General features: G+C 34.6%; 2 protein-coding genes, 1 long non-coding RNA gene and 1 pseudogene across 4 annotated transcripts; all 4 read left to right on the top strand.

Annotated features, from left to right (window-relative positions):
* Positions 1 to 16,171: 16,171 nt before the first annotated feature.
* On the top strand, positions 16,172 to 19,399 carry LOC147544779 (endoglucanase 1-like). The gene is made up of 7 exons (XM_086637474.1): positions 16,172 to 16,595; positions 16,695 to 16,904; positions 17,159 to 17,359; positions 17,740 to 17,832; positions 17,927 to 18,088; positions 18,589 to 18,700; positions 18,798 to 19,399. Exons 1-7 carry the CDS (start codon positions 16,380 to 16,382, stop codon positions 19,280 to 19,282), a joined length of 1,479 nt encoding a protein of 492 aa, XP_086493600.1. The 5' UTR covers positions 16,172 to 16,379; the 3' UTR covers positions 19,283 to 19,399.
* A 25,094-nt stretch (positions 19,400 to 44,493) lies between these two features.
* LOC147544778 (uncharacterized) lies at positions 44,494 to 48,914 on the top strand. The gene is made up of 5 exons (XR_015224144.1): positions 44,494 to 44,576; positions 44,709 to 44,761; positions 45,269 to 45,330; positions 47,372 to 47,527; positions 48,517 to 48,914. It is a non-coding gene; the product is annotated as an uncharacterized LOC147544778 (long non-coding RNA).
* A 2,989-nt stretch (positions 48,915 to 51,903) lies between these two features.
* Positions 51,904 to 54,663, top strand: LOC147544777 (protein CANDIDATE G PROTEIN-COUPLED RECEPTOR 7 pseudogene; annotated as a pseudogene). Its single transcript, XR_015223900.1, has 2 exons — positions 51,904 to 53,570; positions 54,304 to 54,663. The product of XR_015223900.1 is annotated as a protein CANDIDATE G PROTEIN-COUPLED RECEPTOR 7 pseudogene (transcript).
* Positions 54,664 to 70,139: 15,476 nt separating this feature from the next.
* On the top strand, positions 70,140 to 71,587 carry BLT (branchless trichome). Its single transcript, XM_086637785.1, has one exon. The coding sequence runs from the start codon at positions 70,427 to 70,429 to the stop codon at positions 71,453 to 71,455; it is 1,029 nt and encodes a 342-aa protein (XP_086493911.1). The 5' UTR covers positions 70,140 to 70,426; the 3' UTR covers positions 71,456 to 71,587.
* Positions 71,588 to 72,089: the final 502 nt, after the last annotated feature.

Genomic DNA, 72,089 nt, shown 5'->3' with positions numbered 1-72,089 from the left:
CTTGTCCAAAGTTTCGCTAATTAATAAATCAGACGGGTAACCACATGCTCCAACAGTTAGATGAAAACCCTATTATGAACCTTTCAGATCTATTGATGCATGGTGAATCTAATTCAAATAAGTGGTGGTTATATACAAACCTGCTATGGGAATGGTGGAATCTCGGAATAATCTAAGCTTTCGTGAGCAACCAATTGATCTTGGACGAATCTGGTTGAGGATCACTAGAAATCACAGGTATGTCCTAGAACACAGCCCTTCTTTACTCACAGTTGCAAATGTGCATGTGGAAAGGTGGTTACCGCCTCCTCCATGGAAAGTTAAAAATTAAAGTGGATGGATCTTATCGACAACATGCAGCATCGGCAACAACTATAGCCAGAGATTCGAATGGGGCACTGATCGGAGCTAAAACCCTAAATTTTTATCCTCAGTCGTCGCTACACAGCGAAGTCATGGGGTTTCATTTAAGGTTTTTGTTGGCAGACAAACTGAACTTATATAGCTTCATTTTGGAAGGAGACTCTAGGGTTTCTATTTCTCTCTTATCCGGCGGTTTTTGTGAAATCCCTTGGCGATTAACGGATGATCTTATCAATGTGTGGCATCATGAAGACGGTTGATGTGAACCTTGTCCGCGGGTTTGTAACCAGGAGGCCCACAATTTGGCTTTCTCGGCCCAACTATTTTCTAGTTGTGTGTTTCTTCAGATACACTCACTTTCAGTTAACTTCTAAAGTTTTTTCCTTCTTTTAGGTTTCACGTCTGATTGTCAGGATATTGGTTTCGTTTCTATGAAAGTAATGTTATCCCTCGAAAAAAAAAACGGTTGAATCAAGCAAATAGTTTTGTGGAGCAATTATGCAGCTTCGTTTAGCATTTTTCTTTATTATTGCTATATTCTGGATACCCTAATTTTTTTGGTATTCTACTTATTGTTTTCCCTTAAATTAGTTATTTTATTGAGAGAGAGATTTCCATTTTTTTTAACCCTTGTAATTTCTTTTGTTTAATTTTTTCTTAAATTAAATATTTTATTTCTAAGAAGGTCACAATTATTTTTTTTCTTTAAATTATTTTTAAGTACTATATTTTAAATTTTGGGAAGAACTTCTAGACAATATCCTTTATTAAAAAAAGATGTTTGTCCCAGTCAACATTTTCCCTTTTGTTTTATTATATAGATATAGATATACATATATATATATATGGCCGGCGCTTTGGGGAAAGCTAAAAAGTTTCCGGGGTGTGAAGACTTGGTCAAAAATTGGTCAATTTTGTTTGACAATTTTATTTAGGGGGAAAGCAAAATACTTCTCCACCTCACCTCACTCTCTCTCCACCTCACCTCTATCTTCTCCGATTAGGTCGCCGGCCGGAAAATTTTCCGGCCGGCGACCATTAAAAAAAAAAAAAAATTTCTTTTTCACTCTCTCTCTCTCTAGAAACTCCAGCGAAGGGGTTTCCCTTCGCCGGAGTTCCGGTCTGTTGAAGAACAGACTGGAACTGGTCTGTTCTTCAACAGACCAAATCTGGCCTCTTCAACAGACCAGATCTGGCCTGTTGAAGAACAGACCAGATCCGGTCTGTTCTTCAACAGGCCAGATCGGTCTGTTGAAGAACAGACCAGTTCCGGTCTGTTCTTCAACAGGCCAGATCGGTCTGTTGAAGAACAGACCAGTTCCGGTCTGTTCTTCAACAGACCGGGACTCCGGCGAAGTGAAACCCCTTCGCCGGAGTTTCTAGAGAGAGAGAGTGAAATTTTTTTTTTTTTAATGGTCGCCGGTCGGAAAATTTTCCGGCCGGCGACCAAATCGGAGAAGACAAAGAGATGAGGTGGAGAGAGAGTGAGGTGAGGTGGAGATAGATTGAGGTGAGGTGGAGTGTTTTTTTTTATTTCCCCTTAAAATTTATTTCTTCGGAAAATCTCTGAAATTTTACATATTCCCTTTAAAATTTCACACCCCGGAAACTATTTAGCTTTCCCCAAAGCGTATATATATATATATATATATATTATATTAGAATGATACCTAGTATAATATATATTGGAAGAATATCTTAAAATGATATGTGTATCAAGGATAAATCACAACGGAGAATTTGAGTTAAACTATTTTTGCCGTGCGGGGGCATAAAGAAAAATCTTAAAGGTATAAAGACTTATAACATCTCCAACTCAACACTCAACAAAAACTCAACTAATCAAATGTGTTAATTATGAATTGAGATTTTTTCTCCGAGATGGTACCATTGAGATCCTCAATTCAAATTACTTCTCCCATGCAACAGTTAAAAAAATTAACATTTACTTTAAATTTACTCTTGTTTTTCATTTTTAATATATAAAATGATTATGTGGGTCAGTTGGAATACAACAGTAAATGTTGAGATACTCAAATGAAAACTCAACAATTAGTTTGAGTATCTCAACATTTATTTTTGTCACACCATATTGAGATCAAATTGAGTGTTGCATTTGAGAATGTTTTTTCTTTCGACCACCGCCACCAATCCAACAGTCAACCACCAGCGTCAGGGGCGAGCCCACATAGGGGCACGTGGGGGCATGTGCCCCCACAATCCTATGTGGCTCATTTATTTTATACAACACTAGTCATCTTATTATATATGTACTGTTCCAAATTTTTTTATAAAAACTCTCCCTAGTTCGGGTGGTGAAAGGCATGCGTTATGTAATGAGTGACATGGGATCGAGCCCCATGGACCTCACATTTTTTTTTTCTAGAATTTTTACTACTTACCGAAACTCTTGTTGGGTTTAGAATAATGCTTATAAAAGTCCTTGTGAAGGCCATGTTACGCTTTTAATTGGCCTAACTCAATTTTGAATTCTTCAAAATGATCAACTTATTAAAATAACCCCCAACATTTGAATTTTGTCAAATCTTTTCTTGACTTGTAATTTGGAATTCAAAATTGATTTTTCTATTCTTTTCTCAGATTTGTCATAGTATAAACATGATATTAGAAAAAAAAATTCATCTTTTTTTACCATTACGATCACTTCCTCTTCAACGTCTCCACCATCATTTCATCTTCATTTTAACCATCACCCTTCATCTTCTCTCTTTGTTTTCTATTTTAATATTTTTTTGGTAATCTAGTTGGGGGAAAGATCCTTTGGTGAGTAAATTTAAGAGATAGCTTGTTATACGTTAAAATTATCACGGAATATCTTAACTATAACTAAAACTCTGTTGAGAAATTACTTTTTGATTCATACTTAATCGTATACTATGACATTCTTTCATTAACTATAACTAAAAAGTGCCCCCACATCTGAAAATTTCTGGCCTCGCCACTGACCAGCGCGACCTCTTCTTTCTCATCTCTTCTTATTTCTCCTTCACTTTATCTCTCCCACCCATTATATCTTTCTCCGTCTATTATTTCTTACTGTATTTTCTCTCTCTAGATCTCCCTCACTCACTGTTGCTTTCTCTCTCATTGTTACCCTCTCTATTTCAGTCTCTCCATCTCTCTCTCACCGTTAATTTTTTTCTCGGTTTCTCATAGTTCCGATGAAGGGAAGTTTTCCCTTCGCCGGAACCCCAATCGTCTGAGACGAAAGAGACCTCGAGGAGGAGAATCCCTCCCCGAGGATTTCGTAGTTGGTCTGCCACAAAATCGTCGGGGATTTTTTTGGCTAAAACCCTTCTTGAGGTTTTGTTCCGACGAAGGGAACACTTCCCTTCCTCGGTGTGAGAGATAGATAGAGATAGAGATAAAGAGAGAGAGAGAGAGAGAGAGAGAGAGAGAGGGACTGTGAAAGGAGGTGAGATAGAGAGGGGAGGGGAGGGGGGGGGGGGGGAGGAAGAGAGAAAAACATGAGAAGATGAAGATTAGGAGGCATAATATGAAGTATCCAATTTTTTAATTCAAAAATAAATATGATTGACGAAGTCATTATGCCCAGGGGCGGAGCTAGGGTTTTGATCTAGGCAGGGCTGACTCAAATAAAATATTCGTACTAATTCTTATGTAGAAGGTATCAATGCTTGTAAAAGACAAGTAAATTTTTTTATTCGATTACAATCGCTTCCATGATCACTTTTTGTTTCTACTAATAGATATGTCTATTTTTTCAAAAACAAAAAAAAATTAGTTATATTTGAGATAAAACCATTAAAAAAAAAATTAGTTATATTTGAGATAAAACCATTAAAAAAAAGCGACATAAATTCTTTTGTCTACCCAAATTAATAAATGAACAAATGTATGGTAAACATTCTAAGTTAGCTGTCTACAAAGAGGAATGTTCCAACGAATGAGACCTTCCCTTTCGCCACAACGATTGAGAGAAAAGAGAGAATTGAAAAAAGACTAAGAGGGGGAGAGAAACATGAAAGACGAAGAGGAGAAAGATGAAGTATACGAGGGAGAAAGACGAAGAGGAAAAGAGAAAGATGAAGTATACGATGGAGATTGGTGGAGTGAAAGACAAGAATAAAAAATGTAGGGACAACAAAACAATTAAAATATAACAAAATATGCCCAGCGTAAATGGGTCAAAAAAGAGGTCTGGACGAAATTGAGATTAAAATCGTAACTTTCTTATAAATTGGGGGCCAAAAAGAAATTATTCTTTGAAAAGGCCAGTTCAAAAAACAGAAAAACATAGTTTCCGATTCGAACCCTCGACCTAAGGTGCAGGACAAACAGCCTTCACCAACTGGGCTATCTTTCTTAAGTGATGTACATATGGTGTGAGTTATATAACTATAACTAAGGCTATAGCCTGGGTTAGTCTTCCTGTAGATCCTCCCCTGATTATGCCGCATAAATTTTTCTTTATGCCTGAAAGTCGACGCCGTTTTATAGACTTACATTGGAAACACACAAAAATTAAGAGATCTCTGCCTCCTAACAAAGAAATATATAATTGCGACTTCACACACTGGAGAATTAGAATTATTTTTGAATTTAACAAGTTGGAATTTGGAGCGGAGCCTCTTTGTAATCAGGAACACCCAAGGGAATACAATTTAATGTAGCAGATGAGTTGGACATTACCCACCTTCTGTTCTAACCTCCAACGTATTGTTAATTGTGTAAACTCAAATTAGCGGTAAGATATAAGCGGTCATAATCCCAAATGGTTCGGGAGAACCGGGTATCTAGTTATAAGTGCGTACTTTAGCTCAATAAGTGTCGAGGCATTTTGAGTCGGTTCATGGTGCTCTCGCCACTACTAAAACTCCGTATCCTTTAGGTTTGAGCTTGAGTATCAATATATCTTGGCAAGGCGTTACATCAACCTCTTGGAGTATTTTTTCCACCAGTATTCAGTATCGATGTGGCTAAACCACGTATACCTTCTCCAACCAAGACTAAGAATAATATAATTTGGTTAGTGAAAGGCCATAATCACAATGTTTAGTAAGATTCATATAAATTACTTCTAATGAATCTAGTAATTCTAATTTACTATCTTTTTCATCCCGGGAGATACTAGAGTTACAAAGGATTTGACAAAAGAAAGTTCCCAGTGTAAGGTAATGTAAACCCTTGCTTATTTCATTGATCACAATGTGTATATATAGTTACAATGGAATGGGTTAAATACGGAAATAGCTAAATATACATCGAGATAATTACGGAAGGAAATATAGAGAATATACAATAATAGACCGATAATATTGTGGAATATAATTATCGGCTAACACGCCCCCGCAGTTTGAGCCGTAGAAGACCGAAGGCATAAACTGGATCGAAAACGGTGAAACAAATGCTTCGGCAGGCCTTTGGTGAAGATGTCGGCATATTGATAATCAGCAGGGACGTGGAGGACCTTGACGGATCCAAGACGGACCTTTTCTCGGACAAAATGGATATCCAATTCGATATGTTTTGTGCGCTGGTGTTGAACTGGATTGTCGGAGAGGTAAACAGCCGAGATGTTGTCACAGTAGATGATGGAGGCGTGGCGAACAGGGATATGTAATTCCAGTAGAAGATTACGAACCCAGCTAAGTTCTGCAACGGTGTTTGCCACGGCGCGATATTCGGCTTCGGCGCTGGATCTTGAAATAGTGGATTGTCGCTTAGAAGACCAGGAGATCAAGTTGGATCCAAGATAAACACAGTAACCGGAGGTGGAACGACGAGAGTCCGGGCACCCACCCCAGTCAGCATCAGAGAAGGCAGTCAATTCTGTGGAATACGACGGGGAAAGTAGTAAACCTTGATCTAAGGTGCCTTTAATGTAGCGAAGGATCCGTTTCAGAAACTGAAAATGTGGTTCTCGAGGAGCGTGCATGAATAGACAAACCTGTTGCACGGCGTAGGCAATGTCGGGTCTGGTAATCGTGAGATACTGTAAAGCCCCGACCAAACTCCTGTATAAAGAACCATCTGTAAAAGTGGGGCCGCTGTCGGCGCTAAGTTTAGATCCGACTTCGACAGGGGTGCTAGCGGGTTTGCAGTTAGACATGTTTGCTCGAGATAAAATATCAGCTGCATAAGTTGATTGAGATAGGAATAACCCGTTAGCTTGTTTGGTTACAGCAATACCCAAAAAATGATGTAGAGTCTCCAGATCAGTCATTTTGAATTCAGCAGTAAGTGACTTAATGATGTTCTGGAGCAGTTGATCGCTGGAGGCAGTCAAAATAATGTCGTCAACATACAGTAACAGATAAGCCATCTGGTCCCCATGGTGATAGATGAAAAGGGATGTGTCGCAGACACTGCTCCTGAAGCCACACTTAAGTAGATAACCTGCAAAACGCTGATACCAAGCTCGTGGAGCTTGCTTTAGACCATATAAAGATTTCTTAAGTTTGCATACAAATTTGGGATTGGTTGTGGAGGTGAACCCAGGGGGTTGAAACATGTATACGGTTTCCTTCAGGTGCCCATGTAGGAACGCGTTTTTAACATCAAGTTGGTGAGTCGACCAACCACGCGAAATAGCAAGACTGAGCACCGTGCGAATGGTGGTGGGTTTGACAACCGGGTTGAATGTGTCATCACAGTCGACACCCACTGTTTGGCTTTTCCCATTTACTACCAAGCGGGCCTTATGACGTTCTAGAGATCCATCCGCGTGAAACTTGTGTTTGAAAAGCCACATGCATCGTATAACCGGGACATCAGGTGGTCGAGGGACAAGTTCCCACGTATTGTTGGCCAATAGAGCTTCATATTCGTCGGTCATGGCAAGTTTCCAGTTAGGATCGGATAGGGCGGTTAGATGGGATTTCGGTAGAGGTGACATGGTGGGTGAGGTACGGGTATGGAGGGAGTAGGGAAGTTTGGGTTTGAAGATGCCCGAACGTGAGCGAGTTTGCATTTGGTGGGACGGTCCGGGTTGCGGTGGAGTTGCGGATGGGTTGGGGGAGGGGTCAGGTGGGACAGTGTGGTCGATGGGTGGGGTGGATGAGGAGGTGGAGGGAGTGGGTTGGGCTGGTTGTGGAGCGGAGTTGGGTGGGGTAGGGTTTCGGTCCGGGTTTGGTTGGTCGGATGAGGATCGGGCAGTGGATTGGATAGAGGTAAAATAGGTTGGGTCAAAGAGAAGGGGATTGGGGTCGAGAAAATCGTGGGAGGGTGGAGGTGTTTGAGGGTTGTTCATCGGGAAACTGGTCTCATCGAAGGTGACATGACGAGAGAAGATGGTTTTGCCCGAGGAGAGTTCAAGACAACGATAACCGCGGAAGTTGGCCGGATAGCCGAGGAAGAGACACGGGGTGGCTCGGTGGGTGAGTTTATTGGGCCGAGTGGCCGAGGTGTTGGGGTAACATAAGCTTCCGAAGACGCGAAGGTGGTCGTAGGAAGGTTCCCGAAGGTACAAGAGGGACAAGGGAGTGCGGTTTTGGTGCAGTTTGGTGGGAAGAATGTTATGAAGGTAGCTGGCTGTATGGAGGGCCTCAACCCAAAAGTTGGAGGGAAGAGATGCATGGGTGAGAAGGGTGAACATGATTTCGTTAAGACGACGAATCATGCGCTCCGCTTTGCCGTTTTGTTGAGATGTGTGCGGGCAAGAAAAGCGAAGCTGGATGCCATGTTGAGAAGAGAAGTTGTGAAGGTTGGTGTTGTCAAATTCTCCTCCCATGTCACACTGTATAGCTTGGATGGGTAGGCGAAATTGGGTGGTGACGAATTGGTGAAAATGAGTAATTTTGGTGTATGTTTCCGACTTAAAACGGAGGGGATAAACCCATGTGTATTGAGTAAAGTCATCAATAATTACTAAATAATATTTATAGCCCGCATGACTTAACAAAGGTGAAGTCCATAAATCGCAATGTAATAACGAGAGAGGACATAAAGTATGAGTACTCGAATCAGAAAAAGGTAGTCGTTTATGTTTCGACAACTGACAAGCCTGACAGAGAGATGAGCTCTTCTGTTTATTACAAGAAATAAATTTATTCAAACGAAGAAAATCCATAACTGGTTGACCCGGGTGACCGAGTCGATTGTGCCAGCAAGGAGAGTCTTGGGTAGAGGCAAAACAAGCAGTGGCGGAAGCATTTTGGGCGAGCGGGTACAGGTCACTCGTACTGTTGTGACGACTCAGGATCGTGCCATCCTTGAAATCCTTCACAGAAAAACCATAGGGGTCAAATTCAATAGAGGTGTAATTATCAATATTGAATTGACGAACAGAAATAAGGTTTTTGACAATGTTGGGATTAAAAATGATATTTTTAAGATAAAGGGGTTTAGAGGCAAAGTGAAGGGTGGATTGTCCCAAACCCATAACTGGAAGTTTATTGCCATCACCAACAATTATTGACGCTATTGGTGCAATCGTAGAAAAAGTGTCAATATTATTCTTATTGAAAGAGATATGAGAAGAAGCACCTGTATCAAAATTCCACGGGTCATTACTTTCATCTGAATCCACGGAGAGGGCATGAACAGCTTCAGCAAGTTGAGTTGGTTCAAGGGGATCTACTTCTAACAGATTTGCTTGAGCCGACCGACGAATGCCACGATTATTAGGGGACTGAGGGGGAGCCTGCAGGTGCCAAGGTTGAGACCAATTTTGGGTAGGGTAAGGACATGGGGGGTGGAGTCCAGTATGGAGGAGCCCAATACGGTGGGTAATAGGGTTGTTGATGTTGGTGGTTTGGGTATGTAGGTTGATGGGTAACAGGCCGGTTGTAGGTGTGTTGGGGTGGGTTAGGTGGGTTGCGGGTATTGTGGTAGGAAGGGCTACGGTTGGTTTGGTTATTGGGTCGGTAGTTTGGACGGTTATTAGGCCTGTTGTTAGGGTTGCGGTTGTGGTTAGGGTTGGGGTTGGAAGTTGGTATGGCAGCCGCAATGGCGGGGTTTTTGGTAACGGCATCCCGTGTTTTGAGACGACCGGCCTCGGAGTTGAGTTGGTCAATGGCGTCTTCCCAAGTAGGTAAAGAATTATTCAAGATGGAGGCTATAGTGTCGAATTCCTTGGGAAGGCCCTTAACGAGATGGAGTACTCTTTGTTGATCGTTCATGGGAAAATCTAGGGCATATAGTTGGTCGGTTAAGTCACGTATCTTTTGACGATACGCATCAAGTGAAGGCATGGAAGCTAAGGTAAGGTTGGCTAGTTCATGTTGTAGGGCTTGGGATCGGGGTCCTTTGTTATTTCTAAAGAGGTGTTTTACCCGTAACCAAGCTTCTAATGCTGTGGATTCATCGGCCATGACGCGGACAAGTAGATCATCCGAGAGAGTACCATAGATCCATTGTAAAACAATGGAGTCAATGGTCTCCCATGAAGCAAACTCGACAGATTCCTTATCGGGTGACGGCGAACCGTCGATGTGACAAAGAACATTGTAACCTTTTGCATGGAGAGTAAACAGTTTAACCCATAAGGAATATGAAACTTTTGTACCATCAAGGATACGTACCTTATGTTGAATGTTTGATACCGTATAAACTGGGTGAAGTGATTTGTGAGTGGTTGCTTCATTGGATGAAGAAGGAGCTTTGTCGGCCATGGGAAGAATGGAGGGTTGAAAGAGCCGATCGAGATCTGGCAAGAAGGGATGGGACGGCAATGGTTTGATTGAAAACAAACCCTAGAAAGCTCTGATACCATGTAAGGTAATGTAAACCCTTGCTTATTTCATTGATCACAATGTGTATATATAGTTACAATGGAATGGGTTAAATACGGAAATAGCTAAATATACATCGAGATAATTACGGAAGGAAATATAGAGAATATACAATAATGGACCGATAATATTGTGGAATATAATTATCGGCTAACACCCAGTTGATGTGGCGGTTGTGATATTCATCTCTCTTGGCCTAGATTTGGTTAAAGTTTCAAACCACAACCGCCACGTCAGCTGGGAACTTTCTTTAGTCAGAATCTTTTGTAAATCTTTTGTAAGTTTAGCATTTCCATTCCATTAACACATTAATCAACCTATGCAAACAGCTGCTGTTTGTAAGAAATAGATTGCCCTTATTTATTGGTCATTCAATGTATAAAGTTCTTCTTCTCTCTCTCTTACTTTCTCTATCTAAAATTGGGAATTTACTTGAAGATGAAAAGTTGGAGTCCACATGTGGAAGATGTTCTAACTTCTAACTTAACCCAATCCATCCATTTCAACTACTCAAATATACTGTTCACGAAATCATGCCTTACACCAAAAGAGTTAGGTTTACGGTTCAAAAGTATGACCCACCACCGCTTTCTTCCACCACAAGGTATCACATCTCTTTTTATTTCCATCTTTAACTGTTTAAACTGTTTAAACTGTTAGTTCACGTTGAACAGCTTCCACCACATTTCTAACTTATCTTTTTTTTCTCTACAATGTCGTTTTGTGTTCACCAATGAGATTACTCATTCAGAATGCACTAGTCACAACAGACAAAACCTAAAACCAACAAACTTGCTGCATACCATTTGACAAAACAACCATAAATTATGGCAGTGAAACAGCAAAATAATTAGGAAAAAAAGTCCAAGAGCAAGACTTAATACCAATGTCAAGAAAAGGTTATTGGTATCTAGACTTAATACCAATAATACCAATATTAAAACTCTTGTAATACTCTTGTAATGACTCTTAAAGTTATATATATATATATCTGATAATTTCAACAACAAAAAGAAAACTTAATACCAATGTTAAAAAAAGGTTATTAGTATCTAGAGATCCAATGTTGTATTTGGAGAGCACAAGAACTCCATATGTACTTTTCTCCTATAAGAGAGGTATTACACATACACTGGTAGTTCGGTTGGTTGGGTACTCTTCTACAAGACCAAGTGATCATGGGGTTGATCATGGAGGCAGTAGTTCACCTTTCTTGAATCAACCCGTTTAATTTGTTGTGTAAATAAAGAAAAAATAGTTTGTGATGTAGCAGTTAGACCTCCATAGGCCTAGTGTAAATGTAAAGCGGTTCTTGTTCTCACAGAAGAATCTGTGTAAGTGCCAGGAGGGGTCATTTTCCAGATGACCCCTTAATTTATAACCAGATTTCATTCTGACCATTTAGTGTACTGAAAATTCACATATGGTCTTTTTTTTCTTTTCCATCCACAACTTATTAACTTTTATATTTCTCCTTTAGCCTTTATGGGTAGTCAGTAACACTGCTAATCTCTTTCCCATTATTACCATCATTTTCATTCTTTCTCTCTTTAGAAATTTATTAAATTCAATTTCTTCTGTTATTATTTCTTTCCAGATTCTTTCGAGACACACTTTTAGTGTAAATATAAATTCTTTTGTTTTGAAGTCCATATATAAAAAGTCTCACCACCAAATACAAACGGTGAATGAAATTTCAATGACATCAATGTCTCTCTCTCTCTCTCTCTCTCTCTCTCTAAAGCAATTGGTCCAGTTGCAACAGGAGCTCTGTAAGTATCGCTGAAATTTTTCGTAGCGAATTAAAATAATGATGTAAATTTGAATATAATTTATAATAAAGGTTTTTATTATCATCACTTATGTATTCTTTTTTCTTTTGGAAAAATGTAGTTATTTTTGGTCTTTTGAGATGACATGAATGATCCCATTATGATGAACTTGCATTTGCAGCAGAAAGTTTTAGGAAAGATCGTCTTATAGGTGAAGGTAGTTTTGATTAAATTTCTTTAGGATCACTTGATAGCCACTTGCATGTATTAACATGTTCGCATTGATCATATCCTTATCAATTTGATAGGTCTTTAGACAACAACAATACAGGGTTTGTTGTCTTGCTTATTGTAAGTCTTACACATTATTCTTCTTCATTAATTACATAAGGTTGAGTTTGAGTTTTAGCGTCTTATGAAGTGTGAGTACTCTCATATTTATATTATATCTCTATTTGTAAAGATATCCTACATTTATAAAATAGAGATACTCTATATATTCTTTTGAGGGTAAGATACAATATATTTATAAATAAATATATTTTATATTTATAAACAAAGATATTTTTTAGAATACATATATTACATTTTTAACAATCAAATGATTAAGGACAGCGCTTTGGGGAAAGCTAAATAATTTCCGGAGTGTGAAATTTTAAAAGGAATATGCAAAATTTTGAAATTTTCCGGACAAACATATTTTATGGGGAATATGTTTCAAAATAAAAATAAAAACCCTCCACCTTACTCTCTCTCCACCTCACCTCACTCTCTCTCTCTCCCCACCTCGCCTCTCTCTCTCCCCACCACTCTCTGTCTTCTCCGACCAGGTCGCCGGTCGGAAAAATTTTCGGCCGGCGACCTGGAAAGATTAAAAAAAATAAAAAAATTCACTCTCTCTCTCTCTCTCTCTCTAGAAACTCCGGCGAAGGGGTTTCCCTTCGCCGAAGTTCCGGTCTGTTCTTCAACAGTCATACACTCTCAAACATGAAATCACTCAAAAATAGATAATAATGGTTCACTCTAATGTGTGAGCAGGGAATAAAGTGAAACTCAACACATACAAAACAAATGAGGAAAACAAGTTTTAGAACGAAATGATTTCTAAAGAATGGAAATAACCACTAAAATAGAATGGGTAAGTTTTTGGAATGCTCCAAATTCCACTTGAGCATCCAAATCTGGGTCAATACCAGCAAAAACATCTCTGAACAAGGTTCTAGCACCGTGCCAAATGTGTCCGAAAAGAAGAGCAGAGTAAATGAAGCATGCTCAAAAGTGAACCAACCCCTTGGACTGCTACGAAAAACACAATCGGATTTCAAAGTAGCACGATCTAATTCAAAAATTTCACCCAATTGAGCACGTCTAGCGAATTTTTCACAGTAGCAGGGTCAGTAAAAGTGACTCCACTGAGTTCGCCGCCATGGAACTCAACAGTTACACCGACCTGTTTGACACTATACTTTGATTCCGCCCTTCTAAAAGGAACATCGGCTCTTACAATTCCGTCTCCGTCTACCAAAACTACTGGAAATGTTTCAAACAAAGTAGGCATACGACGTACAAAGAGCGCTCACTCACCCTTCTCACCCACTCTACCATTTAATAATGTTTCCTAGAGGTCAATGGATACGAGTAATGAAATGGAAGTAATGAGATCCTGAGAATGTCGACGTCTTTAATAAAAAGAACGCTCAAACAACTTCTAAACTTAGCTTTCTACTTTGAATGCTTTATTTCTATTAACACTTACATACACAAACATAAAATAATAATTATACTCAATTTTTTTTCTTTTCTTTTTTTTTTTTCCTTTTTTTTTTTCTTCTTTCTCATTTTTTTCATAATAAAACAAAAACACTAACACTAGTATTCTAAACAAACAACTTTTTCTTCTTTCGCACTTTGTTTCACATTATTTTTCCATACTTTCCATGCCTGCATTCTCGGGAGTAGTGTGTGAATGGGTGGTGGAGTATCTGTTTCCCTAAAGTTGACACTATTATTGGGTTTCATAGACTACAAGAGTAAGGTCGCTATCCTGATGTCAATCCTAGTGGGTGAGAAAGTTGAGCCCATGATATCGTCTAAGCTCTTTTAAAGTTGCGAGGTTGAGTGGCTCTTCATTCTACTCGGAGTTAGCGCAGAAGAGTTCACTCGAGAACAAATAAAGGCTCAGATATCTCACATGGATTTAAGTCTCCACTAATGACTATTCTAGGTCCCTCAGAAATGTCTCTTCTTCCTTAGGATGCTACTCACATGATCAGACAACAAACATTAAAGGACTCATGAAAGAGAGTAAGAACATGCATTACATTCACCAAAACCGAAACATAGGTATCAACACACTTAAGCATACCACTAGAGTCATACCAAATCTACCAAAAAATTTTCAAATTTGATCGAATTTATTGAACCCTCTTGTCTTTTGAAACCAATGGTCATAAGGCCAAAATGTCATTACCCCCCTTTTTGGACCTTCTCTCTCCCTTTTGATGAACCCCCCAAACCTTAAAACTCTAATGGAGAAGATAATCCCCTCAATCTGACTACCCTTCTCCTTTTGTTGGAATACCAAAATCTTTAGTCTTTTGACTTGGTCCATATTTAACTTGGGCCAAACTAGGGGTGCTCGTAAAACTTCTACTTGTCCCTTCTCTTTTGGGCTTTTGGGCTTTTGGGCTTTTGGGCTTTTGGGCTTTTGGGCTTTTGGGCTTCTCATTTAGAAATCAAGGGAGTGCCTGTAACTTTGTCTCTACATCCTCTACTTTCCATAAAAGAAAAAAATGACCATCGACTTCTTTGTTTCATAACTTTTCCGTCCGAACTCCGATTCGACTTCCGTATTCGCCGTCGGACTCACCATTGACTCCACCTGCCAGTTAAGTTCTGATTTTCATAAATTGACCAAAATACCCTTGGTTCTCTTTCCTTCCGGTCTCTTCCACATGAGATGAAAATGTGATAAATGCTTCGTTTTATTCCGAACCTAACATCAAACTCCAAATAAGCTCCCTAACAAGAAAAATACATAAATTATTAGAAATAAAACCCGAAATGAACTTACTCATCAAAGTTAAGTGATCCAAATGTGACATTTTAACGCCACATCACTAATATATTTTGTAATTTCTGGTGAGTACTGACTCTTTTGTTTAGAATCTTTAGATAGCTTTGTGTATGTTGCGTCTTTTTTTCATATCTAATTTGCACTTAAACTCCATGAACATGATACAAATAAAAGTGGTTGTTTGGTTCTCTATTGGTGTTTCAAAATCATTTCAGTTAGTTTTCAAATGACCCCCTAAATTATAACCAGATTCCTGCCTGGCCCTCTAGTTTAATGAAAATTCTCATATGGCCCCTTTTTACTTTTCCATTCACAACTCGTTAACTTTCATATTTTTCATTTTGCCCTTATGTGTAGTCAGCAACACTGCTAATCCCTATTCCATTATTTCCCTCATTTTCATTCTTTCTATCTTTAGAAATTAATTAACTTTGATTTATTTTGTTCTTATTTTTTTCTTGATTCTTTCGAGATGTACTTTTAGTTTAAATATAAATTCGTTTTTTTTTTCACGTTCATACTATGAAAACGGCATCTTCAGCGAATGGACTCCATTTCAATGACAACAATGTCTCTCTCTAGAGCAATTGGTCCCGCTGCAGCATGAGCTCTATACGTATCCACTGAAATTTTCGCAGTAAATTAAATAAATGATGAAAATTTGTATATAATTTTTTTGCATCAATGACAGTCTTTTTCCTATCTTTGTGTTAATAACGTAGTCTGAAATTTATCCATTTGTAGGTTTTCTTGGTTGGAAACACGTAAGAATCCTCTGTTTCTCTCAAGTATGAGATTCTACTTACTACTAGCTTTTAAGAAACAATTTGGTTTTATGGCAGTATAACTAAGTATGGGTCGTGCGGTTTTAGCATTCAAACACGATCGTAGCAACAATTTTCGTTCTTAAATATTGAATAAAAGTAGGATTACTAATGACCTTCAAACCGTTTCTCGCTCTCCCTCGTAAACGATGAATATAAATTTCTAGCTTAGCTAACTTAGATTTGTACAGTGACTCCCTTATTATTTGGTTGCATTCTATACTAGATCTCCCTATTCTAAACTTATAGATCTCTTAATACCCCCATAAGTATTTCCCCATACGAACATCTCTTCTTGAGATTTTGTTACTCTGACAGTCTACTGCCTGACACATAAATTCCTTACCGTTGAGATAACCTTTTTTGTCATCTTTCAACGAACATTTATTTTTCTCTCACTCAACCATCCGGTATTTCGCCGTCCATCTCGTGAACTTACTTTCTCTCTAGATTTCTCTCTTCTCTCTCTCTCTCTCTCTCTCTCTCTCTAACGACCAACTGCCCAACTTCTCTCTCTTCTTTTCCATACTTCCATAAATACCACCCCATGAACTGAACCATTTCACTTCCCAAACTTCAATTCCTATCCTTCTTAACTAGGACTACTACTACTAGTAGTAGTAAAAAGATGAATCTTCCTAAAGTTTCACTAATTCAACTAATTTGGTTACTCATTTTTATGCTAAGTTTATGTAATTCCTCTGCTTTCGATTCCCACGATTACTCGGATGCCCTTGCAAAATCTATTCTCTTCTACGAGGGGCAACGTTCGGGAAAATTACCGTCTAATCAGCGTGTTGAGTGGAGAGGGGATTCTGCATTAAACGACGGTTCCTCTTATCATGTTCGTATAATATACAATTGTCTGTCTTTGTATATACATGTATAATTGTATTTATGTAACTACACATGTTCATTAAACATTTTGTCGAGCCGAGTGCAGGTGGATCTTGTAGGTGGATATTATGACGGAGGAGATAATGTTAAGTTTGGCCTGCCCTTAGCCTTCACAACGACATTGTTATCGTGGAGTGTTATCGAGTTTGGTAGCTCAATGAAGGACCAAATTGAAAATGCCAAAGCTGCCATTCGTTGGAGCACCGATTATTTACTAAAGGCAGCCACAGCAACGCCGGGTACCTTATATGTTCAAGTGAGCACATAACCACTATAACAATTTTCATTATAACCTTTTCCTATCAAGAAAGTAGAATTTGGTTTAAAACGGTTATAACTTTAAGTAAAATAGGTTTTTCTCGATTATAAAGGCTGCTGGAACTAAAAATGACATCGTTATACAATCTTATCATCTTAGAGAAACAAAACATCTACAAATCAATCTAGAAAGCAAAATTATCTTTTCCCTTAGATTCTTGAGGTGTTTAAGAGATATGGGTTTTAATGCAGGTAGGAGAACCAAATATGGATCATAAGTGTTGGGAAAGACCCGAAGATATGGATACACCGCGTACCGTTTACAAGGTCTCAACACAAAACCCAGGTTCCGATGTTGCAGCTGAGACTGCAGCTGCATTAGCCGCTGCTTCTATTGTCTTTAAAGACACAGATCCTTCTTACTCTACAAGATTGCTTCAAACAGCCATGAAAGTAATGCAAAATATGAATCTCATATATATGGGTTAATTTCCATAAGGTCCTCGATGTTTAACCAACTCCCTCTGTTTTGCCTCAAATATTTTGAACATAGACAATTTAGCTCCTCTAACTAACACTTCCAACAGTAAACTGCTAAGGGTGGGATACGGAGAAAAAATACGAGAATAAGAAAACGAAAGAATAAACGTGCAAAGAGAAAGTGATGACTGAAAAATCAACTAACGAACTTTCAAGTGGACCATATTGTCTATTAATCAAAATATGGGATCAAATAAACAAGTTGGTCAAACGCCGAGGGCATTTTGGAATCAGCCTTCTATCTATATTTTTGTATGTATATAACTAATTAGTATTCGAGTCTGATGATTCAGGTATTTGATTTCGCTGACCGATACAGAGGATCTTATAGTGATTCTCTAAGTTCAGTTGTATGCCCATTTTACTGTTCTTATTCTGGATATCATGTAAGAATATATCTTTATTCGAAATTGAATTACATTTCTTAAATTAATTGGTTTTCTAAGAAAAATCTGTTCCTTTTTTTTTTTGTATGAGCAGGATGAACTTCTATGGGGAGCTTCATGGATGCATATGGCCTCAGGAAACAGTTCATACTTATCTTATATTCAATCCAATGGTCACACACTTGGTGCCGACGATGATGACTATTCGTTCAGTTGGGATGACAAGAGAGTTGGAACGAAAATACTTCTTTCTAAGGTCTTTGATTCCTCCACTATAATGTTGTGAAACAATCCACACTACCATGTTGAATAGTAAAACAGTGCAACTGATTTTCCTCTATAAGCACTCCAACAATGATTCAAGTACCTCTTTGGTGACTCTTTTGGTGACTCCATCCTAATAAGACGAGAGACATTTTGGTCTTTCCACTAAGGAGAAAGACCAAAATATCCCTTGTCTTATTCACTTCTTGGGCAACGAGGTCACCCACGGAATCATCAAGAAGGTACTTATATCAATTTCGTACACGCTCAACGACATTGACTCCAGTTGTATGGCACAAATTATACCTAGTATTTATAATTGAAAATTTAAAAGAGACTTCGTCAGAGTCTAAAGACAATAGGATGTTCCGCCTGTCTTTATGACGCGGACGACCCAGCCTCAGAGAATCAGAGATGCTGGTGTTATTCTTCCATCAAACTGAAATCTTTCTCAACCACTCAGAGCAATTTGGTTTGGTTTCTATTCTACAGGGTTTCCTGGATAAGAAAGTAGAAGAATTTCAGTTATATAAAGTTCATTCTGATAACTACATTTGCTCTTTGGTCCCAGGGTCCCCTAGTTTCCAAGCCCAATACACATCAGGTCATTATATAGAATCACTTCTCCTCCCACTTTCTTTCTCTATTTCTATCCCTCTTTGTATTTGAATCATAGAGGTTTAATTTTATTTTTTTTACAGGAGGTCTTCTCTACAAAGGAAGTGAGAGCAATCTACAATATGTAACTTCCACAGCCTTCCTACTATTAACATATTCCAAGTATCTAGATTCATATGGTGAAACCGTCTCATGTGGTTCGTTAACTGTCACTGCTAAAAGTCTCATCTCGTTAGCCAAAAAACAAGTAGACTATATTTTAGGCCAAAACCCGGCGAAAATGTCTTATATGGTTGGGTTCGGCGAGAAATATCCACAACATGTACATCATAGAGGCTCTTCACTTCCATCTATGCACACAAACCCTAACCGTATAGGTTGTGGTGACGGTTTTCAGTATCTTTACTCTCGTTCCCCCAATCCAAACCTACTTGTTGGAGCTATTGTTGGTGGGCCTAATGAAAGAGATACCTTTTCAGATGATCGGAACAATTACCAGCAATCTGAACCGGCTACATATATTAATGCACCATTTGTTGGTGCTTTAGCATTTTTCGCAACGGTATAACGTAACCGTGGTTAAATATCTTAAGCTATTGTTGTGATTCTTGATTGACTATAATCTACTATGTAATATCTAGCATTAGAGGAAGTTGGTATAAGAATTTCCCGGTGCTTGACTTAACAGTGTTTTTTTTGTTCTCTCCACATGTTTGAACATTAAGGCCAAACTTGGACTTGAAAGTGGGGCAACTTTGTATGGCCCCCTGATGCTTAGATGGAAGGGGTTTTAGCTATTTAAATCAAAATAATATTAAAAGTAGGTAAAAGAACAGCAAATATTTCATAACTATTATTCATGTCTTAATATTTATAAAGACTAAATTACTCCTTTTGTAAATGATTTCTAATTTTCTTTCTTTGAACTTTAAATATGAATAACCTTTTTAATAGATGTCGAATTTCGAGTAAATTAATATGTTTAGAAAAGATTTTTCACTATCTTTCTAACAAGATCCACTTTATCTTCGAAAAAAAAAAACCAAAAAGCGAAGTTTTTTTTCCATTTTATGCAAAGTGGGTTTGCAAATCCCGCAAACTCATCAAATTGCGGATGTTGGGAACTTCATTTGCAAAACGCGAACCTAGCTTGTTGATTTGGCAAACTCGGTTTTCAGATCTTGCAAACTTGGTTTTTAGATCTTGCAAACTCTATTTGTAGAATGTCAACACTGCATTATACAAACTCGGTTTGCAAATCTGGAACAAGAAAAAAGTAATTACTTCTTCTTCTTCAAATCGACAAAGTTTCTTCTTCTCCATGACCGGATATTAGTGGACAATGAAAACAAATCGAAGTGTCCATCCATAATCGGATATACCTACTCTTCATCCATAATCGAACAGAAAAATCACTAATAAAAAAAATCAAAGTAGACACCTCTAAAACTCTAACTTCCATAATCGAAATCTAATCAGATTTACAAACTTCAATGCAGTAAACTAGTTAGAGAGAGGAAAAGAAGATCGATGAAGCTTCGTTTTCCTCGATTTTTATATCTTCGTTTTTCTCTTTGTTACAAAAACATATCTGATCTGAAGTAGGTAAAACTTTGTCTTTCTCTCCTTCTCCGTCTTCTTCATTATAAAAGCATATTAGATCTACAAAATCGGTCCTAAGCTTCTTTGTGCTTTTATTTTTAAGAGAAACTTCTTCACTCGACCAAGAGAAAATCTGAATCTATGCTCAGGTAACTTTAAGAGGAGTAATTCTCACGTGTAACGTTGTTGTGCCGACAATGTAAACCTCACCACCTCTCTTCTATTCTTCATCTAATCCACTATTGTATCTCTTTCAACTGAACAACTATAAGTTTTTCTCCGAGATGGCTCAGACTCTAGTCCGAGTGGGAGTTTCTACCCCTCCTGTTTCATGTTTGTTTTAAAATCTTACCCAAGTCGTACCTATGCCCAAAAACTTCTTTCAAGTCTACCTTTATGTGGTTTAGTTAAGCTCACGCTCGTGCATATTCAGAGGTTTGCAATGTGCTGCCTAGGTGAATCAGTTGTCTTCTTTGACTGATCAAGATTGACCTATATTTGGCTTAACACAACTAATTAATTTTTTTTAAGTCCTTCTCTGATTCTTCTTTGTGTTGTGTCTAACGTTGTTGTTAATTTATTATTGTGAGCATTAGTATACATATTACGTTATTAATATTACTCAACTATCACGTGATTTTTTTATATATAAATTTTAGTGATCGTGACATATGTCTTGTAAGAGTTAGAAAACATGTGTAGAATTTGACTCAGAAAGTTTCGGGATCAACCACTATGTGAGACTTAGAATGAAAATCTCGCTAATGAATATATATATATATATATATTCGGCTTAAGATTTGTCACACTTCAAACTATGTATACATAGACATATTTATGCATAGGTTATTTATAAACAATAGTTGGGGTCAACACTTTCTTGTCTAAGTGGTTGAAAGTGTTGATATAAACTCCAAAATCCTGGAGGTTCGAGGTTCGATTCTTAGAAGAGGTGAAATCCATAGTTTATTGAACTTGGGTTATTAAAGGTGCAAATAATATAATAAATTTGTTAGGGCTTTTTAGGCTTCTTTCATGTTGTTGGACTTTAGGCCTAATGCTTTAGCTTAGATGGTTATCGTGCTTATCACATCTTCATCACGTATCAATGTCTTATAATGACAAACATAGATCGTAGGCGATTTCTTAAAAAAAAAAGAACAAACAATAGTTGCAAAACTATTATAGGGCTCCATCCTGATACATCAAACCTTTAAGTGGGATCAAACTGCCTTCTTTCTCCATGTAGAGTCTCAAGAGAAAACATTGATTAAGAGGATTGGGGGGGATTGGCTCAGTCCATCTACCGAACTGGCACTAGTAGAAAAAGATACTCTCTCCGTCCCAAATTGAATGACCTAACTTCTATTTTGGGTTGTTCCATTTTAGTGTCCTATTTCTAAAAATAAAGAAAAGAACTTTTCACTCTTTCCAATAATACCCATAACTATCAATTTAATGACAACTTTACTTAAAAGTAAATTAAACTTTTTCGTTGTCAATTACAAAAGTTCATGAGGATACAATTGAAAAAACATGTTATTTTGTAAAGTCAAACTTTAATTAATAATGTTCACTTAGCAAGTTGAGTTTTCAAAATAGGTCATTCATTTTGAGATAGAAGGGTAAGTAGTAAATAATATACCCCTAGTGGTGCTTATCGGACCTGGCTGAAATAAAACAATTCAGACCGGGGTTGCGGGGGGAGGGGGGGGGGGGGGGGGGGGTGGTGGGGAAGCAACCCCTGGAATAGTCTCGGGCGGGCCCAGGTTGGCTAACCCCATCCCCATGGCCCATCCCGGGACTTTACCCAGTCAGGGTCGGGCCAAACCCGTGTCTGGCTGGGCCAACTTGTTTTTTATTTTATTCTTTAAGAAAATTAAATATGAAATTCAATTACAAAATTACTTAATCATAAAAATAAATTAAATGGAAATATTGCCAATATAACGCTATTTTCAAATAAATTAACTTATTACCTTATACTAAAAAATTTCGTGCCCGGCACGGGCTATACCCTAGTACTAAAATAGTCTCGGGCGGGCCCAGGTTGGCTAACCCCATCCCCATGGCCCATCCCGGGACTTTACCCAGTCAGGGCCGGGCCAAACCCGTGTCTGGCTGGGCCAACTTGTTTTTTTTTTTTTTTTTAAGAAAATTAAATATGAAATTCAATTACAAAATTACTTAATCATAAAAATAAATTAAATGGAAATATTGCCAATATAAAGCTATTTTCAATTAAATTAACTCATTACCTTATACTAAAAAATTTCGTGCCCGGCACGGGCTATACCCTAGTACTAAAATATTACCAATATAAAAATTTCTTAATCTTACTTATCTAGAAGTTTTCACAGGATTAATCTAAAATTTTCTATAACATTTACCAAAAGTTCTTCCCTAACTTAGAAGGAAAATGTTTTTTTATAACCTAATCGATGAGAAAACACCGTAGTGGATTCATTATCTACGGTGGGTTCGAGCCATAAATATTGCATAATTTGGCCCAGGCCCACCAAAAATTGGTCTAGTAGCACTACTGGATTATGCACCAATTTTTTGTTGGCTCGTGCCGAAATTATGCACCAATATTCGATGGCTCGGGCCGAATTATGCAATATTGACAGTCTGGTACGACCGGAAAGCTCACTTGGGGATTTTCTTCCTCTCTTGATTTTCACCCACTTCCAGACGAAATGCTTCCAAAGAAGGTCCACAAATCTTGTTTGTGTCGCTAACCGGTAGATTCAATTATACAAACAATTTTGTAGGTTCAAAAAATCGAAAAAAATTAAACGTATGGGTTATCAGGAAGATGAAAGAGGGAGAGATGAAGATGAAAAGAGGGAGAGATGAAGATGAAAAGAGGGATCCCACAATTGTTCAAGAATTACAGGAAATGAACGAAGTTACTTTATTTATATATTTATGCGTTCAAAGAAGTGTATTAAAATCTTACTTTATCAAGTTTGGAACGTGAAGGTTATATGAAATGAATAAAATTAGACTACAGTTAAGGTCGACTATGAAGAATCTATGAACAAGTTGTGTTTATTCCTATAATATATCTTAAGTTAAATCTGTTGATTTTTGTCCTTAGTCTTCATCTTCACCTCACCTCCCCACGCAAATTCCAACCACCACAGTTTCCATAACTAAATACTAGTGCACATTAAGTAGACAATGTCGATGTCAAATCGAAGAGTAGGTCGAACCTTAGAGACGTTTAATAATTAGCATGACTCTAATAGGGTGAAACGGTTGTTTATGGAAACTGAAATGACGTAAGATAATTGTGTTGGCTTATATCAAGCAAGAGAAATCTCTTCTCATCAAACGTTACCAACGCAAGTACTATAGTGAAAATTTAAACCTATAGGCGAGGATCATCTCCCAGGATAAGCAATGGGGGTGTTAAATTTACGATAAGTTGTCTTCACTCTTGTGATCTGTTGATCTTATGGGTCAGTTGAAGGTTGTAAACACGGGTAATTTATATTTTGTACATAGCAACATCCCGTTGTAATGTTGCACCACTCGATTTACTCGTGCAAGATTCTTCATCAGATATCAAAAACTCGAAACATATCACAAGTGTGCCACTTTCGTTTACGATGAGTTCAAGGCCAGTTTTACTAAATGTTTGAACAAATATTTTAGATATTTTACGAATAAGGAAATTATCGGGTGTGAAAAATTTATTACTACAAATTCCAAAATATCTTAATGGATAGATAATTTGAATATTTTGTTCTTGATTTCAACTTGGGAATATTAATGCATAGATAATTTGAATAATTTATTACTAATTTCAGTTTATTTCTAATTTCAAATCACAAAGATTTCTTCCCTTAGGTGTACCCAAATTAATGTCATTCCTAAAAACAGAGTCAATTTGTTTGGAAAAACAACCAAAAGACATCATCCAGTTTCATTACCAAAATGGAACAAGCAACAGACTAAAACGGACACCTATTTCGATTAAAATCATTGGAAACAAAAAATGTATCGCCAAAATGTAACATAATTATAAATTTGATTACTATAAATCGAAGGTGCAAAGATTAAAATGCTGAGTTGGGTTGGTAGAGACTTGAGGTTATTTGTTGCCCTTCAATATAATGGTTCAACACGGTTACATTTATTATTCGCAACGTTAATATCTTTCTTTTTTTTTACATGCGTCAAATGTTAGGTTGTAAATTATATGTAATTTTAAAAGGGAAAGAATATAAATATTTTTCTTGACTATATCTCAAGGATTTTTTATTTGAAAAGGGAAAGAATATAAATATATTTCTTAACATTCATGGTGCTTAAGATCCTAGATGGATTTTTTTTTGTTGCAAGAGCTTCTAGATGGATCTTAGGTAGGAAGCAATCTCATTATAAATACTTTGTTAGGTTTCTTTTGTTTTCATCAATCTCATCTTCTTCGATCAAACTACTCATTCTCTTCCCTTAAACCTTGGTAAAACAACTTTATTTTTGCTATTTTATAGATTCTTAATTGTAGGATTGAATAAAGACAAGAAATGACTCCATCTTAGCCAAGGTTTCTTTTTTTTCCTTCTTCTCTCTTTTTTCTCTTTGTATTATTTTATTTCCTGTCATTCATCTATGTTTAGTGTTTTTCGTTTTTTATCATCATGACGAAAAAATTTCTTTTAGGATGTTTTCTTAGGAGTTCTATTAGTAATTAATTTATCATTATATTTTAGTTTATTAGTTTCAATGTTATAGCAAGTCTTTCATTTCACCCCAAAAAAAAAACAAGTCTTTGTTTATTTTGCTTAGAATTGGCTTTTTCACTTGCTTGATTTGATTCAACGTAATCTTCAACTTCCACTTGAAAGCCTTTTTAAGTTATTTGATGAATCAACCCAAATTAAAACCTTATCAATTTTATACCCAAAGAACCCTAACTTAACTTATGTTTTTGGTACATGCTCACGCTGTCATCTTAGTAACTTATAGCAAATCGTTTCTTAACTTCTGTTTTGTGTTCTCGTTCTTTTTTTTGGTCAATCCTCTCTAACTACACCTTTGTTCTTGTGTAGATTATCCACCAAATGATTTAATGAAGGAAATGAAACAAGAAAGTAATTGATCTAAAACCAAGGTATGCGTTGTTTTCTGACTTTTAGTTTTTTCTTTCTATAATATACTATGGTTGTGATAGCAATTTCGAAAATCAAGTTGGCTAAACAATTTTCGAACAAAACAAAATTAGGAAAAATCATTTGATAGGAAAGAAGATTCGATTGAAGTATAAAGTTGTTTTGATTCAATGGAGATTTTCGGAATAACGTCATACTAATAGGAATGTTGCATTTATAGAATATCACCTTATTTTAATACATTAAAATGGATTAGATTCTAAGAGTTAAAAGATGAATAAATGTACATCGATGTCTCAAAACTATATGTGGAAAACATAATTCTTACAGTGGCGGCCAGAAAGTTTGGTCTCCGAGGGCACTTTACCGACCAATTGATAAACATATCTCTACGATGAGTTTTCATCATACGAAAAAGTATAATTACAATGAATAATCGTTTTAAATATGTATTTTCTAAATATAACTGAATTTGTCTCCCATTTGGTTGACTAGCAATCTTTTTAGTAAGAATATACATTTTGTCAGAAAACGAGTAGGGTTAATGCTAACAGCAAGTAAATCTAAACAATGTTTAAAAAAGCATTTTTACGCCTTGATGCGGTTTTCTTTGACAATGCGAGGCGGTAAAGATGCGTAGCTTGAATCTTATATATTTTAATATAGTTACAGTATTTTCTTCTATTAATAGTATATTTTATTGAATTTATTTGTAGTACTACATAAAATTAATTTTGTAATAGTAGAGTGAAAGGATATGAATGCTTTCGGTCACTTTTACCCTTCTAACTACCTCTAGAAATTAAAGAAAAACAAAGAAAGTTACTACAACATCGAGGCGTAAGTTTTGATGCGGTACACCTATATTTTGCCTCGAGGGGTACGCCTCGATGCGCATCGTATTCGCCTTTTTAAACATTGAATCTAAAGATAAACGTTATTTTTTTTTCTCTTAATCATTTTCACAAGATGAGTCATCATTGGCAAAAATGTTGTTTAACTTCTCTTGAAAAAATAAATAATAATGAACGCCTTTGATTAATCTTTCTTTTTTTCAATATGCCCTTGTAAGAACTCTATTGTAGACTGTCGTATTTTTTCAACTGTTTATCCAATGAACAAGAAATCTTGCCGTGTTTTAGACAATCGTCTCCTCCAGAATTTTGCAAAAATAAAATTTCTCCAGATCTTGAACTAAAAACATATTGAGACTAATTTTTAAACAAATAGACATTTTTCTGTATGATAAGGGTTAAAGCGTGTTAAAGGCGCCTCCTTAAGATCAATAAAAGTATATCTTTCGAAACTTTGGGAACCATGGTTCTTCCTATCTAAAACAAATATTACCTTTCCCGCCATCAAAGACCTCCAAATTATATGATGTTTTTCCATATGAAGGAGGACAAAAAGAAGTAGAAGAAGAAACTTACAGCAGAGGAACACGAAGAGGAAGTAGAAAAATAGGAAGAAATGAAAAACAGCTTCAATAGAGAGTAAAATATAATTTTATTATTTAGAAAAATATCTAAAATTCTAAATTTCATTTATAAAGCTTTCACAGAATTAGTCTATCACTTTTTGTGCCGCATATGATTTTCATTTTTAAAACTTGGTGACTCTATTTAAAGTTAGAGAAAAAGAGATATCGTAAATACTTTAAGGGAAACTTCTTTATATGTCAAAGAATTTTATATACGAAAATAAAATTAGGATCTTATTAACTCATGTTAGAAAGTGATAAAACAGACTTCAAAGGTTATGCACTCATTGGATATAAGGTCGTATATTCTAAAAAAGAACTCCGTACAAGAGAATACCCTTTGACTCATCATTGATTTCGTGAAAGAGCCACATGCACATTTGATGAGAAATTCTCCAACGTAAAAGATTCGTTACTTTTTTGGCGAAATAAAACCATTATTTGGGAATTAGTTCCTTAAGATCACTTACAATTTGGTTAGATTGTTGGTTAAACACCATATCAGAATAATTTGTATGACAGTTTATTCATATATTTGACCTTGCAGTTTTTTTGTTGGTTATATGAATTTAATTTGTCACGAAGAGAAAATGTTTGCTATCACTATATTTGAGCTTGATGAGGCTCGTCATTATGAAGTTATCAGATATATAAGGCCAGAGATCCGATTCCAAAATATTATTCTCAAAGATCAATTCTAGAGGTAAAGAACTACGTTAAGGATTTAAGTTCTTATTTGTTTAATCCAATGTTAATAGTATTAAGCATTGTATTGGTCACGGGTTTCAGGATTTAGAGAATACTTGCTTTTTAAACTCGATTCTGCAGTGTGTTACCCATACGTTCCCATCACTGCAAAAGCTTTGTGCATCGAATCATCCATATCCATGCACAAGTAAGATCTTTCAACTTTCTTTATTTTAGGTATTCATTTTTCTTCTGATTCATTTTGTTTTGGTTATCTAGTTGTTTCTGAATCTTGAGTTTTAATTTTAGGCGGAGTTCAAGGATTATGTGCAGTTTATGCTCTGAATCAGAGGTATCCTCTATTTAATAGTTCTTCCAGTTTAGTTTTTAATATGATAAGTGATTAATCAATTTAGTTAAATCTAACTCGAGATTTGAATTGACTCGTTTGAACATATTTTCTGTCCATTTGTGCCAGGCATATAATAAATCTAGGCTAAGAGTATTGTCTTAAGTAACCTGATGTGTGCTCCTGACGAAAACAAGTTTTATTTTAGATAAGATAGACTTTCAGAAAGTCAGACTCAAACAAATTAAACGCCAACAATAAGAAAACAAAAACTACGTACAATATTTTACGAGTGAGAACAATTATATACCTCTTTAGAGGTGTTCTTTCTAGGTTGTGCCCTGACTGTGTTGACCTAAAACGAATTTGTTTTCCAAACTAACATGCTCTTAAAGAACAGTGAGTTTGAATTCATTTTGGGTTATACTTTAAAGCCCAGGTTGTAACTAATAAAATTAGACTAATGTGAATAAGGTCGACTATGAACCATTTATGAACGGGTTGTTTTTATTTCTATGATCATCTTTTAAGTTAAATGAATTGGCTAGTTTGAGTCTTGAATAATTTTGAGTGGAGTTTTTTGTAATTACGAATTTTATAATATGAAATTAAAATATACTTCAATCTTTTCGTTTTCCGTGGTTCTTTATACAGATTCAGTCAACTGCAATCAAATTCCAAGAGTTGAGTTAACCATGCTAAAACTATAATACTTGGGGATCTTGTGTGACCTGAATACTGAAATGGGTGAAAGTGTGTGCCGAGAGATGAGAAAGGAAGAAGAGATATAGAGAGAAAGAAGATACAAAGTGTTTTCTCATTGCGAGGGGGCAGAAGATTTGATCTTCACTCCCCATCAAGTTTGATCTTCTGCATTTTCTACTCCTACTACCACCACCCGGAAGCAACGAGGCCATATGGATATGTTAGCGAGTAATTTGGGTGTACAAAAATAATTTTTAATATTTCAGTTTTTTTGCATATAGCAACACCCCTTTGTATTATCATACCACTTCGTGTAGTTGTGCAAATTTTTTGTTTTTTTGTATATGCCAATACCCCTTTGTATTATCATACCACTTCGTGTACTTGTGCAAATTTTTTCCAGGAGATAGCAAAAACTTGAAACGTAGCAAAAATATATTATTTTTTCGTTATTTTAAGTTGATGAGGGGTCTTCCTAAATGTTTAAACAAAATACTTTTGGAAATTTATGACTAATAAGTTATCGGGTGTAAAAATTTTATTACTACGAAAAGGATTCCATTATATATTAATGCATACATAGTTTCAATTTTACGAAACAATTAGAAAATGTACTTTGATCTCAACTCAGATACTTACTAATTTCAGTCCATTAATTTCAAATCACCATGATCTCTTCTCCCAGAATCAATTTGTTTGGAAAATTTACCGAAATGCGTCAACCAGTTTCATTTTCAAATTGGAACAGGAATCATACTAATACAAACTCATGTTACAATCAAAATGATTGAATAGAAAAACGTATTGACAAAACGTAATATAATTATAACTTTGATGACTAAAATTCGATTGTATAAAAGTAAAAGTTTATAAGTTGAGTTGGTAGAGACTTTCGATATTTGTTGCTCCTTTAAATATCATGGTTTTGCATAGTTACATTTATTATTCGCAACTTTAACATATTTCTATTTTCATAGACATCTTTCTCGTTATAAAATTTTTCGTCTTTTAACAAGTTAAAATCAACTATCTTTGTTGACTTTATTAATTCAATATTTTTATGTTAAAAAGGGAAAGAATAGAAATACATTCTCGCCTGCCCTTAAAGACATATAATTGGAAAACCCTGTTTTCTTATAAATTTGTTGAGCACATTGTTCGACTTTCTTGACTTTTCTTTTATCCCACCATCATTACCATCTATGGTAACTTCTAGAATGGTCTTAGGTAGGAAGCAAGCTCACTATAAATACATTGCTAGTTATTTTTTTTCATAAATCTCATCATTTTTTATTAGGCCACTTATTCCCTTTGTTTTTACTTCTAACCCTACTTTAGCTTTAGTAGCTTATAGATTCTTCATTGAAGGATCCAACAAAGGGGAGAAAGGACTTCAATTCTAACCAAGGTTTTTTTTCCTTCTTTCTGTTTTTTTTTTAAATCAGGTGGGAAAATCGATATTCCCGTTTGGTTTGACTACAACATTGTAAAAATCGATTTTTCATATGAAATTTTTTTTGGAAAAAGTGAGGAATACTTTCCCCCAACAACATAGCAAAACGACCTTCCTACAGTTGAACAGAAAAAATGCTCTCTCTCCTCCTTCATCATAAAAATCTTCTAGATTCTCACCTTCCCTCTCTCTCTCGCTCTCTTTCTCTCAATCTCTGAAGAAACTCTAAAGATGCTCATCTTATTGCAACTGGTGCCCCTTTATGTATGAAAAGGGGGTCAACAGTAATATTGTGGGCGACTTTAGATGTTGTACTTATATTTTCTCATGGCATACCAGACACAAAAAATTGAATTTCTGTTGGAAAAACTTGATTTTCTTCGTAATAAAAAATCGTTTTTATAGCGAACATTTTCACATGTATCAAACAATATTTTCAACTATTCATTTATGTTTAGTTTTTCTTCGTTTCTAGTTTCTTAGCTTCATGAAAAATATTTTCTTTTATGATGTTTTTATAAGATTTATTAATAATTCCTTGATCAATAAACTGATTCAATTTATGTTCAACTTCCACTTGAAAATCCCTAAAAAGCTATTTAGGAAATTTTAGTCAAAAATAAAACCTTATTGATTTTATACCCAAAGCACCCTAACTTAGTCTTGTCTGATTAGTATTCTTTTCTCGTGTAAATTAGCCACCAAATAATTGAATGAAAGAAGTGGAACAACAAAGTAAGTAACCTAAGACCTTGTTATGCATTGTTTTTTTAATTTTTCTCTATAATACGCTACTCTTGTTTGCAGTGGCAGACTCAGAATTATTTTTTTGTGGGGCCACTTTGGGAAGTTTTATAGGCCTCCCATTTTTGTTAAAAGGTCTCTCCATGAACCCATTGACTTGGTAAATAGTCATTGACCTTGTTTGGTCAAAGAGCCCCCGTGTAATGGGTTAAAGAAAACCCACGTTAAGGGTGTATATCACTCGCATTCTCAATCTACATATCTCAACCCTAAATCTCTCTAAAACTCAAATCCCTAAACATTTCTCTTCCATTCTTCTTCCACCGGAAATGTCATCCATCACCGACGACCATTAGTAACAGGCTAAGTTCTCCGCACTTGTACAATATTCCCACATTGTTTCTGCACTCATCTCTAAAGTCACAAAGTAACATCATTGTTGCAAACCACCATGGATGAAGCAACTTCCAAAAATTTTGGAAAAATAGCAAAAGATCTCCAAAAATCAATTTCTGGACAAAATTCAGTCTCTCAAGAAGTATATGAAAATTTCCTAAACACTTTTTTACATCTTTTATGATCTATTTGTTGGTTGTATGACTTTTTTTTTATGTTCAACACGAAGCTCAATTTGGTCTCGTTCCACCGAATAATGTGAACATGGTATGGTGAGACCGGACCGAATAGAATCTCTCTTAGCCGTTTGATACGCGAGAAAATATATGAGTAAGAAAACGACTTTCTTTCCCCTTAGAAAGAAAAGTGATTTCTTAACTCAAAGTCAAATTTTAGGTGTTTGATAAGATAGTGAGAAAAAGAGTGCCTTTAGACAAATGTTTATTAATTATGTTTTATTTATGAATTGGGCCTTTAACCAATATATAAATGTTCGGAATTAAAGGGGTGCCTTTAGAATTTAAGGGGGTGCCTTTAGCCAAATGTTAATTAATTAGGGTTATTTATTAATTGAGCCTTTAACTAATATATAAATGTTTGAATTTATGGGGGTGCTTTAGAATTTATGGGGGTGCCTTTAGAATTTAAGAGGGTACCTTTAGAATTTCCACTTATTTATTAATTCGTTTTATTTATTAATTGGACAGAGATGAACAGAGAGAGTTACGGTAGGAGAGAACTAGAGAGAGAAAGTTACGTGAGGAGAGAGTTATGGGAGGAGGGAGAGAGTGAGAAATCAACTTTCTCATCTAAAAGGTAAGAAAAAAATTAGACCATTTGCACACTTTTTTTTTTTCTTAGGAAATCGATTTTCTTACCCAAAATGACCAACCAAACAGCGGAAAACTGATTTTCTTGGGAAAACGATTTTCTTACTCACATTTTCACACGTATCAAACAGACCCTAATTAGTAAAAAATCTAATCGATGGGAAAACACCGTAGTGGATTCATTATCTACGGTGGGCTCGAGCCATAAATATTGCATAATTTGGCCCGAGCCCACCAAAAATTGGTCTAGTAGCATTACTGGATTATGCACCAATTTTTTGTTGGCTCGTGCCGAAATATGCACCAATATTCGATGGCTCGGGTAGAATTATGCAATATTTACAGTCTGATGCGACTGGAAAGCTCACTTGGGGGTTTTCTTCCTCTCTTGATTTTCACCCACTTCTAGACGAAATGCTTCCAAAGAAGGTCCACAAATCTTGTTTGTGTCGCTAACCGGTAGATTCAAGTATTCAAACAATGTAGGTTCAAAAAATCGAAAAAAATTAAACGTATGGGTTATTATCAGGAAGATGAAAAAGGGAGAGATGAAGATGAAAAGAGGGAAAGAGAAAGATGAAAAGAGGGATCCCACAATTGTTCAAGAATTACTGGAAATGAACAAAGTTACTTTATTTATATATTAATGAGTTCAAAGAAGTGTATTAAAATCTTATTTTATCAAGTTTGGAACGTGAAGGATATATGGAAGTTGTTATATGAAATGAATAAAATTAGACTACAGTTAAGGTCGACTATGAAGAATTTATGAACAAGTTGTGTTTATTCCTATAATATATCTTAAGTTAAATCTGTTGATTTTTGTCCTTAGTCTTCATCTTCACCTCACCTCCGCACGCAAATTCCGACCACCACAGTTTCCATAACTAAATACTAGTGCACATTAAGTCGACAATGCCGTTGCCAAATTGAAGAGTAGGTCAAACCTTTGAGACGTTTAATAATTAGCATGACTCTAATAGGGTGTTTATGGAAACTGAAATGACGTAAGATAATTGTGTTGGCGTATATCAAGCAAGAGAAATCTCTTCCCATCAAATGTCTACCAACGCAAGTACTATAGTGAAAATTTAAACCTATAGGCGAGGATCATCTCCAAGGATAAGCAATGGGGATGTTAAATTTATGGTTATCTGATAATGAGAGAGATAAACTGAAATAGCCAACACAAATGTAAGTGAATACAACTCTAAGACCAAGTCATGTTTTATAGAGTAAATTAGAGGTTCTTAGTTTCTTAAGTTTCCTTACTAATGTAGGAAAATAGATAATATTTATCTAATAAAAATATTAGATGATTACGAAAGACAAATAAATACATGAAACTCAATTTTCTGGATCTTCGAATATCTTGAACTTTTATTCATCACTAGATCTTCGACTTCTTGATTCATCAGTCATCACGTTATATAGACAAATTATTATTGGGGGAAAATGAAATGCCATTTTCTATAAGTTTGAGTTTTCTTTTTTAAGTTTAAATTCTGGGTCTTGAGTAATTGTTTATTTTAGTGGTGAAGTGCGGCCAAGGGTTTTAGTTTGAGTTACAGTTTTTTCAAACATAAGGGTTTTGGTTTGAGTTACAGTTTTTTCAAACGATAAGTTGTCTTGACTCTTGTGATCTGTTGATCTTATGGGTCAGTTGAAGGTTGTAAACACTGGTAATTTATATTTTGTACATAGCAACATCCCGTTGTAATGTTGCAACACTCGATTTACTCGTGCAAGATTCTTCATCAGATAGCAAAAACTCGAAACATATCACAAGTGTGCCACTTTCATTTACGATGGGTTCAAGGCCAGTTTTACTAAATGTTTGAACAAATATTTTAGATATTTTACGACTACGGAAATTATCGGGTGTGAAAAATTTATTACTACAAATTCTAAAATATCTTAATGGATAGATAATTTGAATATTTTGTTCTTGATTTCAACTTGGGAATATTAATGCATAGATAATTTGAATAATTTATTACTAATTTCAGTTTAATTCTAATTTCAAATCACAAAGATTTCTTCCCTTAGGTGTACCCAAATTAATGTCATTCCTAAAAACAGAGTCAATATGTTTGGAAAAACAACCAAAAGACATCAACAAGTTTCATTACCAAAATGGAACAAGCAACAGACTAAAACAGACACCTATTTCAATTAAAATCATTGGAAACAAAAAATGTATCGCCAAAATGTAACATAATTATATATTTGATGACTATAAATCGAAGGTGCAAAGGTTAAAATGCTGAGTTGGGTTGGTAGAGACTTGAGGTTATCTGTTGCCCTTCAATATCATGGTTCAGCACGGTTACATTTATTATTCGCAACGTTAATATCTTTCTTTTTTTTTACATGCGTCAAATGTTAGGTTGTAAATTATTTGTAATTTTAAAAGGGAAAGAATATAAATATTTTTCTTGACTATATCTCTAGGATTTTTTTATTTGAAAAGGGAAAGAATATAAACATATTTCTTAACATTCATGGTGCTTAAGATCCTAGATGGATTTTTTTTTTGTTGCAAGAGCTTCTAGATGTAGGAAGCAATCTCATTATAAATACCTTGTTAGGTTTCTTTTGTTTTTATCAATCTCATCTTCTTCCATCAAACTACTCATTCTCTTCCCTTTAACCTTGGTAAAACAACTTTATTTTTGCTGCTTTATAGATTCTTAACTAAAGGATTGAATAAAGACAAGAAAGGACTCCATCTTAGCCAAGGTTTCTTTTTTCCTTCTTCTCTTTTCTTTCTCTTTGTTTTTAGTTATTTTTTTCATGTCATTCATCTGTGTTTAGGGTTCTTCGTTTTTTATCATCATGACGAAAATATTTCTTTTAGGATGTTTTCTTAGGAGTTCTATTAGTATTTAATTTATCATTATATTTTAGTTTATTAGTTTTAATGTTTTTGCAAGTCTTTCATTTCACCCAAAAACAAAAAACAAGTCTTTGTTTATTTTGCTTACAATTGGCTTTTTCATTTGGATTTGATTCAACGTAATCTTCAACTTCCACTTGAAAGCCTTTTTAAGTTATTTGATGAATCAACCCAAATTAAAACCTTATCAATTTTATACCCAATGAACCCTAACTTAACTTATGTTTGGTACATGCTCACGTTGTCATCTTAGTAACTTATAGCATAACGTTTTTTAACTTCTGTTTGTGTTCTCGTTCTCTTTTTTGGTCAATCCTCTCTAACTACACCTTTGTTCTTGTGTAGATTATCCACCAAATGATTTAATGAAGGAAATGGAACAAGAAAGTAATTGATCTAAAACCAAGGTATGCGTTGTTTTCTGACTTTTAGTTTTTTCTTTCTATAATATACTATGGTTGTTCCGGCTATTTCGAAAATCAAGTTGGCTAAACAATTTTCGAACAAAACAAAATTAGGAAAAATCATTTGATAGGAAAGAAGATTTAATTGAAGTATAAAGTTGTTTTGATTCAATGGAGATTTTCGGAATAACGTCATACTAATGGGAATGCTGCATTTATAGAATATCACCTTATTTTAATACATTAAAATGGATTAGATTCTAAGAGTTAAAAGATGAATAAATGTACATCGATCTCTCAAAACTATATGTGGAAAACATAGTTCCTTACAGTGGCGGCCAGAAAGTTTTGTCTCCAGGGGCACTTTACCGACCAATTGATAAACATATCTCTACGATGAGTTTTCATCATACGAAAAAGTACAATTACAATGAATAAATAGTTTTAAATATGTATTTTCTAAATATAACTGAATTTGTCTCCCATTTGGTTGACTAGCAATCTTTTTAGTAAGAATATACATTTTGTCAGAAAACGAATAGGGTTAATGCTAAGAGCAAGTAAATCTAAACAATGTTTAAAAAAGCGTTTTTACGCCTTGATGCGGTTTTCTTTGACAATGCGAGGCGGTGCCTCGAGCCGGTAAAGAGGCGTAGTTTCAATCTTATATATTTTAATATAGTTACAGTATTTTCTTCTATTAATAGTATATTTTATTGAATTTATTTGTAGTACTACATAAAATTAATTTTGTAATAGTAAAGTAAAAGGATATGAATGCTTTCGGTCACTTTTACCCTTCTAATTACCTCTAGAAATTAAAGAAAAACAAAGAAAGTTACTACAACATCGAGGCGTAAGTTTTGATGCGGTACGCCTATATTTTGCCTCGAGGGGTACGCCTCGATGCGCATCATATTCGCCTTTTTAAACATTGAATCTAAAGATAAACGTTATTTTTTTTTTCTCTTAATCATTTTCACAAGATGAGTCATCATTGGTAAATATGTTGTTTAACTTCTCTTGAAAAAATAAATAATAATGAACGCTATTGATTAATCTTTCTTTTTTTCAATATGCCCTTGTAAGAACTCTATTGTAGACTGTCGTATTTTTTCAACTGTTTATCCAATGAACAAGAAATCTTGCCGTGTTTTAGACAATCGTCTCCTCCAGAATTTTGCAAAAATAAAATTTCTCCAGATCTTGAACTAAAAACATGTTGAGACTAATTTTTAAACAAATAGACACTTTTCTGTATGATAAGGGTTAAAGCGTGTTAAAGGCGCCTCCTTAAGATCAATAAAAGTATATCTTTCGAAACTATGGGAACCATGGTTCTTCCTATCTAAAACAAATATTACCTTTCCCGCCATCAAAGACCTCCAAATTATATGATGTTTTTCCATATGAAGGAGGACAAAAAGAAGTAGAAGAAGAAACTTACAGCAGAGGAACACGAAGAGGAAGTAGAAAAATAGGAAGAAATGAAAAACAGCTTCAATAGAGAGTAAAATATAATTTTATTATTTAGAAAAAAATCTAAAATTCCAAATTTCATTTATAAAGCTTTCACAGAATTAGTCTATCACTTTTTGTGCTGCATAGGATTTTCATTTTTAAAACTTGGTGACTCTATTTAAAGTTAGAGAAAAAGAGATATCGTAAATACTTTAAGGGAAACTTCGGTATATGTCAAAGAATTTTATATACGAAAATAAAATTAGGATCTTATTAACTCATGTTAGAAAGTGATAAAACAGACTTCAAAGGTTATGCACTCATTGGATATAAGGTAGTATATTCTAAAAAAGAACTCCGTACAAGAGAATACCCTTTGACTCATCATTGATTTCGTGGAAGAGCCACATGCACATTTGATGAGAAATTCTCCAACGTAAAAGATTCGTTACTTTTTTGGCGAAATAAAACCATTATTTGGGAATTAGTTCCTTAAGATCACTTACAATTTGGTTAGATTGTTGGTTAAATACCATATCAGAATAATTTGTATGACAGTTTATTCATATATTTGACCTTGCAGTTTTTTTGTTGGTTATACGAATTTAATTTCTCACGAAGAGAAAATGTCTGCTATCACTATATTTGAGCTTGATGAGGCTCGTCATTATGAAGTTATCAGATATATAAGGCCAGAGATCCGATTCCAAAATATTATTCTCAAAGATCAATTCTAGAGGTAAAGAACTACGTTTGGGATTTAAGTTCTTATTTGTTTCATCCAATGTTAATAGTATTAAGCATTGTATTGGTCACGGGTTTCAGGATTTAGAGAATACTTGCTTTTTAAACTCGATTCTGCAGTGTGTTACCCATACGGTCCCATCACTGCAAAAGCTTTGTGCATCGAATCATCCATATCCATGTACAAGTAAGATCTTTCAACTTTCTTTATTTTTAGGTATTCATTTTTCTTCTGATTCGTTTTGTTTTGGTTATCTAGTTGTTTCTGGATCTTGAGATTTAATTTTAGGCGGAGTTCAAGGATTTTGTGCAGTTTATGCTCTGAATCAGAGGTATCCTCTATTTAATAGTTCTTCCAGTTTAGTTTTTAATATGATAAGTGATTAATCCATTTAGTTAAATCTAACTCTAGATTTGAATTGACTCGTTTGAACATATTTTCTGTTCATTTGTGCCAGGCATATAATAAATCTAGGCTAAGAGTATTGTCTTAAGTAACCTGATGTGTGCTCCTGACAAAAACAAGTTATATTTTAGATAAGTTAGACTTTCAGATAAGTCAGACTCAAACGAATTAAACACAAACAATAAGAAAACAAAAACTACGTACAATATTTTACGAGTGAGAACAATTATATACCTCTTTAGAGGCTAGGTTGTTCCCTGACTGTGTTGACCTAAAACGAATTTGTTTTCCAAACTAACATGCTCTTGAAGAACAGTGAGTTTGAATTCATTTTGGGTTATACTTTAAAGCCCATGTTGTAACTAATAAAATTAGACTAATGTGAATAAGGTCGACTATGAACCATTTATGAACGGGTTGTTTTTATTTCTATGATCATCTTTTAAGTTAAATGAATTGGCTAGTTTGAGTCTTGAATAATTTTGAGTGGAATTGTTTGTAATTATGAATTTTATAATATGAAATTAAAATATACTTCAATCTTTTCGTTTTCCGTGGTTCTTTATACAGTTTCAGTTAACTACAATCAAATTCCATGATTTGAGTTAACCATGCTAAAACTATAATACTTGGGGATCTTGTGTGACCTTAATACTGAAATGAGTGAAAGTGTGTGCAGAGGGATGAGAAAGGAAGAAGATAAATAGAGAGAAAGAAGATACAAAGTGTTTTCTCATTGTCAGGGGGCAGAGGATTTGAGCTTCACTCCCCATCAAGTTTGATCTTCTGCATTTTCTACTCCTACTACCACCACCCGGAAGCAGCGAGGCCATATGGATATGTTAGCGAGTAATTTGGGTGTACAAAAAGAATTTTTCATATTTCAGTTTTTTTGCATATAGCAAAACCCCTTTGTATTATCATACCACTTCGTGTACTTGTGCAATTTTTTTCCAGGAGATAGCAAAAACTTGAAACGTAGCAAAAATTTATTATTTTTTCATTATTTTAAGTTGATGAGGGGTCTTCCTAAATGTTTAAACAAAATACTTTAGGAAATTTATGACTAACAAGTTATCGGGTGTAAAAATTTTATTACTACGAAAAGGATTCCATTATATATTAATGCATACATAGTTTCAATTTTATGAAACAATTAGAAAATGTATTTTGATCTCAACTCAGATACTTACTAATTTCAGTGCATTAATTTCAAATCACCATGATCTCTTCTCCCAGAATCAATTTCATAGCTAAACATAGTCAATTTGTTTTGAAAATTTACCGAAATGCGTCAACCAGTTTCATTTTCAAATTGGAACAAGAATCATACTAATACAAACTCATGTTACAATCAAAATGATTGAAAAGAAAAACGTATTGACAAAACGTAACATAATTATAACTTTGACGACTAAAATTCGATTATATAAAAGTAAAAGTTTATAAGTTGAGTTGGTAGAGACTTTCGATATTTGTTGCTCCTTTAAATATCATGGTTTTGCATAGTTACATTTATTATTCGCAACTTTAACATATTTCTATTTTCATAGACATCTTTCTCGTTATAAAATTTTTCGTCTCTGAACAAGTTAAAATCAACTATTTTTGTTGACTTTATAAATTCAATATTTTTATGTAAAAAAGGGAAAGAATAGAAATACATTCTCGCCTGCCCTTAAGACATATAATAGGAAAACCCTGTTTTCTTATAAATTTATTGGGCACATTATTCAACTTTCTTGACTTTTCTTTTATCCCACCATCATTACCATCTAGAATGGTCTTAGGTAGGAAGCAAGCTCACTATAAATACATTGCTAGTTTTTTTTTCATAAATCTCATCATTTTTTATTAGGCCACTTATTTCCTTTGTTTTTACTTCTAACCCTACTTTAGCTTGACTAGCTTATAGATTCTTCATTAAAGGATCCAACAAAGGGGAGAAAGGACTTCATTTCTAACCAAGGTTTCTTTTCCTTCTCTCTGTTTTTTTTTTGAAAATCAGGTGGGAAAATCGATATTCCCGTTTGGTTTGACTACAACAATGTAAAAATCGATTTTTCATATGAAATTTTTTTTGGAAAAAGTGAGGAATACTTCCCCCAACAACATAGCAAAACGACCTTCCTATAGTTGAACAGAAAAAATGTTCTCTCTCCTCCTTCATCATAAAAATCTCTCTAGATTCTCACCTTCCCTCTCTCTCTCGCTCTCTTTCTCTCAATCTCTGAAGAAACTCTAAAGATTCTCATCTTATTGCAACTGGTGCCCCTTTATGTATAAAAAGGGGGCCAACAGTAATATTGTGGGCGACTTTAGATGTTCTACTTATATTTTCTCATGGCATACCAAACACAAAAAATTGAATTTCTGTTGGAAACACTTGATTTTCTTCCTAATAAAAAATCGTTTTTATAGCGAACATTTTCACATGTATCAAACAATATTTTCTACTATTCATTTATGTTTAGTTTTTCTTCGTTTCTAGTTTCTTATCTTCATGAAAAATATTTTCTTGTAGGATGTTTTTATAAGATTTATTAATAATTCCTTGATCAATAAACTGATTCAATTTATGTTCAACTTCCATTTGAAAATCCCTAAAAAGATATTTAGGAAATTTTAGTCAAAATTAAAACCTTATTGATTTTATACCCAAAGCACCCTAACTTAGTCTTGTCTGATTAGTATTCTTTTCTCGTGTAGATTAGCCACCAAATGATTGAATGAAAGAAGTGGAACAACAAAGTAAGTAACCTAAGACCTTGTTATGCATTGTTTTTTAATTTTTCTCTATAATACGCTACTCTTGTTTGCAGTGGCAGACTCAGAATTATTTTTTTGTGGGGCCACTTTGGGAAGTTTTATAGGCCTCCCATTTTTGTTAAAAGGTCTCTCCATGAACCCATTGACTTGGTAAATAGTCATTGAGCTTGTTTGGTTAAAGAGCCCCCATGTAAGGGGTTAAAGAAAACCCACGTTAAGGGTGTATATCACTCACATTCTCAATCTACATATCTCAACCCTAAATCTCTCTAAAACTCAAATCCCTAAACGTTTCTCTTTCATTCTTCTTCCACCGGAAATGTCATCCATCACCGACGACCATTAGTAACAGGCTAAGTTCTCCGCACTTGTACAATATCTCCACATTGTTTCTGCACTCATCTCTAAAGTCACAAAGTAACTTCATTGTTGCAAACCACCATGGATGAAGCAACTTCCAAAAATTTTGGAAAAATAGCAAAAGATTTCCAAAAATCAATTTATGGACAAAATTCAGTCTCTCAAGAAGTATATGAAAATTTTCTAACCACTTTTTTACATCTTTTATGATCTATTTGTTGGTTGTATGACTTTTTTTATGTTTAACACGAACCTCAATTTGGTCTCGTTCCACCGAATAATGTGAACATGGTATGGTGAGACCAGACCGAATAGAATTTCTCTTAGCCGTTTGATACGCGAGAAAATATATGAGTAAGAAAACGACTTTCTTTCCCCTTAGAAAGAAAAGGGATTTCTTACCTCAAATTAAAATTTTAGGTGTTTGATACGATAGTGAGAAAAGAAGGTGAGAAAAAGAGTGCCTTTAGACAAATGTTTATTAATTATGTTTTATTTATTAATTGGGCCTTTAACCAATATAAAAATGTTCGGAATTTAAGGGGTGCCTTTAGAATTTAAGGGGGTGCCTTTAGACAAATGTTAATTAATTAGGGTTTATTTATTAATTGAGCCTTTAACCAATATATAAATGTTTCAATTTATGGGGGTGCTTTAGAATTTAAAGGGGTGCCTTTAGAATTTAAGAGGGTACCTTTAGAATTTCAACTTATTTATTAATTCGTTTTATTTATTAATTCGTTTTATTTATTAATTGGACAGAGATGAACAGAGAGAGTTACGGTAGGAGAGAACTAGAGAGAGAAAGTTACGGGAGGAGAGAGTTATAGGAGGAGGGAGAAAGTAAGAAATCAACTTTCTCGTCTAAAAGGTAGGAAAAAAATTAGACCATTTGCACACTTTTTTTTTTCTTAGGAAATCGATTTACTTACCCAAAATGACCAACCAAACAGCGAAAAACCGATTTTCTTGGGAAAACGATTTTCTTACTCACATTTTTACACGTATCAAACGGACCCTTAGTAAAAAATCTAATCGATGGGAAAACACTGTAGTGGATTCATTATCTACGGTGGGCTCGAGCCATAAATATTGCATAATTTGGCCCGAGCCCACCAAAAATTAGTCTAGTAGCACTACTGGATTATGCACCAATTTTTTGTTGGCTCGTGCCGAAATTATGCACCGATATACGATGGCTCGGACAGAATTATGCAATATTTACAGTCTGGTGCGACCGGAAAGCTCACTTCGGGGTTTTCTTCCTCTCTTGATTTTCTCCCACTTCCAGACGAAATGCTTCCAAAGAAGGTCCACAAATCTTGTTTGTGTCGCTAACCGGTAGATTCAAGTATTCAAACAATGTAGGTTCAAAAAATCGAAAAAGATTAAACGTATGGGTTATCAGGAAGATGAAAGAGGGAGAGATGAAGATGAAAAGAGGGAAAGAGAAAGATGAAAAGAGGGATCCCACAATTGTTCAAGAATTACTGGAAATGAACGAAGTTACTTTATTTATATATTTATGAGTTCAAAGAAATGTATTAAAATCTTACTTTATCAAGTTTGGAACGTGAATGGTTATAAGAAAGTTGTTATATGAAATGAATAAAATTAGACTACAGTTAAGGTCGACTATGAAGAATTTATGAACAAGTTGTGTTTATTCCTATAATATATCTTAAGTTAAATCTGTTGATTTTTGTCCATAGTCTTCATCTTCACCTCACCTCCGCACGCAAATTCCGACCACCACAGTTTCCATAACTAAATACTAGTGCACATTAAGTCGACAATGCCGATGCCAAATTGAAGAGTAGGTCGAACCTTAGAGACGTTTAATAATTAGCATGACTCTAATAGGGTGAAACGGTTGTTTATGGAAACTGAAATGACGTAAGATAATTGTGTTGGCTTATATCAAGCAAGAGAAATCTCTTCTCATCAAACGTCTACCAACGCAAGTACTATAGTGAAAATTTAAACCTATAGGCGAGGATCATCTCCCAGGATAAGCAATGGGGGTGTTAAATTTATGATTATCTGATAATTAGAGAGATAAACTGAAATAGCCAACACAATTGTAAGTGAATACAACTCTAAGACCAAGTCATGTTTTATAGAATAAAGTAGAGGTTCTTAGTTTCTTAAGTTTCCTTACTAATGTAGGAAAATAGATAATATTTATCTAATAAAAATATTAGATAATTAAGAAAGACAACTAAATACATGAAACTCAATTTTCTGGATCTTCGAATATCTTGAACTTTTATTCATCACTAGATCTTCGACTTCTTGATTCATCAGTCATCACGTTATATAGACAAATTATTATTGAGGGAAAATGAAATGCCATTTTCTATAAGTTTGAGTTTTCTTTTTAAGTTTAAATTCTGGGTCTTGAGTAATTGTTATTTTAGTTGTGAAGTGCGGCCAAGGATTTTAGTTTGAGTTACAGTTTTTTCAAACATAAGGGTTTTGGTTTGAGTTACAGTTTTTTCAAACGATAAGTTGTCTTGACTCTTGTGATCTGTTGATCTTATGGGTCAGTTGAAGGTTGTAAACACAGGTAATTTATATTTTCTACATAGCAACATCCCGTTGTAATGTTGCACCACTCGATTTACTCGTGCAAGATTCTTCATCAGATAGCAAAAACTCGAAACATATCACAAGTGTGCCACTTTCATTTACGATGAGTTCAAGGCCAGTTTTACTAAATGTTTGAACAAATATTTTAGATATTTTACGACTACGGAAATTATCGGGTGTGAAAATTTTATTACTACAAATTCCAAAATATCTTAATGGATAGATAATTTGAAAATTTTGTTCTTGATTTCAACTTGGGAATATTAATGCATAAATAATTTGAATAATTTATTACTAATTTCAGTTTAATTCTAATTTCAAATCACAAAGATTTCTTCCCTTAGTGTACCAAAATTAATATCATTCCTAAAAACAGAGTCAATTTGTTTGGAAAAACAACCAAAAGACATCAACCAGTTTCATTACCAAAATGGAACAAGCAACAGAATAAAACAGACACCTATTTCGATTAAAATCATTGGAAACAAAAAATGTATCGCCAAAATGTAACATAATTATAAATTTGATGACTATAAATCGAAGGTGCAAAGATTAAAATGCTGAGTTGGGTTGGTAGAGACTTGAGGTTATCTGTTGCCCTTCAATATCTTGGTTCAGCACGGTTACATTTATTATTCGCAACGTTAATATCTTTCTTTGTTTTACATGCGTCAAATGTTAGGTTGTAAATTATTTGGAATTTTAAAAGGGAAAGAATATAGATATTTTTCTTGACTATATCTCTAGGATTTTTTTTATTTGAAAAGGGAAAGAATATAAACATATTTCTTAAGATTCATGGTGCATAAGATCCTAGATGGATTGTTTTTGTTGCAAGAGATTCTAGATGGATCTTAGGTAGGAAGCAATCTCATTATAAATACTTTGTTAGGTTTCTTTTGTTTTCATCAATCTCATCTTCTTCCGTCAAACTACTCATTCTCTTCCCTTTAACCTTGGTAAAACAACTTTATTATTGCTACTTTATAGATTCTTAATTGATGGATTGAATAAAGAAGAGAAAGGACTCCATATTAGCCAAGGTTTCTTTTTTTCCTTCTTCTCTCTTCTTTCTCTTTGTTTTTAGTTATTTTTTTCCTGTCATTAATCTGTGTTTAAGGTTCTTCGTTTTTTATCATCATGACGAAAATATTTCTTATAGGATGTTTTCTTAGGAGTTCTATTAGTAATTAATTTATCATTATATTTTAGTTTATTAGTTTTAATGTTTTAGCAAGTCTTTCATTTCACCCAAATAAAAAACAAGTCTTTGTATATTTTGCTTAGAATTGGCTTTTTCATTTGCTTGATTTGATTCAACGTAATCTTGAACTTCCACTTGAAAGCCTTTTTAAGTTATTTGATGAATCAACCCAAATTAAAACCTTATCAATTTTATACCCAAAGAACCCTAACTTAACTTATGTTTTTTGTACATGCTCACGCTGTCATCTTTGTAACTTATAGCAGAACGTTTCTTAACTTCTGTTTTGTGTTTTCGTTCTCTTTTTTGGTCAGTCCTCTCTAACTAAACCTTTGTTCTTGTGTAGATTATCCACCAAAAGATTTAATGAAGGAAATGGAACAAGAAAGTAATTGATCTAAAACCAGGGTATGCGTTGTTTTCTGACTTTTAGTTTTTTCTTTCTATAATATATTATAGTTGATCCGGCTATTTCGAAAATCAAGTTGGCTAAACAATTTTCGAACAAAACAAAATTAGGAAAAATCATTTGATAGGAAAGAAGATTTAATTGAAGTATAAAGTTGTTTTGATTCAATGGAGATTTTCGGAATAACGTCATACTAATGGGAATGCTGCATTTATAGAATATCACCTTATTTTAATACATTAAAATGGATTAGATTCTAAGAGTTAAAAGATGAATAAATGTACATCGATCTCTCAAAACTATATGTGGAAAACATAGTTCCTTACAGTGGCGGCCAGAAAGTTTTGTCTCCAGGGGCACTTTACCGACCAATTGATAAACATATCTCTACGATGAGTTTTCATCATACGAAAAAGTACAATTACAATGAATAAATAGTTTTAAATATGTATTTTCTAAATATAACTGAATTTGTCTCCCATTTGGTTGACTAGCAATCTTTTTAGTAAGAATATACATTTTGTCAGAAAACGAATAGGGTTAATGCTAAGAGCAAGTAAATCTAAACAATGTTTAAAAAAGCGTTTTTACGCCTTGATGCGGTTTTCTTTGACAATGCGAGGCGGTGCCTTGAGCCGGTAAAGAGGCGTAGTTTCAATCTTATATATTTTAATATAGTTACAGTATTTTCTTCTATTAATAGTATATTTTATTGAATTTATTTGTAGTACTACATAAAATTAATTTTGTAATAGTAAAGTAAAAGGATATGAATGCTTTCGGTCACTTTTACCCTTCTAATTACCTCTAGAAATTAAAGAAAAACAAAGAAAGTTACTACAACATCGAGGCGTAAGTTTTGATGCGGTACACCTATATTTTGCCTCGAGGGGTACGCCTCGATGCGCATCATATTCGCCTTTTTAAACATTGAATCTAAAGATAAACGTTATTTTCTTTTTCTCTTAATCATTTTCACAAGATGAGTCATCATTGGTAAATATGTTGTTTAACTTCTCTTGAAAAAATAAATAATAATGAACGCTATTGATTAATCTTTCTTTTTTTCAATATGCCCTTGTAAGAACTCTATTGTAGACTGTCGTATTTTTTCAACTGTTTATCCAATGAACAAGAAATCTTGCCGTGTTTTAGACAATCGTCTCCTCCAGAATTTTGCAAAAATAAAATTTCTCCAGATCTTGAACTAAAAACATGTTGAGACTAATTTTTAAACAAATAGACACTTTTCTGTATGGTAAGGGTTAAAGCGTGTTAAAGGCGCCTCCTTAAGATCAATAAAAGTATATCTTTCGAAACTATGGGAACCATGGTTCTTCCTAACTAAAACAAATATTACCTTTCCCGCCATCAAAGACCTCCAAATTATATGATGTTTTTCCATATGAAGGAGGACAAAAAGAAGTAGAAGAAGAAACTTACAGCAGAGGAACACGAAGAGGAAGTAGAAAAATAGGAAGAAATGAAAAACAGCTTCAATAGAGAGTAAAATATAATTTTATTATTTAGAAAAATATCTAAAATTCCAAATTTCATTTATAAAGCTTTCACAGAATTAGTCTATCACTTTTTGTGCTGCATAGGATTTTCATTTTTAAAACTTGGTGACTCTATTTAAAGTTAGAGAAAAAGAGATATCGTAAATACTTTAAGGGAAACTTCGGTATATGTCAAAGAATTTTATATACGAAAATAAAATTAGGATCTTATTAACTCATGTTAGAAAGTGATAAAACAGACTTCAAAGGTTATCCACTCATTGGATATAAGGTAGTATATTCTAAAAAAGAACTCCGTACAAGAGAATACCCTTTGACTCATCATTGATTTCGTGGAAGAGCCACATGCACATTTGATGAGAAATTCTCCAACGTAAAAGATTCGTTACTTTTTTGGCGAAATAAAACCATTATTTGGGAATTAGTTCCTTAAGATCACTTACAATTTGGTTAGATTGTTGGTTAAATACCATATCAGAATAATTTGTATGACAGTTTATTCATATATTTGACCTTGCAGTTTTTTTGTTGGTTATATGAATTTAATTTCTCACGAAGAGAAAATGTCTGCTATCACTATATTTGAGCTTGATGAGGCTCGTCATTATGAAGTTATCAGATATATAAGGCCAGAGATCCGATTCCAAAATATTATTCTCAAAGATCAATTCTAGAGGTAAAGAACTACGTTTGGGATTTAAGTTCTTATTTGTTTCATCCAATGTTAATAGTATTAAGCATTGTATTGGTCACGGGTTTCAGGATTTAGAGAATACTTGCTTTTTAAACTCGATTCTGCAGTGTGTTACCCATACGGTCCCATCACTGCAAAAGCTTTGTGCATCGAATCATCCATATCCATGCACAAGTAAGATCTTTCAACTTTCTTTATTTTTAGGTATTCATTTTTCTTCTGATTCGTTTTGTTTTGGTTATCTAGTTGTTTCTGAATCTTGAGTTTTAATTTTAGGCGGAGTTCAAGGATTTTGTGCAGTTTATGCTCTGAATCAGAGGTATCCTCTATTTAATAGTTCTTCCAGTTTAGTTTTTAATATGATAAGTGATTAATCAATTTAGTTAAATCTAACTCTAGATTTGAATTGACTCGTTTGAACATATTTTCTGTTCATTTGTGCCAGGCATATAATAAATCTAGGCTAAGAGTATTGTCTTAAGTAACCTGATGTGTGCTCCTGACAAGAACAAGTTATATTTTAGATAAGTTAGACTTTCAGATAAGTCAGACTCAAACAAATTAAACACAAACAATAAGAAAACAAAAACTACGTACAATATTTTACGAGTGAGAACAATTATATACCTCTTTAGAGGTGTTCTTTCTAGGTTGTGCCCTGATTGTGTTGACCTAAAACGAATTTGTTTTCCAAACTAACATGCTCTTAAAGAACAGTGAGTTTGAATTCATTTTGGGTTATACTTTAAAGCCCAGGTTGTAACTAATAAAATTAGACTAATGGGAATAAGGTCGACTATGAACCATTTATGAACGGGTTGTTTTTATTTCTATGATCATCTTTTAAGTTAAATGAATTGGCTAGTTTGAGTCTTGAATAATTTTGAGTGGAGTTTTTTGTAATTACGAATTTTATAATATGAAATTAAAATATACTTCAATCTTTTCGTTTTCCGTGGTTCTTTATACAGATTCAGTCAACTGCAATCAAATTCCAAGAGTTGAGTTAACCATGCTAAAACTATAACACTTGGGGATCTTGTGTGACCTGAATACTGAAATGGGTGAAAGTGTGTGCCGAGAGATGAGAAAGGAAGAAGAGATATAGAGAGAAAGAAGATACAAAGTGTTTTCTCATTGCGAGGGGGCAGAGGATTTGATCTTCACTCCCCATCTAGTTTGATCTTCTGCATTTTCTACTCCTACTACCACCACCCGGAAGCAGCGAGGCCATATGGATATGTTAGCGAGTAATTTGGGTGTACAAAAAGAATTTTTAATATTTCAATTTTTTTGCATATAGCAACACCCCTTTGTATTATCATACCACTTCGTGTACTTGCGCAAATTTTTTCCAGGAGATAGCAAAAACTTGAAACGTAGCAAAAATATATTATTTTTTCGTTATTTTCAGTTGATGAGGGGTCTTCCTAAATGTTTAAACAAAATATTTTAGGAAATTTATGGCTAATAAGTTATCGGGTGTAAAAATTTTATTACTACGAAAAGGATTCCATTATATATTAATGCATACATAGTTTCAATTTTACGAAACAATTAGAAAATGTATTTTGATCTCAACTCAGATACTTGCTAATTTCAGTGCATTAATTTCAAATCACCGTGATCTCTTTTCCCAGAATCAATTTCATAGCTAAACAGAGTCAATTTGTTTTGAAAATTTACCGAAATGCGTCAACCAGTTTCATTTTCAAATTGGAACAAGAATCATACTAATACAAACTCATGTTACAATCAAAATGATTGAAAAGAAAAACGTATTGACAAAATGTAACATAATTATAACTTTGATGACTAAAATTCGATTGTATAAAAGTAAAAGTTTACAAGTTGAGTTGGTAGGGACTTTCGGTATTTGTTGCTCCTTTAAATATCATGGTTTTGCATAGTTACATTTATTATTCGCAACTTTAACATATTTCTATTTTCATAGACATCTTTCTCCTTATAAAATTTTTCGTCTCTGAACAAGTTAAAATCAACTATTTTTGTTGACTTTATTAATTCAATATTTTTAGGTTAAAAAGGGAAAGAATAAAAATACATTCTCTCTTGCCCTTAAGACATATAATAGGAAAACCCTGTTTTCTTATAAATTTGTTGTGCACATTGTTCAGCTTTCTTGACTTTTCTTTTATCCCACCATCATTACCATCTATGGTAACTTCTAGAATAGTCTTAGGTAGGAAGCAAGCTCACTATAAATACATTGCTAGTTTTTTTTTTCATAAATCTCATCATTTTTTATTGGACCACTTATTCCCTTTGTGTTTACCTCTAACCCTGCTTTAGCTTTACTAGCTTATAGATTCTTCATTGAAGGATCCAACAAAGGGGAGAAAGGACTTCATTTCTAACCAAGGTTTCTTTTCCTTCTCGTTGTTTTTTTTTTTTTTTTGAAAATCAGGTGGGAAAGTCGATATTTGTACGAAGATCGATATTCCCGTTTGGTTTGACTACAACAATGTAAAAATCGATTTTTCATATGAATTTTTTTTTGGAAAAAGTGAGGAATACTTTCCCCAAACAACATAGCAAGACGACCTTTCTACAGTTGAACAGAAAAAATGCTCTCTCTCCTCCTTCATCACAAAAATCTCTCTAGATTCTCACCTTTTCTCTCTCTCTCTCTCTCTCTCTCTCTCTCTCTCTCTCTCTTTCTCTCAATCTCTGAAGAAATTCTAAAGATGCTCATCTTATTGCAACTGGTGCCCCTTTATATATAAAAAGGGGGCCAACAGTTATATTGATGGCGACTTTAGATGTTCTCCTAATATTTTCTCATGGCATACCAAACACAAAAAATTGAATTTCTGTTGGAAAAACTTGGTTTTCTTCCTAATAAAAAATGGTTTTTATAGCGAACATTTTCACGTGTATCAAACAATATTTTCTACTATTCATTTATGTTTAGTTTTTCTTCGTTTCTAGTTTCTTATCTTCATGAAAAATGTTTTCTATTAGGATGTTTTTATAAGATTTATTAATAATTCCTTGATCAATAAACTGATTCAATTTATGTTCAACTTCCATTTGAAAATCCCTAAAAAGCTATTTAGGAAATTTTAGTCAAAATTAAAACCTTATTGATTTTATACCCAAAGCACCCTAACTTAGTCTTGTCTGATTAGTATTCTTTTCTCGTGTAGATTAGCCACCAAATGATTGAATGAAAGAAGTGGAACAACAAAGTAAGTAACCTAAGACCTTGTTATGCATTGTTTTTTAATTTTTCTCTATAATACGCTACTCTTGTTTGCAGTGGCAGACTCAGAATTATTTTTTTGTGGGGCCACTTTGGGAAGTTTTATAGGCCTCCCATTTTTGTTAAAAGGTCTCTCCATGAACCCATTGACTTGGTAAATAGTCATTGAGCTTGTTTGGTTAAAGAGCCCCCATGTAAGGGGTTAAAGAAAACCCACGTTAAGGGTGTATATCACTCACATTCTCAATCTACATATCTCAACCCTAAATCTCTCTAAAACTCAAATCCCTAAACGTTTCTCTTTCATTCTTCTTCCACCGGAAATGTCATCCATCACCGACGACCATTAGTAACAGGCTAAGTTCTCCGCACTTGTACAATATCTCCACATTGTTTCTGCACTCATCTCTAAAGTCACAAAGTAACTTCATTGTTGCAAACCACCATGGATGAAGCAACTTCCAAAAATTTTGGAAAAATAGCAAAAGATCTCCAAAAATCAATTTCTGGACAAAATTCAGTCTCTCAAGAAGTATATGAAAATTTCCTAAACACTTTTTTACATGTGTTTATGATCTATTTGTTGGTTGTATGACTTTTTTTTATGTTCGACACGAAGCTCAATTTGGTCTGGTTCCACCAAATAATGTGAACATGGTACGGTGAGACCAGACCGAATAGAATTTCTCTAAACAAAAAGGTTCGAGGGAACTTACTTAAATTTTTGGAGTTATTTTCTTTTTGACCCCCTATTTTGTGACTAGCTTCCTTTTTGACCCCCATTTTTCATAAATTCAAATTTAACTCCCTATTTTCAAGTAAATGTCATAACTACTCTTTTTAATTTCAAAGTAAAAATATTAAAAAAAGAGATATTACCACCTCACATATTTTCAAGTAAATACTATAACTACTCGAAATTTTTTCTCTTTTTTTAATTTTTTTAATTTTTTTTTTTGATATTTTTATTTTGAAATTAGGAAGGATAGTTAAGACATTTACTTGAAAATAGAAGGCCAAATGTGAATTTATGAAAAGCCGAGAAAAAAAGCTGGTCACAAACTAGGAAGTCAAAAAGGAAATAACTCAAATTTTTTAGAAGGTTAACTCAAATTTTTTAGAAGGTAATTAAGTAATTTATGTACCACCATAAGTTACCGACCGATGAAACCGAACGCGAAAATCAAAATTGACGGCGACTTTGTTTCCTCTCTAAAATCCAATTCCCAGTTCGAGATATAGAAGAAGTTTAATTTTGGAGAAAGAAAGAGAAGCTAGAGAGAGAGCAAGATCTGAGAACTCTAAATCATCTAAAATCATCGAAAATCATCTAAAATCATGGCAATCTCATCATCATCTCACTTCTCCAATCTCTTCACTATCATCACCTTCATCTCACTTTCTTTCTTAATCTCCTTTGCTGAAATCCGCTTATCTGAGATCCGTTCCGATGATCGATCAGTTATCCCCTTCGCTGAATTCGGATTCACACATACAGGACATTTAGAACTAAACGTTTCTCATATCACACTCTCAAACCCTAACCCTAAACTAGATCTTTCCCAAATCGGATTCTTCCTCAGTACTAGAGATTCATGGATTCATGTTCTTCAACAGATTCAAGATCTTCAGATTACTTGTCCACTTCAATCAGAGTTGGTGAAAATCGTTTACACTTTTGATAAACTTAAAGGAGCTAAAGAATTTGGTATTATTTATTTCGAAAATGAACCAAATCAATTCACTCTTGTTTTTGCTAATTGTTTACCTCCACTTCAAGTTTCAATGGATGTAAAATCATCTATGTATAATCTTGATGGAAAGAGTAGTAGTCGTGATTATTTATCTACTGGAAAAACTGTTCTTCCTAGGGTTTACTTTCTCTTCTTCTTGATATATTCATCATTAGCTAGTATTTGGGTTTATGTTCTTTATAAGAAAAGAGCTACTGTTTATCATATACATTTCTTCATGTTAGCTGTTTTGATCTTAAAAGCTTTGAATCTTTTATGTGAAGCTGAGGATAAATCTTATATTAAAAGAACTGGTACTGCTCATGGTTGGGATGTTTTGTTTTATATCTTCAGTTTCTTGAAAGGAATTAGTTTGTTCACTTTGATTGTTTTGATTGGAACTGGTTGGTCATTCTTGAAACCCTATTTACAAGACAAAGAAAAGAAGGTTTTGATGATTGTAATTCCTCTTCAAGTTGTTGCAAACATTGCACAAGTTATTATTGATGAAAGTGGACCTTTTGCTCAAGATTGGATTACTTGGAAACAAGTTTTTCTTCTTGTCGATGTTGTTTGTTGTTGTGCCATTCTTTTTCCAATCGTTTGGTCGATTAAAAATCTCAGAGAAGCTGCAAGAACTGATGGAAAAGCTGCTGTAAATTTGATGAAATTAACACTTTTTAGACAATACTACATTGTTGTGATTTGCTTCATCTATTTCACGCGAGTTGTGGTATATGCATTGGAGACCATTACTTCGTATCGGTATCTCTGGACAAGTGTTGTAGCAGGGGAATTAGCAACATTAGCATTCTATGTGTTTACAGGGTACAAATTCCGGCCTGAAGTTCATAACCCGTATTTCGTTATTGACGATGAAGAAGAGGAAGCTGCGGCTGAAGCTCTGAAACTAGAAGACGAGTTTGAATTATGATCCTATTTTGTGCACAAAATTTGGAAGACATCAATTTGGATCACTTATGGGTTGTCATATAAATGAACGATCTTGAGTATTGCAAGACACCAATTTCGGGAAAACGATGGACTACCGAGGTATTTTGATGAGGTAATGAATATTGCATTGGATGCATGATTCAGTATTTAGATGCAGTATTACTTTCTTGTCTATTCTGTGTTATCACTAAGTTTATTTAATGTCATTACTCTGTATCATATGTTGCTCAGACAGCTTGTTTTCCATAGACTTTGTCTGTTTGTTGATATTAGAAAGTGGAACCAATTACCGACCTTTTAGCATCATCTTTCTGTGATTTCTCTAATGCCTTAATGTTCTTTATATATGTATATATAAACACAGAGAACCCTTAAGTTTGAATATTATTTATGTTCTATTTATGAGGGGAATTTGTTCGTCAGAAAACTAAACGATTATTAGTCGAAATATATGGCCCAAATGGATGGTCAAAATATTGGATTTCTAAACGGAACTAAACAAAACAGCAAAAAGTTGTGAAGATAGAAGGGAAATGCATAGGTGATGTCGTAAGGCATATTTTATATTCGTCTGATGCTTATATGTTCTTTTGATATATCGGTAGAAACAAGGAGCCCCCCGAATTAAGTGTTTGGAGGTCACCTTTTGTTGTTTAATCTGAATGATTTGTAAATTGCTGAATGGGATAGAGAAACTTCTTGTGTCAACCCTATATGTTGATAATCCCTATTCATGTCTGCATGCAAACCGTACGCTTGTTAAACATCTTCTGTATCGGCTTGGGGCAGCCCTTGTCTTCTTTGTAATCTGTTTGGTTATGTAACATGTCAATTTTCTGCAAAAGCATCTCAACAGTCGATGTCATTAGACTGGAGTAACTTGTTCGAACATTTTGAATCAATTTTGTCGTGGTGATGTACTATCGTCTCGTTGGGTACTGAACTCATCGTGATGGATGAGAATCAAAGAAGACTCTTGCAACTATCAGTTCTGCTATGTCTCAACAACAGTTGCAGTTGTGAAGGTAATTTCTATCTCGTCTCAAATTAAAGATTGTCATTTTACTACAATTCGATTGTTTTCAATATTTGGGGCACCAAATTATAAGTTATTTGACATACCTATTACTTGTTTTGGTTTGTTCTTTCCAACTCAAATGCTATGGCAAGTGTTTATGTATAAAATTCACATTTGTTTCTGTTAAGCTTCATTGTTTCTTTGGACTCTCAGCTTAGGATAGGGGAGATTTTGACATTGATCACCACTTCAATAGCAATATTAAGACTATAGCCCCGTTTTTCTGAAACAGCTCATATAACCCCTGAATTGTGTAACTCCGTCAAAGTCCTGTTAAGAGCCCCATGTGCCATTGGAAGATGCAATACTTGACCAAAATACCCCTAACCCCATTCCCAAGCAAAAACACAAACCTCCTCTGTTTCTCTGATAATCTCTAAAACCATACTAAGCTCCTTCTTGTCTTCCATTTTCTCTCTCTAAAACACAAATACTTGATTGCGTCTTTGCGCAATTATATCTCTCTTTTTCTCTATTAATTTTGGAACCTAATATATCAAGAAGTTGAAATTATTGAAGTGGTTAATTTGCGGGGAAGAATTTGAGAATGTTACGACTTAGTCAAGAGGGTCTGTCGCGTCTCTAAGATGCGGGCAGAACCTAGTTTAAAAAGAATTTCAAGTTTTCAACTAGTAATTAACCATATCAAGCCCTTTTTTCACTCTACCACTAATTCAACAATATCTATCTTTGAACGATTTCAATTTAGAGATCAGATTTACCAGTTTTAATCTTACTCAATACGCATAATTTAGATACGAGAAGATAGAAAACCACCAAGAAGCTGTTTTGTTCGAGTATTTGACATTAAAATGCAAAAAAGATAAGAAGATTACACGAGTAAATGCTTTCCATTAAGAAACCCTAATTTGCTATTACATAACACAAATGGACATAAACCCCAACTTTGAAAAGTTTCAAAACCCAGTCACCAGTGACCAAATTCTGAGTACTTATACATTTAGTAAATTAAGCAACCAATTATCATATCTGCAAATGGAGTTTGATGGAAGTTACACAATTGGGGGCCTATATCAACTGTTTCAAGAAAATGGGAATCAGTTCTCATATTGATTGGGGTCGAAGCCAATATCTCCCTTTAGGATTTAGTAATGTTATGGTCTTGTAGCAGTGTTATCATTTGATGTACATACAAAATAACATAGTCAACTGGGAACTAGAATTGATTGAGTGACCCGAATAATTCGGGGATCAGATCGGGAATTAGTATCGGTCTGAGTGACATGAAAATTAACATGGGAGATGAGGAGATAAGTTTTGAGTGCTAAAGACGTTGGGAGCTCTGTGGCATTTGTTGTTGGCACATGCACCACATAACTGGTGTTCGACTTCTTCTGTCCAAACTCCAAAGAGGGGTCCATATTAGTTATTTCGTAAGAATTAGGGGTTTACTTCAAATATTACTATTAATTTGGGGTCAATGCCAAAGCTTCCTCCATTTTTCTATTTTGCAAGTATTTCTTTCATCACTAAAGACTGCTACTCTGTTCAAACAAATGATATGGAAATGATTGACATATTTCTGATGAGATTATCAATGATAAGCATTTTCAATTTGTTGTCTACTAGTAGTGTAGCACACTTAGATGAAATTATTTATGACACATCTTGTATTATAATCGTAACCATCGTCCGTCATCCTTACATAAATGTGCTTACCAATATCGGCCGCATCTTCCTCAATTGCATGTCAGCATTTACCCTTATTTCTTGATACCGTAAAAAGATTGTTTCGGCCGTGTAGATATACATATTACCATCGAATCAAGAAGGTTTTACGATAATCTTGTGAGGACAGTTTGTTATTATAATAGTAGGGGTCAGATATTGCATTATTTATTCATCAACTCTGACTTGATGATGCCTAATCAGACAGAAAGAGAAAAACGTGGAACCAAGGCAAGTGTTTGGAGTCTTTCGTTTAGGGCCCCAAACTCCAAAGCTTTCTACAGGGCATGTGAGGGCACATGACCTATTCTTCTATCTTACAAGGGACTCTAGTGGTAGTAATTTCTAAGCGAGGAGGAAGCATGTGCATTTTCATTACAAGTATACTTGTTTGAAAAAAAAAAATCAACTTTTTTTTTTTTCAACAAAAAAAAAATCAACTTAGAAATATTGCTTTATAGACATTAAGGAATGAACTGTTTGGGGGGTTTGATTCAATAATTTTGAGAGATATTGCCAAAGAAAAACTATGGAAAACCTATGTTGTTTGTCAAATACTAGTTTTTTTTATTAACTTGTATTTAAGATTTGATCTAAAGCAAGGACATATTCCACCGGTTAACTATAACTTTGCGGATCAGCCTTCCGGACTGCTAGTGATACTGTCCGCTTTGACACACCTGGACCTCACGGTTTTAAAAGGCTTGACTAGGGAAGGGTGCTTAACCTCTTAAGAGGAGCACCACACTCCGTCTCCCACCAATGTGGGATTGGCTTACTACAAACTTCTAATTTACGCTTCTTTCTTTATTCCTTTTGTTAAAAAAAAACTTCTTTTTTATATTTTCCTTCTTAAAAGTTTATGTGAAATTAACTTGCCAACTGATAAGGATCGTCGACCGTCTGCTGGTGAGTCACCTCTTCTCCATTATTCTTCCATCTCATTCCTTCTTCCTTCCCATTTATCCCTCCGTTGCTTATGTCTCTCTTTTCCTCCCTCATAATGTAGAAGAGATAGCAGAAAACTCGGTCTATATTAATGCTTTCTTTTCCTCAAGTGCCATGTGATCGCCTGTGGCTAGGGGTGGGAATTCTACCCGAAAGCCCGATACCCGTCACGTTTACCCGCACCCGACAATGTCCATGGACGCCCGCGCCCGAAGATGGGTACTACCCGCCCAGCCCGATGATTTTTCGTGGGCGGGCTCGGGTGAAAAGCTCTGCCCGCCACCCCGCCCATACCCGAGCCCGATATGCTCACCCGACGGGTGTCTATAGATGCCAATCACTTTGAGTGTCGATTATACTTCACTATAAAGCCCAAAGTAGATTTAAGGTTTCTCCCAAGATATATAAACTACACATTGAAGCAACCCTAATAGTTTACCACATTGAATCTGAAAAATTCGGTAGCATAGAGAGAGAAAAAGAATATACGTTGTCTCTCTAGCCGTTTCTCTCTTATTTACTAGACCTTCTTGTGCCAACCTTCTTCTCTATTAAATAAGTTATTCGGATCATCTTCCATCTCTATGTAGTGGTCAAATTTTAAGATTATTTTGATGTGAAGGAAGAACAAAGAAGAACTAATGGAACATACAAAGACAAGAAAAAAAGTGGACGACAACCAAGTCTCATGTTTGCATATATAGATCTATATCAGTTGTTGATTACTTATGTTACGGAATCTGAGTATTTCTTTTATTCTTGATTTATAAGTTTTGTAAAGATTTGGTATCAATTTGTTTAGAGAAGCTTATTTGAACAATATCAAATTTCTAGAGTTTCCTGATCTAGTAGAAAAATATCTGATAAAGAAACCCGATGCCCGATTTGCCCGAAGCCCGACTTGCCCGATGCTTTAGTGGGCATGGGCGGGCTTTGATCATAAGAGATTTCAGAAAAGCCCGCCCGAATTCGCCCGAGAACCCGAGTGGGCAGAGGAAAAACTTACCCGACCCGCCCGAACCCGACTCAGAATTACCCGCGGGTGCCCATACCCGCCCGATTCCCACCCCTACCTGTGGCAGTTGTGCGCTCTCGTAATGCATGCAATGGAGCTTGTACTCATAAGCGTAAAATTTGTTTGCCATCGATAAATGCTCATTAGAGTAAAGTGCAAACTCGAATGTTTGAGCCCTAGGGGCATAGGTTACACCTAGTGAACTTCTAAAATACAAGGAATGAGTTATTTGATTTATATTTCTACTGCCGGTTACTTATAGTTTGATATTCGGTAGTAGAATTAAAGAAAAGTTGTAATTTCGTTCATCTCATCAAGTTCTGCAGGCTACAAGTATTTATAGGTTAAATCTTAACAAACTTCTAGCATATCTTTAATAACTACCTAATCACCACATAACTAACTTCTTAACGAAAACTCCACCCACTTTCATTCCCTAGATGGTTGAACTGACTAGGACGATTCTTCTTTTCAATAGCTCGACAACTCAGTTGATTATACACACATGAAAGGCTAAGGCGGCTTGATACTTGATGTTACATTCCCCTATCAAGCCAATGACAACTCTTGTGACTGAAGCTTCAATAAAGGAAGAACACAACCCACTTTAAGGTTATGACAGTTCTTGTGACATAAGCTTAGTTCTAAGAGACAAGAGCTGTGGATAGCAAAGTTTTTTTGTAAAGATATGACCTAGTGGATCTTTGAACTTGACAAAAGACGAGTGAAATAACCAATTCTCGACAAGTTCTTGGAAAAAATGATAGTCCATTCGTATACGCTTTATGCGAGCATGATGAGTTAGATTATGAACGAGGCAATGTGCACTAGTTTTACCTGAGAGTAACTTCAACTTGTCAACAGGAAACCAAATTCTTTCATCACATAAGACCAAAAATATTCTGCTACTGCAACTTCCATAGCCCTGTATTCAGCCTCGGCTGAGCTTCTTGCAACTGTTGGTTGCTTCCTAGAGTTACATAAATGGATATTTGGACTGTGACTAGGACGACTTCATCTCTTAAGTAGTTTGGTAGTTGAGCTGATTATGCACGCATGGAAAGCTGAGGTGGCTTGATATCTTACAGTGGGTTATAGCGAGCGAGCGTTCGATATTTTAATCACATTCACCATTTAGATTAATAAAATTGCAACACTTTAGGGCTGTTGCTTTTTAGGATGGTTGTCGTAACATTGGTAATAATAATAATAATACTAATAATTAGGACAGCCAAATAAAGGGGAACATTAAGACACAATCTGTGTAGGGATGCTTGGTGGGATGCTATTCCAGTTTCCAGGGTAAGCTGATCACAACTAGATCATTTAATATAATTCTGAAATGATGTATCTTTATTTAGATTAGTGGAGTAGTATATAATTAGATTTCTTTTCTGGCTTATTTTCTCCTATTTTTATTATGTTGTAAATTTAAATATCATCATTATTTTTGTGAAAAGTTTTTTTAATTTTTTGTGATAAACTAGAATTTCATTCGTAATTCCAGCACATTACATGGTTATGAAAGTTTTCGACTCCTTTTAATACAACATAGATTTACTAAAGTAAATAACAATATGAAAGTTACGAAGTAAAGATAACATGAAGAGATAAGAGTACAAGATTGCAAAGATAAAATAAAAAGACCTTAAAAGTCACAAATTAAAGATCCTAAAGATCACGAAAGAGACCTTAAAGGTCGTGAACATTATTGTACTAATGAAGAAGATTGAACCAAGTAGAGACGCATGACGGTTACATCAAGAATACCACTCAACCATTGTGATCAAGAAGTTGGTGATGAAGAAATTGTTGAGATGGATCCATCATCTTTAAGCCTAGAAGAACCCTTTAAGTGTTATGAAGATCGATGATGAAGAAACCGTTACCCAAACCACCATCCTTATCCCGGTCTCTCTGTTCTACTCAAACATGTATAATATTAGATCTAAAAGATACATAGAAACAAAGAGGAAATATCGGCGTAGGGATCTCTCCCTACACCAGAAAAACTTAAAGATCGAGAAAAGCATTATATATAGAGAGAGAAAGAAGAAAGAGAATGAGAAATTCTTACGAAAAGTTTAGTTGAAGTTAAACTTAAGACTTTATTTCATATATAAAGTTTCTATATTTCATACATATATGTACGATGTTTCTATGAGTGAGGATGGAGGTGGAAAATCAATAGTCAATGACCTAGAAATAGGTATTGTAAATGGGGAAATGCTAAAACTGTTGGAAAATTATTTATGGTATAAATAATTTTTTATTTGAGTGAAATTAAATCTAATGGTTACTTGTGAAAAGACACAAGTTATGGGTAGTCACAACCCAAATGGAGAGAGACATCTTGTGGATTTGTAGAGTCACGAGTAACTCTATAAATACTCAATTTGATTTCTCTTTTAGACATAAGTTTTTGAACTGTTTTAATCAAGTTTTTGAAAACAATAGTTGAGTAGTCTAGAGTCGTCAATGAGAGTATAGTAACTGGAAAGTTCGATGGAGCGTATAGAATTGTAGTGCTTCTTTCTATACGACGCGATCGTTGTATCTTGGGAGACAAATGTCCGTAGAACCGTTAGCACCATTGCGGGGACATGATTGTCTTAAGGAAAGAGTGACCACTCGCCTCGATCATCAAATAAGATAAGTTAATTTTTCATTTCATATTTATATAATCTTTAGTGTCATAGGATTAGTTGTCAAGAATCGAATCCGTAAACCCCGAAACCAACAATCTTAAGACAATCATTGTATGATTTTGAAATCCTTTCTTGACAAATAATCCCATGCATGATAGACACGATGCAATATGAACTTCGTAAGTACTGTAGTTAATAAAGTTTAGTGGGTAAGTCTATTTCCGTCACTAGTATGTTACTATTTGGAGTTCGATTTTATGGATTCACACCCTTTTATGACTGGCATTAATTAATTTTCCCCAACCAGTCAAGAGTCCTCCAGTTATTGATTTGTTCTGCCGAATTATGGAAGCCCTAGACAATGATCTTTCTCTCGTCAGACTATTCCTCAGAAAGAAGTGGAGAAACAAGAATAAGGAGGGTCATAAATAGTGAACTTCTTTTCCCTTACAATTAACCATCATGTGAAGGGTGAGTACTGAAACGGAAGGGGCAACATTTGGATGATGCCTTCTGGAATCTTCTTATCTTTACAAAGAGATGTGAGAGCAGTATCTTTGGGTTACTATAATGAAATAGTAGGCCTACCGCCTACTACTACAAATGCATGGGGAAATACAGAAAAAAAAAATATATATGGGAGGAAGTCTTTATCATTGTTGGAAGAAAACCGAGTGACACATCATTACGGTGCAAATGTGGAGTTTGTATATTTCACACTACAGAAATACGACAACAAAGATGTGCCACAAAATCTTTCATGGACTCAACAATAAAGGAGGATCACATAAAGCCATATTAGTATACATACTCTAAATGCCCGGGGTAATTGTTTTTATATGATATTTTGTTTGAGATTGATTTCTCATATTGAGATTGCATTGTCGAAGTTGGAATAATTTGATGTTAACGTAATCAATTCTCATGTCATTGATGTTCTCTAGAGTCTCTACAAGAGATACGAAAAAAGGAGACATCAAGTGATCACCACTTCCATTACCAGAATTGCCATCAAACCACTGAAGATTGGTTGTTTGTAAATGGATTGTAAATGGAGGTAACTAGGGTCACTACTTAAATAGTGAACTATGGTGTAAATGATCTCATTATGTGGAACTTTGATGTCGGTCCATCCTCAAGGCTAAAGGGGTACCAAAATCGAAGTGACTAAATTATTCAGAAACTAAGTTGTCTTAGTGTGAATAGTGAAAGCAATACGAGCAGAACGGGACAGCAAAATGCACTTGTTCCATATGATACTATAATGAAAAGAAAACCATGGCCAAAACAATCATTTTTTATATTGGGTTGGTTCTCTTTAGATGCGTTTTAAATGATCTTGAATATTGGGTTCAGTCATTTAATTATACAATGAGATAGCTATAGCTTTAAAAGGAGGAGAAAATCATCATGATAGGAAGTGCTCAGTAGACATTAAATGTGGTTAAATGTGTAGGTTCAATTGGCGCATTTATGTCTTAATTGGTGGCCGTTCAACTTTATTGGTCCATCCTCTCTGTGTCAACTATCAAATGCCAAACAGAGAGTTTATTCGTTTAGCTATCTATGGTGTTGTTTAATGAATACTAAACAATAGTTGAGGCTCAACGCGCCATTGTGGCAGAGTCGTAGAGACATGTAATATTACACCAGGATCCTCGGATGCCTTGATGATTGACGTATTACATGGAGGTAGACTTCAGTGCACGTACGGATGCCAAGTGAAGTTCATCAAATTGTGTGAGCCCAATTCTTTGATAATTGGAAATTGTGGGGGTGATTCATTTTTTGTTAGATATATTACATAAATCTATTATGAGATCATATTTCTCACAATGTTCAGAAAGCAATGTCATATAAGTTCATGTAGAGAATTTGTATGCCTAGAAATCTTAACGTCTTGGATGATGGAGATCACTCTTTGCTTTCGGACGATTTGTTAAGTTCAGTAGTCATTCTTGTGTTGAAAAAAAAAATGACTAATTTAAGTCTTATTGAGATGCCAAATACTCTTGGGCAATGGCTTTACACAAAGTCTAAGCCTATGGTAAATTATATAATGGTTTCTCTCATGCAAAGAGTGGCTTATCAAAAATCGTGTTGTACGAGGACATTTAAGTCTAAACTCAATTTTAGTTTTCTGAGTTTTGTTTCATGACTAAAGCTAATTTATCATGAAACAAAACTCAGAAAACTAAAAAGGCTGGTTTCCTGGTTCCATGGTTTTGGGTTTCCAACTTATTCGATTTGGTTCAACACGGTTATGAAACGCATTGCAGTCACAATTGTTATAACCAGCAGATAAGTCTTTTTTTTCTCTTTCTTAAAAATGAGTAATATTTGTATGAATATATAGTTTGGTTGTGAAAAGTGTCATGGGCATCATTTGATTTATTAGGACTAGGATGAGTTCCAATTTTTACCCTATAGAAACAGCAGAAAGGTTGACATAACAAAACCAATTTGGTTGGTGAAAGAGCCAAGGAAAAGTAAAAATAAGTGAATTATCATTGATTATTGATGTAAGATATGTGAACATAATTAGACACGATGAGGGGAAGTTCCTTTGGAAAATTAATGGAGGAAAGAAGAGAATGTTAATGGAAAGGTCTGCACTTTAGCGCAGTTAACCCTTCAGAATGAGAAATACAAATGACTGACCATTGGGACATTTTCATGTGATACACCGTTTCATTTTGGTGACAGAAAACCTTCAAAAAAGTCTTTTAATGTTTAAAATTTTGAGGTTTCCAATTCTACCTCCAAGTTATCCAAATTACATACCAATTTTACTTTTTCTCAAGGTCATGCAATTAACACATGAAATCTCAATGCCATAGATTCTATTTATTTTTTGTAAGTAGTTGAGGGTTGCATGAGATCATATGAACTCATCAAGCAGATCATCAACATCTGCATGAATGATAAAAAAGATCGATAAGCTCTGGCCCATCAAACACTGTGTGTCTGTGTCTAATTGGAAAGAATATGTTCCATATTCCTTCTCCTGCCACGGCTCAGAGATGAAGTGTTGAGAACTTGTATGATGGTCATTTTGAAACCTTAACAATAGACAAAAGAAAATGATTTTGACATCACAAAATAGTGTAGTTGAAGGAAATGTAATAAGGAAGCAACCAATTAACTATATGATCTCTGGTTTGTTTATTGTTAACAGTTTTCCTTAAATTATGATCATCATGACAACTTACTGATGTTGGAGATACTCTAACTCAATGACAAGAGCAGACATGAGGAACAAAAGGAAATTAATATTTACTTGTCTCGTTTGGGTTTCTGAAAAATAGTTGTTTGTATTCATACTACAACGGTTATGTTCACAGTCCATGGTGTGTATTACAAAGTCAAAAGGTGACTATACCAAATGGAATCAAGGCAAACAATGAAACCCATTTTCTGTTGTGGAGTTTCTTGTTGTGGTTCAGTACATTAATAGGTGCCTAACTTGGTTCACGCCTAATAAGGCATTTGAGTATAACCAGATTGAAATATCTTATTATTTCAATTAATTAAGATACCGAATTTAAATTCCAAGAGGACGACGCATTCTTTGGTTGATTGTAAAATCAAACTAAGTCAGTGATAAACTCATTTCAAATTGTGGGGGTAATGAAGGCAAGATACGTTATGTATGGTAAGGGTTCTCTCATATAAATGGTGAGTCAAGAATAATCACATTGTGTGGGGGTTGTATATATAAGGACATTGATGTCTCTGCCCAAAATTCTATGGAGGAGAAAAAGAATATCAAGTGATAAAGAAAACACTTACTAACAAATGCATTCACTTGCTATTAGATGCATCCAGGTACATCTAGTAAAACCATACATATAGACATAATTTCATCATTAGAAGCAATGAGGTGGTTTTCATGTTCTTCCCATTTCAAGATGAATTGGTGTTATCTTTCATCGGAGAAACCATAAGAAGAGAAACATGAAATCTTCCAGTAAAGGAAGTACAAGGGCTAAATATCTAGTCCTAGTTTCACAATAAAAGTGAAGAGAACTAGGGGCAGTACCTGAACAGTGAATTATTTTGTAAACGATCTTAGTGTGGAGGCTTTACATTTTTTTTTTTTTTTTTTTTTTTAGTCATGAAATGTGGGGGAAGCATGGACCTATGGTATGTCATAGTTGTTTTTCCATTAATGTTGAAGATTTTATGTTGGAATTGAAGTCGATTTTGATTAATTTGGGAATGGTATGTAAGATAGATATCTTGTTTGGTTGTTGACTACAAACAATAGTATACCAATGTATTAGTTTTATAAAACTAAATGAATGTCCAATCAGTTGTCCAAATCCACATAGCAGGTGTGTATTTCAACTGAAATAGATAACTTGAAGAAAAATGAATTTCTTTCAGGATATTCGAAAATGGAATATGATAAGTCATCGTACTTGCGTTGACATAATATTACCATTAAATGATTGCTCTATACAGTTTGAAATTGTGAATCAATTATGCATGCATATAAAGTTGAACGACAACCTAACAGGATCCAATTAGATAAAGGTGTGTCAATTGCGAGCAATTATCATCAAGGGGAATGGGCCTAAAACGCCTAAGTAAATGAGTAAAGGCATGGTGAAACCCTACCTAGATGACTGGAGATCCCACGATCTAGGTTCAAAGGGCAACTGAAGCTATATCCTGACTCGCCAGTAACACTGAAAGAGATTTATCTCTTACCCATTCCTAGGATGAATCAGTGTTGCCTGTAATAAGAGAGGATAAGGTTATCTTTTAATGATTCCTATAGTTTAGAATTCTTTTTTTCTAAATGGGGTATAACAGGATACCTTTAATAGGAGATCACCTATATGAGTGTGAACTGGTGCCGGTTCCGTGAGAAGGTCGTAATGGCCGACTTCTCTAAAGCGCTCATGAATCCCGAGAATGTTCAAGGCCGAAATGAACACAACCGAGAACTGAAGGTTACAAGGAATGTCATGTGTGATAGCTACTGCATCGGTTTACAGTTCATAGGACCCAGTTCAAGACATAGTTCACTAAGGTCCTTGTAAACCCGGTATCTATTCACTACGAAAGATTCAAAGCCAAAAGCTATCTTTCCCGGTGCATGGTACCTCCTGTTATGCTCTCATATGTATGTATGTTTGTCTGTCATGTGTTTGTATGTCGTCTGTCTTTTGTTGGTAATTTCACTCATGTGGGGGATTGTTGGAAAATTATTTATGGTATAAATAATTTTTTATTTGAGTGAAATTAAATCTAATAGTTACTTGTGAAAAGACACAAGTTATGGGTAGTCACAACCCAAATGGAGAGAGACATCTTGTGGATTTGTAGAGTCACGAGTAACTCTATAAATACTCAATTTGATTTCTCTTTTAGACATAAGTTTTTGAACTGTTTTAATCAAGTTTTTGAAAACAATAGTTGAGTAGTCTAGAGTCGTCAATGAGAGTATAGTAACTGGAAAGTTCGATGGAGCGTATAGAATTGTAGTGCTTCTTTCTATACGACGCGATCGTTGTATCTTGGGAGACAAATGTCCGTAGAACCGTTAGCACCATTGCGGGGACATGATTGTCTTAAGGAAAGAGTGACCACTCGCCTCGATCATCAAATAAGATAAGTTAATTTTTCATTTCATATTTATATAATCTTTAGTGTCATAGGATTAGTTGTCAAGAATCGAATCCGTAAACCCCGAAACCAACAAAAACCACAAAGGATTTTGACAAAAGAAGTTATCCAGCTGATGTGGCGGTTGTGGTTTGAAAGTTTGATTAAATCTAGACTGTTGAGAGATGAATATCATACAAAATTGTTCGACGGTTGAGTACAGCTTCACAAATAACTTTCCTACTTTCTTCTTTGCTATAATATCAAAGCCCAGACGATATGTGTATGTCGTTGAAATAACATGTTTGAACAGGTAAGAGTAGTACATTTTTTTTTTGGTCCGTCATGTCTGTATAGGTGTTGTTTACCATTGTGTCACTTAAAGTATATTAACTGACCATTGTTTCCGTGTAGCCTAGAGTGAAAATGCTAGAAGTCGTACTTGTCTTTACAAAAAGCTTGTGATAGACCTTAGAAAATGCTACTTTTTCTTTTTTCAGCATCTAAAATCTTTTATTTCAACAAAAAAAAAAGGCTAAAGGAAAATGCTAAAAAAAAATAGCTTTATCACCCCAATAAAAACAAAATAATTTATGTAATAAAAGATTTTTCATATTTTTCATAGTTAATATTTCTATATATTCATATCTATTTCGTGTAAAAAGTCAAATTCAAAGCCGATTTTAGATAAACTGGTACTATTCAACTAAAGTAAGTTTCTTAGTGGTACTCATATTGGGCATATCATTATACCAAAATACACTTTTGTTTATGTACAACCCATTGGTAACCTTCATGGACCAAAAATATAAATGCCAGTCACGCTATATATCTGTTCGGAAGTCAAACTTAGAACATCTCCAATGCAAAACTTAAAAAAATCTTAATTTGTTCTGTTTGTCGAGTTCCAATTGAGATTCTCACTCCTACGTGGCGAAGATGGCGATCCTCAATTCTTGTATGTCTCCAATGCAAAACTCTAAACTTTTTTATTCTAATTATGTGGCATGGTTATTTTTGTAAAAAATTAATTAGTTATTTTGGAAATATATGAAGACTTGATTTCTATTCGTTGAAATTTAAATATTGATGACCTGTACAATTCGGGATATCTCAAGAGGACACTCTATTTCTGGAGTGTCCTCTTGAGATATCTCTATTCCACCCTCGACACATCATCTTTGAGTTCTTAGCTAAGTTTTGCATTGGAGATGATTTTTTAAGAAAAAGTCAGAAAATCCTATGTAGCACTCCAAATTTCTAAGGTTGAGTTTTGCATTGGAGATGCTCTTAGGGCTTTAGCAACATGCCCAACGATTATTTCACAAAAAAGAAGCATCACTTAAGATTAATTTTTTTGGAAAACAAGCAAAATTTTGTTTTTGAGTAAAATTTGGTTGGTTTGTTTTTCGTTTTCCTTTTATTTCTCCCAACCCACCACAATTCCTTCCACGTCGGTAACAGCCGCCAACATCGCTTGCAAACTACCATTGTCGACGTTTTTTTTTTATTTTTATCTCTCTTCTCCTCCGATCACCACCATTTCTCTCATCGCCTTTTCTCTTTCTCCTCGTCCCTTCCTCTCTATGTAGGCGAACTCTCTTTCGCCAGAACAAATAGAGAGGGAGAGGAAAGATAAATGGTGGTTGTGATGGGAGGAGAAGAAGAAAGATGGAGGGAGAGAGAGAGGGGGGAGAGAAATGGTGGTGGTAGTCGCCGATGATAGTCAGAGATTGTGGACGGGGATGGAAGGAGACGAGGATGAAGAAGTTTTGTTTCCCTTCCTTTAAAACTTGGGGGTATTTAGCGATACCCCCTCATCCCTAATGTCCAATTAGGGATACCCCATTTTTTGGACTATAAAGTACACAACTACCCTTACTCTAATTGTTTCTTTTCTATCTTTGATCTCTTATACCTTTTCGATGTTATGTTTATCAACTTTTTTCGTTTCTCATAGTTTTTTTTCTCTTAACCATTTCTTTTAATTTACCAACAACATTTATCAAAAATTTAAATTGATAAATTACAGCAATTCGAAATAAAAATCGTAAATTCTTTTTTAAAAATAACTTTCTATTTGTTTTTTTATTTTACGTTAAAATTGATGTATGTGACCGATTTGAAGGAAACCTCTTGATATCTATTGTTTTTTTATTAATTATAACTCGTTTACATTTAAAAAATACAAATGGAAATTGAGATTATGAATCGAACAACAATTAAAAAAAAGTTCAAATGAAATTACTCAATGAACTTGCAAATGAGATTACAAAATTTTTAAAATGAACGAAATTAGAGTGTTATGTTAGTCGTGAATTTACAAACTAGATAGAAAAATTCACGAGAAGACCAAAGTTAGAGTGTTATTTTAATCGTAGTGATATGAAAGGGAAGAAAAGAAAATACAATATGTCGGTCGTTGTGATTTATCAATTTTTAAATTTCGATAATGTTGTTGGTAAATTAAAAAAAAAGATAGATAAGAGAAAAAAAAATTTATGAGAAACGAAAATAAGTTGATAAACATAACATCGAAGAGGTCTAAGATATCGAAGAAAAAAAAAAGTAACAATAAGAATAAGGGTAGTTTTGTACTTTTAAGTACAAAAAAGGGGTATCCCTACTATCCAATTAAAAAAGGCAGTGTCCCTAATTGGACATTAGGGATGCGGGGGTATCGCTAAATACCCCTAAAACTTGTAACCGCTTTGGGAAAACAAAAAACAATTTTATGGTGTGTTTGGATGGCGGAATCATGAATCCGCGGATTCATGAGTCCTTGAGATTCATGATTCCACAGATTCATGAATCCAAGTAATATTTTTTGGCTTGTTTGGCAACTAAGAATCCTATGATTTATTATCATTTAAGTATTTTCAAACGTCTTTAGAAAAAATATAATTTTTGAAAAAAACAATGATTTTGAAAAAAAATAATGATTTGGTAGAAGGAAATATTTTTTTGTTGATTTTAAGTTTGAAATTAAGGTTCATTAATCCAAAATCCTAACAAATCCTAAGGGGTAGGGTGGGATTTTGGTCCAATACAAATTTTGGAATTAGGAATCCTAAGGATTCAAGAGTCCTAGGATTCTTGGTAGCCAAACAGACCAAGGATTCATGATTCCTACCAAATTCCACTTTTGATAGGAATCCTGCAACCAAACACACCATTAGTGTATGAAATTTTGGATGAAAATTTTGACTAAACTTTATTTTTTTTCTTTTGTTTCCCCAAGCCCCTACCACCATTTATTCTCCACTCCGGCAAGGGTCGCCACAAAACTGTCTTTTTCGACGATCTTTAATATCTTTTTTTTATGTCTTTCTCTCTCCACCACTGACCACCTTCCTCTCTCTCTCTCGTCCTACATATTTCTCTCCTTCATCCTCCCTCCTCCATCCTCTCTCTGTAACTGTTATGGGGGAGATCTCCCCAGACCAGTATTCGGCATTCCTGCAAAGGGAACCTCTCGTTCGCCAGAACAAATCGAGAGAGATAGAAAAAATGGTAGAAGGAAATAGAAAGAGAGGAAGGAGGTGAGACATATGACGGTGGTGGCCCAATACGGTGGTAGGAGATGGGGGAGATGACAGAAAAGATAAGTTTTGTTGTTCAGAAAAATTTGACAAAACTCACTATTTTCTTTCAGAAAAAATTATTATTTTCCCAAAACTAGGGCTTTAAATTTTGTACCCAAATATATACCCGAAAATTTTCTTGTTTACGGGGGCATCTTATTTTTTAGGTTACTTTTGTGGTCCAATATATGAAAATATAAAAGAGAAAGGAAAAGAGAGGTAGATGGATTGATCAGAGAACTTTGATGGCCATTCCCCACTTCCCACCTCCACCACCACTACCACCTTTTGTATTAATTTCAGTAGAGAGAGAAAGTGAGTAAAAATGTGCAACAACATGTGAGCTTTCTACACCTTTACAATCCATCTAAATCACAAAAAATATCATTGATGGCCCATCACATTGCTCTCTTTTGGCGAATCAGAAAGATTAAAGCTAAGAAAGAAGAAGAAAAAAAGAGAAACATAGAAGAAGATAGAGAGAGAAAGATTAAAGCTAAGAAAATGGAACAGATGACAATGTTGATGATGATTAGAGATCTAAATCAAATCATATCTGAAGAAGAAGAACAACCCACCACTACAACTTGCACAAGCTGGAAACTTTACGAAAACCCATTTTATATCCCTCATCAAAACCATCATTTCTATTATCAACATCATAATCTTCATCATCAACATCAACATCATCATCTTCATCTTCCTGTTTCTGCTCGTAAAATAGCTTCTTCTCTTTGGGATCTAACACTTTTTCAATCAGTTATGAATTCTCAATTCGAAATAGCCAAAACCCAAATCAAAGAATTGAAATCTCAGTTAGAATTCGAAAGAAAACTTCGAAAAAAAGTCGAATCACTTAACAAAAAGTTATGCAGAGAAATTACAGAACAGAGGAAACAGAGAGAAACTATTGAAAGTCTTTGTGAAGAACTTGCTGAGGAAATTGCATCAGATAAAGCTATTATTGATCAAATGAAGAGAGATTTTGAAGAAGAAAGAAAAATGTTGAGAATGGCTGAAGTTCTAAGAGAAGAAAGAGTTCAAATGAAATTATCTGAAGCTAAGATTTTATTTGAAGAAACATTATTAGAATTGGAATTCTTTAAAGGGAATCATCAAGTTAATAAGATAGAAGAAAACAGAATTGGATCAAATGAATGTTTGGGTTCAGATTTGAAGAATAATAATAATAATAGTATTGTTAGATCAAGTTTAATTCAGAGAAAATCATCACCAGAAGCTGAAAATCCTCATATTAAAAGAGGGATTAAAGGGTTTGTTGAATTCCCAAAAGTTGTTAGAGCAATTAGTTCAAGAGGTAGACAATTAGGTTCAAAGCTTGAATGTCAAAAGACTCAACTCAGACTCTTACTCAGACAGAAGAGTCCTTTCAGATCAAACAATCTTATTTTGGGCTGACTCTCTCTCTCTCTCTCTCTCTCTCTAATGATTTATGTTGTTCTTGATTTTCTTTGGATGATTTGTTTGTTCTAGATTGTTATTGTCATAATTTGATAAAAATATTGAAATAAAAGAAGAAATTTGGTTTTAGCTTTGAGTTTCAATTTAGGTCTTTTGCTAGTTCAAGTTTGTCTCTTGCTATGATTTTGGGGATCTATGAAAACTCTCTCTTCTTATTGGTTGAAGTGATTGGATCTTAAATTGTAGTCCAAATTCATTAGTACAATCGGATTTGTTCATAAAAAATTAAGCTCAAGTACACCATTGAGTTCCAACCAGTGGACTACAAGTAATTCGACCATCTTCGGCTAACTTATGGTACTTCTTCCCAATAAAAAATAAAGTTGTTTGATCACATGCGGAAGCCTATTAGTACGAGTTAAAGTGGACCTTACTTAACTCTCGAAGGCACGAAAGCCCCTAATGTCGTATGATATTGGCATTAGCGGAAGCTTAAAAACAGCGAGCTCTGCTTGAAAGCTTCGCCTCAATGGCTATATGATGGATGCGGAATTCATTTACTTAGTTTTTAGTCAACTCTTTAGTTCATTCATGTTGTCGTTGTCAACTCTAGTTCTTCAAATTTAGTAGT

The sequence above is a fragment of the Eschscholzia californica genome, unplaced genomic scaffold, assembly GCF_041429995.1.
Source record: "Eschscholzia californica isolate CP2 unplaced genomic scaffold, dmEscCali1.0.p SCAF_4, whole genome shotgun sequence".
In the NCBI taxonomy this organism is placed as follows: domain Eukaryota; kingdom Viridiplantae; phylum Streptophyta; class Magnoliopsida; order Ranunculales; family Papaveraceae; genus Eschscholzia; species Eschscholzia californica.
The sequence above is the reverse complement of the archived record's forward strand: the minus strand, read 5'-3'. Positions and strand labels throughout refer to the sequence as shown.

Coding starts and splice junctions, on each gene's coding strand:
- LOC147544779 (XM_086637474.1), top strand. CDS start 16,380: ATGAATCTTCCTAAAGTTTCACTAATTCAACTAATTTGGTTACTCATT. Junction 17,833..17,926: donor GTTCTTATTCTGGATATCAT/GTAAGAATATAT, acceptor TTGTATGAGCAG/GATGAACTTCTATGGGGAGC. Junction 18,701..18,797: donor CCAAGCCCAATACACATCAG/GTCATTATATAG, acceptor TTTTTTTTACAG/GAGGTCTTCTCTACAAAGGA.
- BLT (XM_086637785.1), top strand. CDS start 70,427: ATGGCCCATCACATTGCTCTCTTTTGGCGAATCAGAAAGATTAAAGCT.